A 72,089-nucleotide genomic window follows, 5' to 3' on the forward strand; every position below is an offset into this window, starting at 1 on the left:
CTCTGCTATGTTGTTTGTGCATGGAAATGTGAGCCTGTAAGACTTCGAGATGTTGTCACCTTGAGGTGTGATGAACAAGATACCTGCCCCCGAGCCATGCCTAGTATAGGAACCATCAAAGTATAGTTTCCATGGTTGTGCTGCTATGATCATGAAGATCTCTTCATTTGGAAAATTGGAAATGAGAGGATGATCTCCTATGAGTGGTGCATCGACCAACTGATCTGCAATAACTTGACCCTTGATAGCCTTATGGTCCACATATTCGATGTCAAATTCATTGAGAATCATCACCCATTTGGCCAAGCGGTCTGTCAATGCTGCTTTGCTGAGTAAGTATTTTAGTGGATCGATCTTTGCAATGAGTTTTACTTTATGTGTTAATAGGTAATGCCTCAGTTTAGTGGCTGCCAAGATTACTGCAAGGCAAGCTTGCTCAATAGGGGTGTAATTGAGTTCATAGCCAACCAGTGTGCGAGAAATGTAGTACACAACACACTCTTTCCCTTCTACATTGTGTTGAGCCAGTAGCACTCCTAATGCTATATTTGTTGTTGAGATATAGAGTAATAGAGGTCTACTCGGATCTGGTGGAATCAATAATGGTGTATTCATGAGATAGTCTTTAAGCATCTGGAATGCTTGCTGGCATTTGGTATCCCATTGAAAGCGGATGTTTTTGTGTAGCAGATGTGTAAAGGGGTGACACTTATCTGCCAATTGTGCAATGAATCTTCGGATGGATTGTAGCCGCCCTTGTAATGTCCTTAACTGACTGATGTTCCTTGGAGGTGGCATGTCCATGATTTCTTTGACCTTTGTTGGGTCAACCTCAATACCTTTTCTTGAGATAATGTATCCTAGAAGCTTCCCAGAGGTTACTCCAAAGACACATTTCTTTGGGTTGAGTCGAACATGATATTGTTCCAGTCTGTCAAAGATTTTCTCTAATATTTCTAGATGAGCTTCTCTTGTTAGTGATTTTTCTAGTAGGTCATCAACATAATCTTCCATTATAGTATGCATCATATTATGGAAGATGGTGGTCATTGCTCGTTGATAGGTCGCTCCTGCATTTTTGAGACTGAAAGACATTACATTCCAACAGTATGTTCCCCATGGACATGTGAAGGCCGTCTTATGTTGATCTTCTAGTGTGATCTTTATCTGGTTGTACCTTGAAAAGCCATCCATGAGTGAAAGCATGGCATGTCCTGCTATTAGGTCTACTATTATGCCGATGTTTGGTAGGGGGAAGTCATCTTTAGGACATGCTTTGTTCAGATCTCTGAAGTCAGTATAAAAATACAGATGCCCCCATTAGGTTTTTTGACAGGTACAATATTGGATATACAATCTGCATAATCAATTGGTCTAATAAAACCAACATCCAGGAGTTTCTTAAGTTCTGCTTTGACTAGCATTGCGATCTGGGGATGCATCTTGCAAAGTTTCTGCTTGACAGGCTTGGCTCCTTCTGCTATGGTGAGGTGATGCATGACTAAATCCAGATCAAGACTAGGCATGTCTGCATATGACCATACAAATTTGATCTGACACTTCTAGAAGAATTTGACAAACTTAGGTTGTTCCTCTGGAGTTAAAAGAGATGCCAGATGTATGTGGTGAGGAGTTTCAGGAGTCCCCACATTGTATTCTTTTGTCTCTTCAATAAGGATTGTTGATCGTTCCTGTTGTGTATGAGAAGGGAGGATGTCAAACCTTTCATCCTCCCACGCCTTAGAGAGGTTTTCACTATTGGATACGCTCTTTCTTTTTACTTTTGTCGGATCAAACACTGCCACAGTGTGGTTTTCACTGGAAGATCCATGTTTTATTGTTATATTTTTGCAGCTGAAAGGTTTGGCATCTCCCCCGAAGTATGCTGCGCTATTAAGTTCAATGGGGAATATAGCTTTGTGATCCCCGCTTTGTATGTTATCTCGTAGTTCCAAAAAGTCAATGATTGCCTCATTGTTTTGGAAGTGGTCAAGGCATGGGGGATTAGATTGGTTCCATTTGATGAGTTCAGGATGGATGTGTCAGTGAGGGTTAAGACATTGTGGTGAAGGTCATTGATGGTACTCTCCCTGTCAGAATCAGGCGTAGGATGTGACATAGGGTCTATGGAAGAAGTTTCTAGTTCAAGAATCCAAGAGTTCTTTATCTGTGCTTCTTCGTAAACAGGGATGTCTTTGCGAGGTGGAGGTGGTGATGTATCTTCTTCATTAGAAGTATTAAGCTGGACAAAATCAAATTCCCACTCATGTGAGTCATTCTCTAAGTCTCTCTCCAGTATTCGGTTGCTATACCATACTGGGATATCTTTTGAGTTAAACACTACAGGTGTGATCGGTTGATGTACCTTTGTAGATGAAATGATCGGTGCTATAGGAAGAATTATGGGAATCAATGAATCCGATACAGGGAGTATTGGTAGTGTTGAATCTGCTGCTTCTTTTGGAATTGCCAGTGTTGTAGATACTGCTATGGGTTCTGATATAGTTGTTGCTGCTAATGGTGCTATTGATGTTATTGCCGCTGCTGATGGGGTTGGTGGTTTGATTGGTGGGATGATTGGTATTGTGGATGTTATTGTTGGGATTTTAGCCTCAATGGGGCAGTTGCTATGGTGTGTGGTGCTGCTGATATAATAATCAAAGGTGACCTCTTTGTAGCCAGCTAATATAGAGGTTTGCTGGGGTTTCCTTTGAATCTTAGCTTAGGAAGTATCTCCTTTTGAAAACCTAGTCCTGTGTTATCTTTGGGCTTTAATTCCGGCTGTAGCGGTTCATGTCGTCCTTGCTTGCAAGGTCCCAAAGCACTCTGACCATCATAACCCATTCGTTGCATAATCAGAACACCTTTTCCATACTGATCTGTGGGAAGCTTATCTTGTGGAATGTCTGTGGTGATGGGATCTTTATAGATCCATTCTACTAAGTCCTCATCTCTGGTCTCTTCTTCTTGACTCTTTCCAAGGATGAAAGGCGTCAAAGTGCATGCTGGCTTGACCAGGGACATTTGAAGTAACCATTGAGGTTTACCATGAGATCTAGGAGAAGTAGGCATTTGTCCAACACAAAAGAGTTGACTCAAATTGTACTCCCCAGGACCTTCCTCTGCTATTTTCATCTTGAGCTTCTCTTGCTTGGGTATAGTGGTGTTTGAACTGGAAAGAGAGGCTGGACTTACGTATGATGTGGATGAGATGGATTCTCTATTGTTGGAAATTGTAATCTCTGGTTGATGATTGATATTGTGACAATATGCAAAGGGATTTGCATCGCCCAAGATTGTAATTTCCATACCATTATGAGGGAACTTGATACACTGATGGTAGGTGGATGGAACGACTTGCATGGCGTGTATCCAAGGTCTTCCTAACAATAAATTATATGGCAGAGGAAGGTCCAGAACTTGACAGATGATGTGCTTCACCACTGGGCCCACTTGGATCGGTAGCACAACTGCCCCTTTGGATGAACGCTCTACATCATCATAGGCTTTGATTGTTATCTTCTTACGGGGATCCACTGATTCAATTGCATATCCCAATACTGTGACCAATTGTAGTGTACAGATATTCAAGCCTGCTCCATTGTCGATCAAGACTCGCTTGATCCTATGTTGGTTGATAAAACCTTCAATGTGGAGTGAGGCGTTATGAGGTTGTTGGAAGGATGCATTGTCACTTTCAGAGAAAGTGAGACAAGGTGATGATCTTAGGTTTTCAACCATAGCTTGGAACTGATCTGTATTTAGGTTTGCAGGGAGTGACACCTCTTGGAGAGCTTGATCCAAGATTGTTTTATGAGATGGGGATAGGCACAATAGCTCTAAGATAGATATTAGTGCGGGTATTTTGTCTAACTGTTCCACAAGGCTATACTGCTTTGGGATAGATGGGGTGCCTTGTGGAGCTGCTTTTATGGTGATCTTGCCGTGACGTGTAACAACATTGCAAGTGGAGCTAGGATTTTTGATGGTAATAGTTGCAATTTGTTCACTAGCATCATATAGGTGATTCACAGTGTAATTATACTCGACTTGCGTATAATCAGTGGTATCTGTGTTTCTCCCTAAAGTGGAAGGACCCCTTTGATCTTGTGATGGAAGTGGATTTTTGAACATGAGATGATCATTGTTTGTTGTTTTTGGGTCATGTCCTTCGACTTCGATTTCACCTTGGTCAATAAGATCCTGAATAAGATCTTTCAATCTGTGACAATTGCTTGTCTTATGCCCTTTCCCTTGATGGAAATCGCAATGTTCAGTATCCCTCCACCATGAAGGTTTAACTTGAGGTTCATAATTTGATGTTTTGGGTAAGGTCACCAGATTTTGAGAAACCAACTGACGTAACACCTTTTCAATAGGTTCCCCTAAGGGAGTGTATGTTTGTTTTGGTTTAAAATTTTGCTAACGCTGTTTGGGTTCCTCTTGAGGTACATTGCATCCTTGATTTGGAGGAGCAACTGTGTTAATCTTGGGTGGGGGGGTTTGTCCCGCAAATTGGACCACAGGTTGTGCACTTTTGATAGTTCTTGCATCCACAACCCTGTCATTGATGATGTTCTTGTTTTTATCCTAGAAGTTAGGTTTATCACTATTGAAGCATGGGCGAGGGCCATCCTTTGGCTCATTGTATATCTTGATAAGCCCTTTTTTGATGAGAGCCCATTCACATTTTAAACCTTTGGTGATTATGTCATTGAAAGAGTCTGTGTCTTTTACGTCTAGGTGAAATTTCATTTCGTCGTTTAAGTTGGAAATAAATATTTCCACCAATTCTTGTTCAAGTAACTGAAGAGAACGTCTGCTAGACATTTGACGCCATCGTTGTAGAAAGACTGAAAATAGCTCGCCTGGCTTTTGCTTAGTGTTACATAGATCAGCCATGGTGATATCACGTTCAATGTTGTGTGAGTAATGTGCCAGGAACTTCTGGACTAGTTCTTTGAAGGTCCTAATGCCACCTGGTAGTCGAGAAAACTATGATGTGGTTGTTCCTCCCAAACTTTGGGGAAAAAGTCGCATTAGGTATGTGTCCTCGTATGCCACTTCGAGGCAAGCTGAATGGAATTCTCTAACATGATCACGAGGGTATCCTTTTCCTCGGCACTTTTTGAACTTGGGTGTTTCAAACCCTCATGGAAAAGGTGGCATATGAAGATTCCTATCAAAGGGATAGGGACAAATGTCATTGAGTGAAAATTGATTAGTTTTTACACCACTATGAAGTTGTTGGGCGAGATATTTGAATTGTTGCCGCAACATGTCTATTTCATTTGGAGGAGGAGGAGGTGAGGGATTACCTTGATGGAGATTATATCTGATGTGATCTCAATCTCTTTCATCCTCATTATGACTTTGGCGTTTTGATGCTTGTCTTAGTTGTGCAACATCAAAGTTAGAGGGTAGTTTAGCCCCCTCTTGAGCAAGTCTTAAAAAGTGAGCATCAACATTGCTCTTGAGTATTTCATCAAAAAGTCTATTAAAGAGAGGGTTGTGTTGTGCCCTTTCTATTGCCGCAGGAGTAGGAGTACTTGGATTTTCATCATTTGTGTTTCCTCCAAGGGATTCTTGGAATTCATTGATATTTTCCTCCTCTTCCTCTTCAATTTCTTGTTGTCTAGACCTTGATCTAGTTTGAGTCATTTGGTTTACAAGTTTTTGTTGAAGTTTGATGAAAATGATGATGAGTTGGTGATGGAATGAAAGATTGATGTTTGGTGAAGTGTTTTGCATATGGATCCCTAACACTAAAGGTAGATGTTACCAAAGTTCTTCCTTGAATTGCTTGATGTGTTTGATTGACAAAGTTTGATGTGATGAGGTTTAGAGAGATCTGAGATGTGTTACAGACTCAACTACCTAGTAATGAGAGGATTCACTCATAGACTAGTTTTAACCTACGTAGAAATGCCTCTTAGGATGAGTTTATCCTAGATGTAGAGACACTCTAAAAAGTGATGTGTTGTGTTTGATTCCAGCAATATCTAAAGAGAACTTAGGACAAAAACCTCTTGATGTTTTGAGAGTTGAAATGGTTTGATGATGTGTGAATGGTGAGAATGGATGAAATGTTAACTTTACTAGAAACTTTGTGTTACAAAAGGAACAAACTCTTCCTCTTCTTGTTTAGGGGTTGGTGGTTCTACCCTAGCTGAGTTATATGTGATACAAATATCTAGAAAGAAGGCAGGATTGATCTTGCCTCCCTTATTTTGATGATAACTCAAAGCTCTATATTGAGTAAAAGATCTGTGGTTTAATGACTCTTGATCAAACTCGTTTGATTTTCCTTGAAGGTATAGACGCATGTGATGTAAGAAGGTTCTATGAGAGACAAATATTTGTCTATTAAGATAGAAGAATTTCCTCCTTTTGATGAAATCCTTTGATCTCAATGGTCTTCTCTTCAAGTTGACATGTTGATGAAGATTCTTCTTTCTTAAGATGTGAAGAATGGTCATATAGTGTGATACTTTTTTGTTTGCTCTTTGTTTTTGATTTTTTGTTGGTATTTTGAAAATGTTTATGTTGGATGAATACTTGTTTTTGGAACTGAGTTTTTGATTTTTCTCTTTTGAACTTTTTATGACCCTTTCCTTCAAATGTATTTTAGGTGTTTCCATAGCCTGAAGTCAGCTCAATTTGCACTAGTCTTGAATCAAAATGAAAAACACTTCAAACACTCTTTATCCCTAAGGTCAAATGGCTAGTTGCGATAATTTCAGCCCACATCTTGATATTTCTTCAACTTTGGTACTACATACCTTATGAATCCCACCGTGGTAGGTAAGGATGTGATATACTAAGTCTTGCACGAGCATAACAAATAGATGATCCCTATGATGGGGGAGTCACCACTTTTATCGGGCTACAAGTAACCTTTCAAAAAGCTATGTTTCTACTCAAGGAAATATGTATGGTGAGTATCTTGGGAGCAAAACCTTCTATGCTCTTGCACTGAATTTATCACAAATATCCTCAATCAATAGAATGAGTGGGGTACTACTTAAAGGTGTTTAGTAATTTTTGATGTTTTTGGACATAAGTTCATTCTGCAGTGACTCACTTAAGAGCCTTGTAACTTGTGGTGGGGCCCATTTGTCCTTTCGGCAAGTTACACTGTAGGAACAACTATACCCAAGGCTACAACTTTCGCTCTCACCTGAATTCTATAACGGCTCGAAGGATTTACCATGCGAGGTCGTTCCTAAGAGTGATGTGTCTCTTGGTAGGCCTCTCTTAAAATGATAAAATTTGAGTGTTACTAACACTTTTCTCTTGCACCTAGGACCACAAAAGTCAAGGGAGAGGATAGTGTGTGTTAGAAGTAGGACCACTCGACAAACTCTTTTGCACAAGTGTGCCAAACAGAAAATACACTTGTTCTTTTTAACTTGTCATTGCAATGGTAATCTAACTATTTGGAGATGTTGCTCCAATAGTCATGACATTCTTTTTATCCTTCAAAGGCAATATGTTGAGTAAACTAGGAAAAAAATGAAATCCTGGTCGACTTAATGAAAAGCATGTTTACCTGAAATAAATCGTTTTGCAAAATGAGACAAGTTGATTGTTCTTTTTATTTGCCCAAAAACCAAGTGTGGATTGTGATTTTTAACTTGAATTTGATGCAAGGAAATCAAAAATTTGTTTGGTTGAGTTTTATGCACCAAAATGAAGTGTTTGAAGTTGATTTTTAAGCACCAAAATGGAAGTTTTCAAGTTGCCCATCTTGCATGAAAAACAAAAATTTGTTTGTGAGTTTTAAAGCACCAAATGGAAATTTTGATTTTTAAGCACCAAATGAAAATTTTATTTTTAAGCAACAAAAGGGTTAGTTTAAACCTGCACACGAAACAAAAAGTTAGCAAAATCCGAACATATGGTGGGCTCCCACAAGCCTAAGAAAAATTAATTTATCGGTTACAAGACCCTTTTTTACAATGCTCTGTTACAATAGCGCTACTTTGTGTGAAAACAGAAGCGCTACTTAACACAAAAGCGCGAAAGAAAGACCAAAGTGCTAAAATAGGATATTTATACAACAGTACAAACATGCTAATACAGAAACAAAAGTGCTACTTAATGAACAATAGTGCTATACTATGAACAACAATGCTAAGTTTTGGACAATAGCGCTACTGTAGAAACAAAAGCGCTAAAAGACCAAATAACGATAGCGCTAAAGCACAAACAAAAGCGTCGAAGCGTGACCTGTGTGTCAAGTAAAACAGTCAAAAAAGTTAGTTGTCTAAAAAAAAGGTTGTTCTTCGATTCACATTGGGTTCACCAAATGATGCACTGCAAAATGGACAATGTTAGACTAAAACTTGTGGTCGTATACCACATAAGAACACAAGAAACAAAGATAAATGTTAGTGTTAATCACCCAAAAACTAGTCTAAGCAGACATATCAAGAGAGACACTAAAAACATAATGAAGTATTTAACTATAAAAACAAACACAACAAGGCATCTCCAAATGCCTTCCACCATGCTTGTAGCTCCTTCTCCCTTGTTCCTCTCCTCTCCAAGTTCCAAATTAGTGTAGCTCTCAACAATTTTTTGCACTATGGATGCCTTATGGAGGTTCAAGATTGACAAATGATTGTTCTCAAAATGATATGCAAATGTGACCAAAACTAATTAGATATGCTATGAAATGAATTAAGATTTATTTTAGTCCAAAATGACAATATATGTTATTTATGCTAAATGCTCTTTCTCTAAAATTCACTATAATGTAAATGCACACAAATTTTCAGGATCTAGATTATGAAGAAATGAGCTCTATTTATAGGAAAAATGGAGCAATGGATGGTTGAGATTGAATAATCTCAACAAGGGTCAGGATTGAATGATATTCAATCTATGTGAGGACTTTCAACCCAATCCCAAGATGACAAGTGTCAACATGAGATGGGTTGAGAGGAGAGGGAAGAAGCAGTAAATGCTTGACATGACCTGAGAGTTAACTTGGGAGTTAAGGTTGGGTTGAGTGAATAAATTCATTATCCAAAGAATAATGCTTTATCTAATGGATAAACTCTTGTGCAAGAGTTAGAGGGATAACCATGGTCAAAGCAATAAATGCTTGAGGAGACACATGAGTTACATGAGGGTTGAGTTAGGGGTCAAAGTCCCTAACCATGGGTGCAAGTGGATTTAACCATTAATGGTCATGTAAGAGCCATAAGTGGTTTGGAAGACTTTAGAGGTTAAATTGTTGAACACACAAAGCATTTAATGCTTTTCAAAGACCTTGAAGTCTTTGAGAAGTGACTCCAAGTTGCTTAGGAATGTGACGATATTTAGGGGATGGATTAGGCTAATTAGGAAGGGGTTAGAAGAATCTAGAAGGGGATTAGAATTGCAAGTGGGTTTGATGGGTGAGAGAAAATAAGATTTTTATTAAAATAAAATTCATTTATTTCAACAAATAGGTGCAAGTTGCATTTTTAGGAGAATGGAAGTGGGGGGGGATTTAATGATTTAAATAAATGTTTTATTTAATTTATTTAAAAGAAGAAAGGGGATTAAATTAAATAAATAAAATTTATTTATTAAATTGATTGTGAATTTGGTTTAATGGATTAATTAAATAAATTGAATAATTTATTTAATTAATAGGAGAATATTTTGAAGATGAATTAATTAAATATTAATTTAATTAACTGGTGGCTAGTGGGTTTTTAATCAAATAAATAGCAAATATTCATTTAATTAAAATGAACAGATTTATATGACTACATAAACATTATGGTCTATTTGAATTCTATGAATTATAAATAAGATTTAGGATATATTTGAGAATGATGTAGTTTTGAATCTAGTTGAAAGAGAGCATTTAATCTAGATATTTTAGCCCCAAAACAATGAATTTGATTCTCTTAACGAATTTTTAATTTATGGAGATACAAAATAATGAAATAGAGTTAAAACAAGTAAGAACATAAGAATTCACCAAATATACAACTGACAAATTATATGTCAACAAGTACTGGAATAGTGAGTAGCTCCCAAGAGCCTTGTAAGGGAGTTTTATCAAGAGTATACATCAAGAATCATAAATGAGGACACTTTAGTAAGTTTCAACAAACTTTATGTGAGTATAAAAATGAAAGGGAACTTGTTGATGTAGAAGTATCTGGGACGAGACATAATCTTGCATCAACCTTTAGATTTTGATAAAGTTTGCAATTAATTACATGCAAATGAATCGACTTAGAGAGGTCATTTACAATAAAGTCAAATGAGTCAAGCAAGTTAGGGAGTCAATTTGGAGAATTATGCCAAAAAAATCCCTTAACTTATCCAGAGAATTTGAGCTTCAGTTGAAATTGAAAAGACAAAGACAATGTTGGATAAATGTGGTAGGGGGAAGAATAATTTAAAGGGGTGTATGAAGAAGATCAAAGGTTTTAAATTGCATATTAAAGGAGAAAAATGTGTCAATAATCGGGAGGAGTGCATGGTACAAGAAGGTTAGGCATGCTAGATTGAAGAGGAAGTTTTGGATGAGATTTGCTCAATTCATTGGAGTAGGGAATACAAAGATTTTGATTGGTTTTGATAAATTATGAGGCTTCTAAGTCCTTGGATACACAAATCATCAACATCGAATGAAATGCAAGAAACCAATAGTCAATATGAGAGAAAGCAAATTCCTTGTGCATATCTAGTGCATGACTATTAGATACAATACATTACTCAAAGTATTTAGTCAACGTGACTATCAGGTACGCTTAGCCACTCTCATCTCAATAAAATAACTTATATTTTATCATCACAAATTCTAACCCCACTGTTTTAAAACTTTCATCTATCCCAGCTACAATGGTTTGTTTAGAGGCTGAGCTCCCTATAATATGTTTATGCTCTTCTAAGGAAGCATACTAGTGGTCGTTATAGCTAACTTTGTGCACCCACAGATTCTAAATGGTACATCAGATTTTGACAAAAAAACATTTTGGTTGTCTCTGCATGTGACTTAACTATCTATAGCTATTATTGCCCGATACCTCCTTAAAGATGTCCAAATAACCATGCACTTTTAATTTTCAATACTTATACACAAATTCCCCAATAATCATGCGCTATGGGTATCAATAAAGGTGCATAAATGGATCAATTATGATTCAAAAATACTAAAAAATTAGACGGTAAAATTTATTAATGAACTAGTAGTTTCTTCTTTTTGTTTTATTCTTTAAAACTAATAAATGGAAGATTGACTATGTAAAGAATGAAGAAACATAGATGATAATTGGTTCTCTTCTCCTATCAGAGTTGAAAGAAGGTGATTCTGATCAAATTTATGCATACAGCTCATTTTCAATAAAAAAATATTGTATGATTGATCCACAGTTTGCATTTGACCCAGCTACCATTTTGTTCTCGTCTTTAATGGAGGAGCTACACGTGACTGTTAGCTACACTTAGCCAAAGAAAATAATTTATATTTCTTCATCATAGATCCCAACACAACCGTTACAATTTTCATCTGCCCCAGCAAGTATGGTTTTTCCAGAGGCAGAGCTCCCAATAATTGATGTTTCTGCTCTTCGATCAGGGTTGGAAGAAGATGATCCAGATATTCAAAGGCTGTGCAATCAAGTAAAAGAAGCGTGCCAAAAATGGGGAGCTTTTCGTGTGGTGAACCATGGAGTCGAACAGGAGCTTCTGCACACTGTGGATTCAGTTTCTCGAGATCTCTTCAATCTCCCACCCCAAGTAAAAGAAAGAGCCGTCAATCTTCCCTTTGATGGGTATACAAAGACCGGTGCTCTTTCATCTGGCGAGGCTATGGGTTTCCCAGCAGTAGTAACTTCTGATACTCTTCAGCAATATGCACAAAAGCTATGGCCGCAAGGAAATCCTAAGTTCTGGTATGTCTGTGATTTACTTTTGTTAATTTAGTTATTGAACAAACGAGATTTAGTCAAATAGTTTATATAATTGAAAATGTATATATAATATTGAAGAAACATTGATTTTGGTTTTGTTGTGTTGTAATAGATAATAAAAAATATATGGATCTATAGAATTTCAATTAGAGTGATGTGACATAACTACTTAGAGAATGTTGTTATAAACAAAGTTACATGATATGGCGGTTGTTAATCTTGTTTCGGAATTTCAGACGAAGTTGTTTGTGACTATCGATGGGTGGGCATGAGTCAAACTAACTATCCCCCTCCTTGGTTTTGATGGGTTAATTAATTAGCTTGCTAGCCCTCGTCTAATTATAGTTGATGGGCGAATATTATTATAGTTTAAACATTAGGTTGTGTCATGTGGATTACTTCATGTGATGCTACCTAGTCTTATGTTGATGTAGACCTTTTGAATCTTTTTATATTCATTACATGGCTTGTTTTTGAATGGGATTGTGCAAGTTGAAGTACATGGAGAATGAACAATCTAAAGTTTGTTGTGGTACTAGTCAAGTCCCTAAGGATGAACAAGTTTTCGTAGATATGATATGCATCAATATGGATGCAAATCTATTAGACTATAAAGAAATCCAATGCTTAAATCCAGAATTCAACTTTCGATGTTCTAGAATCATATGTCTCAAAGCGAATCTTGTTGCCACTTAATGGATGCTAATGACCTATAGGATGTCTACAAATATATGCTTACAATTGTTGAATTAGGAGTTTTTGGTGCATAGTGCAACATCGTTTTCAAAAGGGTTGGCTTTGGGGTGTAAGATTTAAAATTTGAATATGGTGGACTAGGCTAAGCCACATGGCATAGTCTATGGTATCATATAACCTATAGATGTGGATTAATCCATATGAAGGTGCTTTATAATTGTATTTGGCCAATGGGTCATTAGTATGGGTTAAATTGAGTGCCAAAAAAGTTGAATTGAGCACTACAAATTATGTTTATTTATAATATTTGTACACTAGACATAAGTTGACATGTATTAAGTGTTAGTGCTAAAAGTCCATAATCATCATTCGAAACGTGCAACAAGTGTGAAGTGCAACTATAATAAGATTTAAAAGCTAGAGAAATGTGTCATTACACATAAGACAATATAGATTTAAAACAAGCATGTCATCCATGAAGTATATGCACAACAAGAGATAAAACTAATGTCAAAGGGACCACAAGACATAATAAAGTTAGAACTAATGTGCCGCCTACAAATTATATGCATGGCTAGAGACATAACTAATGTCAAAGGACCCTAAGACATAAGATAATTTAAAGTTGGAATCAGTGTGTCCCTGCACATAAAAAAAGTAAAATCTAGGGATCATGGTGTGTAAGTTGATGTGGAGTTGGAACAATAAATCATTTGAACATTAAATATTTGAATATTTAAAAAGGCCTTCATTTGAAGGTCATTATGATATGACCTTCCAATGAAGGTCCTTCATTTGAAGGTATATCGTAATTTCTAGTACCTTGGGCTCATTTTTTTTGATCACATAATTAGGACACACTATTGCAAGGTCAACTATAAAAATGACATAAATAAGATAGAGAAACATAAGAAGCTATGAAGTTGGAACCAATATGATCCTAGCATATACATGACACCATTTAAAAAACTAGTGTAAATAAGATCGTGACACAAAAGACAATATGGAATTGAAATTGGTGTGGTCCTCATAATGCATGTTGTTCTCAATATTATATATTTGGTAATGGTTGTATTGTCCTTCAAATTGAGTATATGATGGCATCATGCATCCAAATTAAGGAGTGAAGACATGTAATATAGTATATAGTGATTGGATATATGACTTACAATTTTTCAATATATATCATACAATACATGATTGTCCCTAAAATGAAATCTATCATACATTTAAAGAGTGCGCCCATGTGTTAAATATCAACATGTAAGAGAAATGCCATAACATCATATAAGATGTGATCATGTATAGAAATGGTAACAAAAGGTCATATTTGATAACATGATTTAATCTTGTTTTTCAAAGGGAGAGGAAGTACTTGGCTTATAGTATAATCAAGTATAATGTCTTTAAAAATTATAGTCAAGAAACATTAAAAAATAAATTGATAAGGAGGAAAAGATCGTGACATGTAAGAAAAATGATATACATAATGATACCAAATCATACCAATACAAAAAGGCCATGTAATGTAAATGAAGCTATAATTTTGTAAAAAGTAAAAAGGAATACATCTAGGAAACGAAGGCTAGCTGTAAAAATATTGTGGTGAAAATAGTAAACAAGTTATGAACTAAAAAGTAAGAGATTCCTTTTTGGTCAACATGAATGATTTGTCATAAAATAACCAAATGCATGGTGGGGAGCACAAAGGTAAATGGAAAGCAATAAAAGGAGAGAAAATTCACATGAATAAAAAAAGGAACATTCATGGATTCTTGTGCCAACATCCATTTAAAAGGTGTGTTTGCAACATCCATATAAGATAAGTAAATTTAGTTACTATAAGGTAGCACTTAGTAAGGCATGTAAGTGATGAAGGATAAACTACTATAATGAGTAAAAAATAAATCATCAACTAGGTTCAATCCTTCTACCAATCTCATGAAGGATTAAGAATATATATTTTTTCACTTTTCTCTTTCTTCACAACATCATTTGTTGGATTGATTTTCATACCAAATTTTGTGTTAATCTCTTAGAATCCAATTGTTCAATTGACACTTTTTGTATAGTCACATTGTTCATTTTAACTTTAGGAGCATCTACTTGACTCTTTCTCATATCTAATAGAGTGAGAGATAAACCCAAGGTCTTTCCATTTTTTTTTTGACAAGTTAACAAATCAATTCTTGCAGTTAGCATATCTAATAGAGTGAGAGATAAACACATATTTATACAAGATTGAGGTCTTTCTAACTTTTTTGATAAATCAATTCTTGCACTCTTAGATTTTTTGTGGTATGATGATTTGTATAAGATGTATCACAAATCCATCCTTTCCTTAGGTGCCTCTTTTAGTATTTTGATGAATAGATTAGTTTTAAATTTTTAGTTATCCTAAAGAGGATTCTAATTATCCTTGGAGATAGTGACCTATTTTCCCTTATGAGTGAATTTAATGTATTGATGTCAGTACTATTCCATTAAAAGGATGTAAACTTTTACCTTGTTGAATATATCGCATGCTATGAATTTATGTAGGTTTCTCTCTTGTATTAATTTGAAAGTTAAGACTAAAAATCCTAACGTATCTTTTATTTGATCATTAGAACTTTAAAGACATGCTAGATGATCAAAATTATCTAAATGCAAATAAAAATTTAATAGCCCAATTCTTGAATGAAAACACCAATAGAAAATCAAAGATCTTGCATGATTCCATCAATGGGATTGTACTAAATAAATACCTTGATACATTATGGATCCATTATTAGGAATTTCGTCATGTGTGAAGGTAATGATGTGGGAGTGGTTTAGGGTGATCTTAAATAAAGCCTACATACCAAAAACATTCCAAAATAAGAAAAAAATATTTCATCATGAAATTATTCATCCTTGATGAATTTTGCATAATTTTCTTGGTTGTGTTTTGGGAAATGGTTAGCATATATTCAAGTAAATTTTAATTTTGTAAATTCATATAACTTGAATCAGGGTTTCGTAATTCAAATATTGAACCTTATTATTAAGAGTGTTTTTTAAATCTATGACTATTTATCTAATGATATTCACAACACAAATTAGCATCAAAATATTAAGATGGTGAGAAGTAACTAATGAGTGAAAAGTGGTATATCAGCTCCTAAGAGTTTTGTTAATACAATATGGAGGGTATCATACAACTTTTTTCAAGGTTCTTTAAAGTCATGGAGTAATGCTAGTTATATTGGATGCCTTTGTAAGTTTGACCCACTTAATTGACATTAGACTTGGGCTCTTGTTTTACTTGGTATGTATTGTCATTACCTTTGAAATTATTCATTCATTGCAATTTTCTTGGGTAAGAGGATAAGGTATCAAGTATGTTAGATCAATCATATACCAATAGATTATCATCAAGGAGCTTAAGCTCATAAACTATTACACCAACACATAGCTTCAAACTGATTCGTAGAAGACAATTTCGTCTTTCATGGATGAAAGTAAGTTAACAATGGATAAACATTGTGATTCATTATATGGTGGTTAGTAATTTATTTATTTTTTGTAAAATTTGAAATATCAATACATATTTCTAATTATTTAATCAGTCCCTTGTCTTCAATTTTTCTAGTTTGGTAAATATAACCTTTAAATAATTTATACTTAGAAGTGGATATTGAAGATGTTAGGTAACTCAAAAAAAGAGTGGACCAACATAGAAATGAAAAAATAACTCTATTACATATTATTTTAGATTTTAAGAAAATATTGGATAAGAACTTATTAGCATATAATACATATAGACATGTGTTAAGTGCACAAATGAGTCAATAGACCTCTTTTGATATTGTACTATTCAAATCTAGGAGCCAAAACTTACATTAGAAATAGATAAGCAAAACTATCATAATCCAAAGGATTATGTAGTAATTCATGTAATAGGTTCTTTTCAGAACTATAGGATACCTTGTCAAGGTGCTTTTTAACCTCAATTAATTCTTTCATGATGCTTCAACGAGAACATTGGGAAGCAAGGTGGATATGTGTAGTCATGGGCTATGAATAAATAGATCTTGATAGAATTATTGTGGAGGGTGTAATGGTTTGGGAGTGGGGGGTGGAATGATATTTGTAGGTGTGGGGAAGATATGTACATGGGAAGTAATAGTTATAATAGAAGAAAAATTAAATGAGACTAGGCATGAAGGTGAATGAGATGAATGAGGATGGATAAGTGGTGCTAAAGTGATCATGAAAGATAATCAATAAATGGATAAGGAATATGGGGATTTGGACATGGGAGGAGATGGTGGTGGAGGATTCAAGTGAGTGAATGAAAGGTCATGAGAAACATCAAGCGTATTAGTGTACCCAACAATCTAGTAAATGTTGATTAACATATCCATGTTATATGATTTAGTTGCCATGAATTATTGAAATTTGTTATCTAGAAAATATGAATGCGTACATCATCATTTAATTTTACAATATATTTCTCTTGGATTTTAAATTTCATGACCATTTCATTTTTCTTTTGATTTTGAATCAATTCAAAGTGAGCATCACGATTATATGGCTCATAATTATTAAGGTGTATAGAGTTAGTCAGGGTTTCAATAAATGACATCTCAAAATAAGCCACTAGAAGGGAAGGATTTAACCTACAAATTCACTATTTAAAATAACTAGGATTCTTGGAAATCTATTTGGCATATAAGGTTGAAATGACTTTAAAAAGAAGATTTAGTAGTGAAATTATAAATGACAAATATAAAGTCTTAAATAAAATGAAGGATGACCTAGGTTTATGTTTTAGATGGTGCAAACATATGTGTTTTTAACAAAAATATAGAGAAAAATAATATTTCCCTAGAGTAAGTGATATCTAATTAAATGATGAAAGATAATGAATATAAATAAATAACATCAAGACATGTGACTATAAATTTGTACATTTGAAAAGGTATAAGATGGTTATCTATTCAGTTTTTAGCATAGAGTCATTTTTAAATTTTTTTATCAGTTGATATAATTTTATAGAGAATCAAAATTAAGACTCTAGATAAAGAACTATGATTGAAGAGATATGATAAAACTGCATTGAAATTTTTAGTACTATAGATAAGGTCATGTCAGGTTCCCCAATCCTAGATTGGGGCATGTGTTAATTAGTCTATGCGATACAACTTGGTCTTTTGTTGATGTGGGGCCTTCAATATTATTTCTTTAAATTTTTATTTTTTTTGAAAGGGGTTATCTTTAGAAGCATGATAAGACTTACTTAAAGATGAGAAACAAACAAATTAGGTTGGTCTTGATAGTAGTCAAACCTTTAGAGTAAAACAAGTTTTTGTAGGCACCACACACACAATGTTGTTGTAGGTGTAATGGATTAATAGAGAGATTTAGTGCTTAAATGTAGAATTTAATTTTGCATGCTTTGGAGTTGAAATTTTCTAAGTGATTTGAATTTCCATATGATAGATGCTAAGAACTTAAATACACACATGTAGTCACTCAATTGTAATATTTTTGCATATGGACTAATTGGATGATAATTATTTTATGAAATGATTAGCTTTAAAGTAAAATATTTGAAATTTGATTTATGGTATATATTCCATAGTGTTAAATGACCTAGGAATGTGGATTGATCTATACCAATGTGATATGTAATGAGATTACGCTGATGGGATTTGGGTTAGGGGTCACTTTATACAATGTATAGGTCAAATTGAGCATTAGAATTGTGTATTCATGATATTTATAAAAAATAATGTAAAGTACAAAGTCTACAATTTATGCCTTAAGGAAAGGAGATGTATAGGATGAAGTGGGATGGATGAGCATGCTAAAGTGATGGTGGAAGATATTGAATCAAAATATGGAGACTAAATGAGCGGAATTAATTTTAGGAAGTGATGGTGTTGGATGATGCATGTGAATGACATGGAAGGTCATTGGAAGTATCACGAGGAGTAGTGTGACCAATGATCCAATTGATTTTGACTTGCATTTTTATGCTATATCATATTGTTGTAAGGAGGTCTGAAGCTTGTTATCTATAATATATGATGATGTTGTTGGTATTTTGGTATGGTTTTTGTCATTGATGTCAACACCTACTAAAAACAAGCACTTTGGATATCCAACAACATTCACCGACAAACAAGTAAACTGTGCAACAGTTACTGGTACATGGTTCACTGACAGGATATAATGTTCACCGGAACTTGGAATGATATGGAAGACACTTGGTAATGTCGAAGACATCACGTGGACACTTTGTTTTGAAGAATTAATCATTGGTATATTCATATTTGCATATTTGCTTTTACCGGCAAATAGGTCCAGGTTATCTAGGGTTACACCGACAGGTTTATCTTTTCCAGATCAGCATGACACGCTATGGAAATGATTTATTAGTGTTGTAAATACATCAAGCCGACATGTTTAATCGGTTATTACATTGGATATTATATTGTTTGTAAAATGTTTTTATTGTAATATCTTGTAGAGCCGACCTACTAAAATTGGTCTTAGGGTATGGTATAAATGTAAGATCTTATTTGTAAGATCAAGTGTGGAATGCGGAAAAGAATTGAGTGAAGGTATATGCGAGATCAAGCAGGGATATACATGAAGACATCATTTGAAGGTGAAGCTAGGTTTTTGTAAAAGCATATCAACATTACACCGGTATTGAATCCAGCATATGAAGATGCTATTTTGTGCAGTACATTCTTATTGGATTTAACCATCCAACTGTAGTCAATGTGACTCCCATTTTGTGATTGAGCAGTGAGCTCTAGGCTGTTGGCCTTTCTACATGTGCAGACCCCATTTATGTACACTTACTATCTGCAGTAGTATCATCTGATTGTGGGTAAGGTTTCCCACCGTGGTTTTTCCCCTTACAGGGTTTCCACGTACAAATATTGGTGTTATGTGTTGTGGATGACTTTATGTTTATGTTTCATGCATTAATCCTTACCGGTATAGCAATTTACTGTTAACACTGTCTACCAACATACTTAACTGGTTTACCGGTATTAAGCATTAAGTTGGTTAATTAGTTTTTGGTTTGAATTTATTAGACAACTGATTCACCCCCCCCTCTCAGTTGTCTCCGGGACCTAACAATTGGTATCAGAGCCTAGTCCTCTTTTGCAGAAGTTTAACAACTTGGGGAGATCCAATGTCTACTAATTATTTCAGGAAGGACAGTCCTAAACTTGATGGAACCAACTATGGTATATGGAAGATCAGAATGGAGACACATCTGAATTGCATTGGTAAAGACATCTGGGAAGTTACTAAGAATGGTTATATTGCTGCTGTAGCTGGTCAGACTGCTCCAACTACCTTAGCTAAAGATGAAGAAAATGACTGCAAAGCAAGAGAAGCACTTTTGAGCGTATTATCAGATCAACAAATCATGGGATTATTAGATAGGTCTACTGCTAAAGCTATTTGGGATCATTTGGAAACATTGAATGAAGAAGATTCCACAGTCAAAATTGCAAAACTTGAAAGCTTCCGAGTCAGGTATGAACATCTAAAAATGGAAGAAGATGAAAGGATTTATGCTTTTATGGAAAGAGTAAATGAAATTGTTTTGGGTATTAAATGTTGTGGAGGAACCTTAAGTGAGGATGAAATTGTTTCAAAAATATTAAGAGGTTTGCCACCGGCATATAAAATGAAGGTTACTGCTATAAATGAGTTGAGAACAATGCCTAATACATCAGTAACTAGGGATACATTGATTGGAAAACTTTCAGCCTTTGAAATTGAGAAATTTGGTCCTGTTGCTACCGTAAAAACTGATTTGGCCTTTAAAGCATCAACATCATCTACTCCATCATTTGACAAATCAGGCTGGAGAGCCTTTTATGCAAGAGAACTTGAAGAATTCAGAAAGGAGAACGAAGAGCTTGAAAATCTTGAAGCACTATTTGCAAGGAAAATGCCAAAAGGTCCAATTGGAAGTAAGTATGAAGGTAAAGCACCCTTTAAATGTTTTAACTACAATAAGATTGGTCATATGGCTTCAAGATGCCCTGATAGACATGATTGACTAAGAGAAGAAGCTAGAAGAACATACAAGCCTAATCCTGAATATCAGAGATACAGATTTAAAAAGAACAAAGATAAATCTTGTTACATTGCTGATGAAGGTGTGACTGATGATTCTAATGAGGATCCAATAGACAATGGATGGGTTTTTGTTGCTATAACAGAAGATCAACCGGCACCTACTGCTCCACCGGTAGAACAAGCCCTAGCAGCCAAAGTTGAAACAAAGGATGAATGGATCATTGACTCTGGATGCTCACATCATATGACTGGAGACAAAGGTAAATTCTTGAACTTTCAAGAATACAATGGAGGTTTAGTAAGATTTGGAGATGACAAAGCCTGTTCAATCAAAGTTAAGGGTTCAATATCTCTTGATGGTAAGCATAACACTGACAATGTCTACTATGTTGAAGGATTAAAGCATAATCTTTTAAGTGTTGGTCAATTAGTTGAGAAGGGATTTTAGTTACAATTTAAAAATGGAAAATGCAAAATCATGAATAGAACTGGTTTGGAAATTGCAACCGGTAATCAGACTAGAGGCAATATCTTTCATTTGAATAACAGTGAAAAGGCATGCTTAATTGCACATATAGATGAAAGTTGGTTATGGCATAAGAGACTATGTCATGTAAATTTTGATTGCATGGTAAAAATCAGTACTTCTAAGGCAATTAGAGGTCTACCTAAAATTGTGAAACCTCAGAATACAATTTGTAAGGAATGTCAATTTAGAAAACAAGTTAGAGCTAGTTTCAAAAGTATTCTAGAAAAATCCAATAATGCTCTTGATTTAATTCACGCTGATTTATGTGGTCCAACTAGAACTAGAAGCTTACAAGGTGATAGATATTTCATGCTAATTATTGATGATTACTCTAGAATGTGTTGGGTTACTTTTCTCAGAGAAAAATCAGAAGCACTTGGAAAGTTCAAACTATTCAAAACAATGGTTGAAAATGAAACTGGTAAGAAAATCAAATGTTTAAGATCAGATCAAGGAGGAGAATTCACATCTAAGGACTTTAATACATTTTGTGAAGTGAATGGAATCAGAAGACAGTTATCAGCACCTCAGACATCACAATAGAATGGAGTTGTTGAAAGGAAAAACATAACTATCTTGGATGCAGCTAGAAGTATGTTATCAGAAGCAAATCTACTACATGTGTATTGGAGAGAGGCAGTTAGCACTGCTGTCTACACATTCAACAAAGTTCACATCAAAGGTGAAATTGGTAAGACCCCTCATGAACTATGGTTTGGTAACACTCCTACTCTGAAGTATTTCAGAATTTTTGGAAGTAAATGTTATCTTAGAAGAGATGAGTATATTGGCAAATTTGATCCTAGAAGTGATGAAGGAATATTTCTTGGTTATTCATCTAAGAGCAAGGCATATAGATGTTTTAATAAGAGATTGCAGAAAATTGTTGAAAGTACAAATGTAAAGATTGATGAACAATTCAAAGGAGCTTCAAGGTATATAGACTCTGAACCGGCAACAGAAATTGTGACAAATGAACCTGTATTGAATCCACCGATACAAAATGAAGATCTAGTTACCCTGGTATCATCAGAAGATTTCACAGTAATTGAAGAAAAACAGCAAACTAAGACACCCCGGTATGTAAGATTGAATCATTCTGAAGATCAGATAATTGGAAACAAATTTAAGGGAGTTATGACAAGAGGAAGATTGGCAAATGAAGAGGTATGTCTTATTTCTCAAATTGAACCATCATCTATCAATGAGGCATGTGAAGATAAATTTTGGATTTAAGCTATGGAAGAAGAATTAGGACAAATTGAGAAAAATAATACTTGGACATTAGTTCCCCGGCCTAAAGATAAAAATGTAATTGGAACCAAATGGGTATTTAGAAACAAACTTAATGAAGATGGTAAGGTTGTCAGAAATAAAGCAAGACTAGTGTGTAAGGGATATTCCCAGAAAGAAGGAGTTGATTACAATGAAACCTTTGCACTGGTAGCCAGAATTGAGGTAGTTAGATTTTGTTTGGCTTTTGCAGCTCACAAGGACTACAAAGTTTATCAAATGGATATTAAATGTGCATTTTTGAATGGAGATCTTGAAGAAGAAGTAAATATTGAACAACCTGATGGATTTTCTTTGACAAATGACAATGATATGGTTTGCAGGTTAAGAAAAGCTCTGTATGGATTGAAACAAGCCCCAAGAGCTTGGTATGCAAGGTTGGATAAGTATCTTTTGAAGATTAGTTTTACTAAAGGAAATGCAGATAGCAATTTATATTACAAAATAACTAATGATGACATCTTGATTATTGAAGTATTTGTTGATGATATAATCTTTGGAGGAGAAGATGGATTATGTAAGGAATTTTCTATTGAAATGCAGCAAGAATTTGAAATATCTATGATTGAAGAAATAAAATTCTTTTTAGGTTTGCAGATTTCTGAGACTGATAAAGGTATATTTTTGAGTCAATCCAAGTACTTGAAATAATTACTAAAGAAATTTGGGATGGAGAACTCTAAATCGGTAAGCACACCTATGACTACAAATGACAAATTATCTCAAAGGGATGAATCTACACCTGTTAATCCAACTAGATACAAATCTATGATAGGAGGTTTACTGTATTTGACACAAACTAGGCCTGATATTATGAATGCAGTATGTATTGTTTCTAGATTTCAGAGTAATCCTAGGGAAAATCATGAATCAACAGTAAAAAGGATTTTCCGGTACTTACAAGGCACAACAAATCTTGGATTATGGTATTCTAAAGATGAAAATTTTGATCTATGTGCATACACAGATGCAAATTGGGCAGGAGATGTGGATGATAGAAAGAGCACCATTGGAGGAGCATTCTTTCTTGGAAAGAGATTAGTTTCTTGGTTGAGTAAGAAACATAGTTGTACATCTTTATCAACAATAGAATCAGAATATGTTGCAGTAGCAACTAACTGTACATAGGTATTATGGCTTAAGCAAATGTTGAAATACATAAAGGTAAAATGCAAGGAACCCATTACTATATACTGTGATAACACTGCAACAATTGATATATCTAAGAATCTGGTATTACATTCTAAAACTAAACATGTTTCTATCAAACTGAATTTTCTAAGGGAAAAAGTTGAAGAAAAGGAGATAAAACTGGTTTATGTGAATACTAAAGAACAACTTGCAGATATTTTCACAAAACCTTTTCCTAAGGAGACTTTGAGTATCTCAGAGATCAGCTTGGAGTCATACCACCACCGGTAGAGACTTAGACAGTTGATGATTGTCATCAATCGACAGAATTAAAAAGACAAATCTTTTATTCCGGTATTTGATGAGGAAGCTACTTCTTAGGGGGAGTAGTTGGTATTTTGTATGAACTTGACTTTGGCATTTGATGTCAAAGGGGGAGAGATATCTATGGAAAAACACATTATCTTTTTGGAGAGAGATTTTGAAAAACACATTTGAGATTTTGAAAAACACATTTAAGGAGGGATTGGTATTGAAAATAATCTTTGGATAATCACATATTACTCCCAGGGGGAGAAATGGAGATTGTTGGTTTTTGTATTTGGCATTTCTGTTTTGGCACTTTGATGGTTTTTCCATCTTGTGTTGCCATCAATGCCAAAGGGGGAGATTGTTGGTATTTTGGTATGGTTTTTGTCATTGATGTCAACACCTACTAAAAACAAGCACTTTGGAGATCCAACAACATTCACCGGCAAACAAGTAAACTGTGCAACAGTTACTGGTACATGGTTCACCGGCAGGATATAATGTTCATTGGTACCTGGAATGATATGGAAGACACTTGGTAATGTCGAAGACATCGTGTGGACACTTTGTTTTGAAGAATTAATCATTGGTATATTCATATTTGCATATTTGCTTTTACCAACAAATAGGTCCAAGTTATCTAGGGTTACACCGACAGGTTTATCTTTTCCAGATCAGCATGGCACACTATGGAAATGATTTATTAGTGTTGTAAATGCATCAAGCCGACATGTTTAATTGGTTATTGCATCAGATATTATATTGTTTGTAAAATGTTTTTATTGTAATATCTTGTAGAGCCGACCTACTAAAATTGGTCTTAGGGTATGGTATAAATGTAAGATCTTATTTGTAAGATCAAGTGTGGAATGCGAAAAAGAATTGAGTGAAGGTATATGTGAGATCAAGCAGGGATATACACGAAGACATCCTTTGAAGGTGAAGCTAGGTTTTTGTAAAAGCATATCAGCATTACACCGGTACTGAATCCAACATATGAAGATGCTATTTTGTGTAGTACATTCTTATTGGATTTAACCATCCAACTGTAGTCAGTGTGACTCCCATTTTGTGATTGAGCAATGAGCTCTAGGCTGTTGGCCTTTCTGCATGTGCAAACCCCATTTATGTACACTTACTATCTGTAGTAGTATCATCTGATTGTGGGTAAGGTTTCCCACCGTGGTTTTTCCCCTTACAGGGTTTCCATGTACAAATATTGGTGTTATGTGTTGTGGATGACTTTATGTTTATGTTTCATACATTAATCCTTACCGATATAGCAATTTACTATTAACACTATCTACCGACATACTTAACTAGTTTACCGGTATTAAGCATTAAGTTGGTTAATTAGTTTTTGGTTTGAATTTATTAGACAACTGATTCACCCCCCCCTCTCAGTTGTCTCTGGGACCTAACATATGTAGCATCATCTTAGTTTAATATCTTATTCTAGGAGATGCAATTTTATAACCATTTCACTTTTCTTTTGATTTTTAATCAATTCAACGTGAGAGTCACGATCATATATTTCATAATCATTAAGGAAAATGAAGGTAGTTAGGTTTTAAATAAATAGAATGTTAGAGTGTCACTAGAAGTGAAGGTTCTGACTTACAAATTCATCTAAAATGATCTACGAGTCTTGGAAATTTATTTGGTATATAAAGCTAAAACAATAGGAAAAGCGAAAGGTTTAGTAGTGAAAACACAAAAATGATAGATCTAAAATCTTAAAACAAATGAAGGATGACTTGGGGCTAGGCTCTAGATTATGTAAATATGTCAAGGTTAACCAAAATATAGAGAAAATAAAGTCTTCCCTAGAGTAAGTGATATCTAATTGAATGATAAAATACAATGAATAAACAAATTAAATCAAGATATGTGATTAAGAATTTGATACATTTGAAAATGTATACAATGGTTATCTATTTATTTATTTTTATCATGAAACCAATTATTTTTGTTAATAATAAAATTGATATAATATAGATGCAGATCTAGTGAACTAATACAAAGATGTAGTACCTAAATATAGGCTATGTTTTTTGATGCTTTGGAGTCAATTTTTTAAAGTGATTCTAATTACCACTTGATGGACACTAATTGCCTAGAATTCATATTCATAGTCACCCAATTCTAAGTTTTTGGCATGTGGACCAATTAGATGATGTTAGGCCCAATATGGAAAGCTAATGTACTGAGAGGGGAGGGGTGGATCAGTATTCCAAAATTTTTCTTGAATAATAACTTTACTGTTATGCATAAATAGAATAGTGCAGTAACATAAAATAAAGTTAAAACAAATAGATAATAGTCATACATGATTCACTCCATAACACATATATTTTGGTTACGCAAAAACTCTTGGTTAGAGAGAAAAATTGCGGTGGGGATGGCACCCACAACTTCACTACTGCAATAATAAAGAGTGCTCGGTTAGAGCTACATATTAGCTATTTCTGATAGCTTACCCTGTTAGGAGTAACAAGATATGTTAGATCTACCTTGCTAAAGGATTTTACAACATTTATTCTGAATGCTGCACCTGGTTAGAGGCTTTACAATTTATAGACTTGATTAGAGTCTTTTACCCTATTAAAGGTCTCTCTTTCAACTTCACAATATTACAATAAAATCATTACAAATATCTGCAACTTTATATCTGAAATGTTATAGCAGATTCTATGTGCTCAGAATAGATTACCTTTCTTATAGCATACCTCGGTAACCCATATAGTAACTTGGTAAACCCTTTTGTTTACTCTGTTCTTTGACTGTTCTCTGAAAACCTTCTCGGTGACCTCCGTGTCTCTGTAAAAATCTTCTTTTTCTCATACATACACCTTTTAACTCATGCTGTATAAATAGATCTCTTAAGAAGGTGATCCAATTCATTGCTTCGATCTTAAAAACAAGATTCCTCGAATGAATAACTATACAAAATATTTCATTGGTTAGATTGATCTCAGAATCATACACAATCTTCTAGTGCAATTTCCAATGTGATAATGGTTAGATGTGCCTCGATCTTGTAACACATTTTCATATGCATGTCCAGGTTCAATGTATCTGGTAACACGTTATACTCGGTGTATATCAACTTGGTGTGTCATCTTTGCTGCTCGGTAGACATAAAAAGATACTCTGTAGACAGCTCGGTGTATACTGTGTTCTGTGACTGCTTTCTTCTGTAACCGACTAGACTGTGCATACCGACTTCTCTGTGTATACCGACTGCATGATTCAGTAGTGTTAACCGACTAGAGTATATAGTATGACTTTGATTATAAAACTAATGGCAATTTGATAAGTAGTAACAATCTCCCCTTTTGACATTAGTTGAGATGTTTGACAAAAACTACTTTCAAAGTCATAACTCAAAAATCTATATACTTTGCAAAATGACTATACTTGACAGTATATACAATAGTCAATGAAATAGCATATTCAGATATACTCCCCTTATCATTATACTATACATAACTCTGATTTTGCATGCTCGGTTCTGTGCTTGTGTGCTTTGCTTACTGTCCTTGAATACTCTGCATACTCTGCTCAGTATACTCCCCCTGTATACAATACTCCGAATACTATATCAAAACTGTATCACCAAAACTGTATTACTCCCCAAATATATAGTATCACTCCCCCTTTTTGACAAACATCAAAAAATTTAATTTCCATCCGGGGGTGGTAACTGGTCAAAAATAGATTTATACTTCTTCCGGGCGTCGGTGAGAGCAACAGAGAGTGCATCCTTTACACTTTCCATTAAAGAATTTTGTGCTTGAATATCAGCCAATAGTGATATTAAGCCATCAAGAGTGCTTCCCTCTTGTTTAGTAGATAGGCATGTAGCTCGGTTAATCTGTTCTTGAACTGATGAAAGATGAGGAAGGAATAATGTCTGGAGTGTCATTATATCCATCCTGATCTTATGTTCTTCATTTCTTAGTTCCAATTGTTGAGCCATGAGCTGTTGAAGCTTGGTATAAAAATTCTAAACTGAATTAGGCTCTGGGGTCAACTTATTTGAGAGATCGATGATCTCTTTCTCAATTGCATCAATTTTATTCTTGATATCTTTAATGAATATAGAAAATGTACAGAGTTTCTGAAATAAATAAAGAATATGCTTGAGTTGAGGGGACAACTCAGCAATGAATTTGACAAGTTTGACTTTCCCAATAGCTAGAGCTTTTTGTACCTCTTCAATCATTTTTGCAGTAAGCTCCTTGTCTTTGAGCTTGCTCAAATACTCAGATGCATCAACTCTAGATGTTTCTATTTGATTAAGGAGTTCATCCAGTTGAATGTGGATGGCTGCATCGGTTGACATTGTAGCTATAGGTAGCATATCAGATAGCGATGTCTTCACCTTCTGAAGTACTTTGTTCTTCTTCTGTATGGCCATCTGTTTTTCTTGTTCGGCCTTTGCTTTGCATAGTTCACCAAAATCAATGAGGGCTTGCCCCTTTAATTTTGATATATCCACATTAGGCAACACTATTGGTTTAGATAAATCAACTTTGAAACTATGCTTTTTCACCTTCTTCTCTTTACCTTTGGTCAGTTGGACCAAGACAATAGCTTGAGAGGTTTACTGACCCTCGGTAGGTTGCTCGGTAGAGACAACACTTTGGTCGGTACCTGTAGCCGTTGTGGTGTCTTTTGGTGTCTCGGTACTGGTTGTCTCAGCTGCTACATTTTCAGTGCTCGAAGGTGCTTGAGAGGTCTGTTCTTGAGTAGTATCTTCTCCTATTGTAGACTTGTGACCTTCAATGCCCTGTGCTGTATCTTGAGGAGCTTTGGTAGAGACAGGTTCAGTGATCGGTGGATAAGGATGAACTTGTTCTAAAACGGATTCACTAGATACAAGTTTTGCATATGTAGTGCCTTCTATCATTTCCTGCTCCCGTTCCTTTGTATCCATGACATCTTCATCAATTTGAATAGTGTCAGCAGGGTCTTGTTCGGTAGCATCAGGACCTTGCTCAGTGACATCAGGATCGTGCTCAGTGACATCAATGATTTCAACTGTAGATTGTTCACCGACATCTTTGATTTTGAAGATTTCCTGCCATTTTGCTTTTGTCTCATTTTCTACGTCAATATATAGCCCATTCATCAGTTTTAAGGCTCTTTGTTTGACAAGAAATTTTGAATTATAGGTTGTCAAATGTTCCTTTATTTCTGCTACAAACATATTAGGAAATAGATGGACTAGACTTCTTTCTCTGATTTGTTTCTCTGAGTCCATTGCATACTTCCACCTGTTATCAATATGCAAGTAAAGTTCATTTGGAAGTGACTTTACTAGTTCCAATGGAGCTAGCCGAAACTTTAGAAGTGTGCAGATGATAGCTTCTTCAATTTGTTTCTTCTCATCATTATTTCTAGTTTCATACTTGACATATCTAAATGAACCAAATCCACCATATTCTTTCAGATTGGCACAAAAGTTTTCAACACTATGTATATTTACCTTCTTGCTCTTGACAATTTGGAATTTATTTGCATCTTCAGATTCTGTATCACTAGACTCTTTTGTCAAAATGAGTCTCCGAGTAGATTTCTTGTAGGTCTTGGTTACCTTGGGAGCAGTAACACTCTTTTGTTTCTTACTCGGTGATGCAGCTGATGCTCTAGTGTTAGGTCTCTTTGTTGGAGGAGTCGGTAGGGCCTTTGAAATGTCCTATTTCTTTCTTGTTAACACTTTACCCTTAGGCAGTTCGGTGCTCAATGTTATTGCTGCCTCTTGAGCTTCTGATTCCTCTTCGGTGATGGCAAGAGTGCCTTTGACAGGTGTGGAGGAAGAATCTTCTCCAAATTTCTCTGTTAAAACCTTTATCATCTTTGTTGCTTTCCTTGTAGCTTTGGGTACTACAATGCTCATTTTTACTTTTCCCTTCACCTCTTCATAGGTTCCATACCTCAGCTCGGTAGCATGCCTTGGTAATGAAAGATATGCATCAATTTGTTGTTGTGTGATATCAAAGTCAATCTCGTAACCCATAGGTGGCAAAGATCGAGTCCTCAGTTCCACAACATTCACATAACAGTAGTTAGTGTCTACCTCAAAGCATATGTCATCTTTATATTTCTCCACTAGCTGGGGTGGAATTCGGTACCTGTTGTGCATCTTCTCTTGAAATTTGCTGAAATAATCATCCATTATGTCATTGAGATTATTACCTAGCTTCTTGATAAAGTCATTAATCTAATGGGCGATTGGTTGGTGTAGCTCCCAAACTACTTTATTGACTGATGGAAAGAATTTTTCAAAGTAGAAAAACATGCATACAAGAAGTGAACCAAACTTTAGTGTATTTGCTGAGTTGTTCTTCTTCGGCTTCCTTATTGTGTTTAGATTCTCAAACAGGTTCTTCAGTAACACTTCACATAAATCAACTTTCATTCCCTTTTTCACAATTTTATAAGCTAAGTCAACTGCTGCATAGGGTACACTGTTTTCCCTTGCTGATTGGAAGAAATAGTAACCAATTACTCTAATGGCAAACTTAAGTTTTGCATCAGTGAAATTGTTCAGTTTTAGTCCTCTGTAATCAGATTCAACTCCAGTTAAACTGATCAATTCCTTCTGTGATATCATCTTTTGAGCTCGTGCATGATCATAGATAGGATAACCGGTGATCACATGAATGATTTCCTTGGTGATTTTAAATGGTTTCTCTTCTAGCCACATGAAATCATCATGAACTCTGCTCAAAACAAACTTGACCCATTGGGGCTTGAACACACAAGGATAGGTTAGGGCTTCAGTCAATCCTTTGATTTTGATGTGTTCATACTTGCTGTTTAATACACCATCGGTACATAGTTCATCATAGGTGTCTCTTATCTCAACATGACCGAGTTCTTCAACACGGCATTTGGTGAAGAATCTCACATCTTCAACTAACAAGACTCGATCCGGGATGAGTGAAAAGGCAGTTTTGTCATCCAGTTCAGAGGCGACTTTAGGAGTCAAAGAGTATTTCAGTAAGGGCTTCTCTACATTCTTAACAACAATGGGATCTTGGATCTTGGGCGCCATTTAGGATTTCAGGTAAAAACTTAGCAAACTATCCTTAGGGTTTGACGGTTTACAAACGACAGACACTTCACACTTAGCAGATAATAACAATTTGATAAGATCGGTAAACTAGCTTAACAATGCGATGAGATTTGATGTAAATACCTTGGATTCACTTTGAATGAGGTTTGATCGCCTTGATTCACTCTTCTCTACTCTTTTGAAAACTTGGTAAGTGTAAATGATCGCGAAAATACCTTTAAGTACACAAAATACCTTATCGGGCTCCGTGCAGGTTAGGTCAAAAACATTAAATACACTCGGTTCATCTTTAACCGATTTACTCTTTTTTTTTTCATTTTAACCGAGTAACCAAATTTCCTTCATTTACCGACTTGACAAGCTTCCTATATTCACCGACTTGACATGTTTCCTGTAAAGTACTTTTGATAGAATTTCAAACTTACTGATGCATCTTAACTATGCAGATTTTGAATTTAGTACATAATAGAATAGGAACTATTATGATTTTAACCTTCAGAGAATGTAGTCCCTTCATACCTTTGCTGATTACTTTGGAATAGGTGCACCTAACTCGGTAGGTAAGGTGCTTTCTTCATTTGACACAATTTCCTTCTTTTTCCAAATCATCTTTAATTTTTCTTTTATTTCTTCAGTGTCTCCTCTAGGTTGATCTCTGCAATCTCGAGCCAAGTGTCCAACTTTGTGACAATGAAAACATGCCATACTAGGATTTCTCCATGATCTTTTGTTGTTCATTCCAAACCTTATAAAATAGTTGGCACTAATATGTCCATATTTTCCACAACATTCGCACCATATCCTTGTATTGTAATCCCATGGTACTGCTGCATATTGTCGGTAAGGATTTGTGTGAGTTTGGTAACCTCTAGTGTTTGCTCGGTGTGTAGACCACATGTAGTTCTTTTGCTTAAGCCAACACTTCTCAGTATTATGTCCATATCTATTGCAGTTTCTACAAAACCCTTTGAATTTTGCCTTTTGATAATTGCCAACAGACTTTGTCCTACATTGATTAGATGTGTGACCATATTTATTGCAATTGTAACAATAACCATTGGACTTAGTGATATTCGGTTGCTTACCTTTTCTGATTTGGCACATGTTGGCAGTGTGACCTTGATTTCCACAGTAGTAGCAAATAGGCTTCTTTCTTTTGATGTAATTCCTTTTTCCAGCTTGCTTTGATGATTCTTCTCTCTCGGTAGTATGAATTCCTTTCTCGGTAGAGTCTTTTCCTTTGTAACCGAGTCCTGCATCTCTGTTGGGCTTCTTGTATTCAGTTGCTCATCCAACATCTTTGATGCTTCATAACTCTTCTTCAGTGTTTCTTTGGATTTCTTCTCTATTTCAAGTTCATTGGTCAACCTCGATACTTCAAGTTTCAATGCTTGATTTTCATCATTCTTCAAAATTGCTTCATGATGTGCATAACCTAGTTGATCTATCATATTTTGTTGAATCCCAGTCAATCTTATGATTTCATCATTTTTATCAGATACTAAGACTTCAAGTTGTTGTTTCTCTCTTTCTAGATCTCTTGCTTTATCCTCAGCTATCCTTAATGCATCTAGATTTTCAGTCATTTGTGTGCTAAAATGTTCATGTTCTCTTTTCATTGCTTTTAGTTGATCAGCCAGTGCGTTGTTCTTTTCTTTCAATACTCCAATCATTTCTTCAGTCTCTTCAAATATACTATTCTCAGATGATGTCTCAATTTGTTCCACTAACTCTTGAGAGTCCTGTAAATCATTAGATAATCTTCTTCTTACTTTCAGAGATTTTTGCATTTGCCTTTGCATGTCTACAATCACTTGATTGGCATGATCCAACTCTTCTTGCAGATACACAATCCTCTGAGATTGTTTGTAGCCTTCCATTGATAAGATCTTTCTCTTTAGGTAGTTAAACCCTTTTCCAAGATTCAAACTCTGATACCAATTGTTAGGCCCAATATGGAAAGCTAATGTACTGAGAGAGGAGGGGTGAATCAGTATTCCAAAACTTTTCTTGAATAATAACTTTACTGTTATGCATAAACAAAATAGTGCAGTAACATAAAATAAAGTTAAAACAAATAGATAACAGTCATACATGATTCACTCCATAACACATATATTTTGGTTACGCAGAAACTCTTGGTTAGAGAGAAAACCTGCGGTGGGGATGACACCCACAACTTCACTACTGCAATAATAAAGAGTGCTCGGTTAGAGCCACATATTAGCTATTTCTAATAGCTTACCCTGTTAGGAGTAACAAGATCTGTTAGATCTACCTTGCTAAAGGATTTTACAACATTTAATCTGAATGCTGCACCTAGTTAGAGGCTTTACAATTTATAGACTTGATTAGAGTCTTTTACCCTGTTAAAGGTTTCTCTTTCAACTTCACAATATTACAATGACATCATTACAAATATTTGCAACTTTACATCTGAAATGTTATAGCAGATTCTATGTGCTTAGAATAGATTACCTTGCTTATAGCATACCTCGGTAACCCATATAGTAACTCGGTAAACCCTTTTGTTTACTCTGTTCTTCGACTGTTCTCTGAAAACCTTCTCGGTGACCTCTGTGTCTCTGTAACAGTCTTCTTTTTCTCATACATACACCTTTTAACTCATGTTGTATAAATAGATCTCTTAAGACGGTGATCCAATTCATTGCTTCAATCTTACAAACAAGATTCCTCGAATGAATAACTATACAAAATATTTCATTGGTTAGATTGATCTTAGAATCATACACAATCTTCTAGTGCAATTTCCAATGTGATAACGGTTAGATGTGCCTCGATCTTGTAACATGTTTTCATATGCATGTCCAGGTTCAATGTATCTGGTAACACGTTACACTCGGTGTATATCAACTTGGTGTGTCATCTTTTCTTCTCGGTAGACATAAAAAGATACTCGGTAGATAGCTCGGTGTATACTGCATTCTGTGACTGCTTTCTTCTGTAACCGACTAGACTATGCATACTGACTTCTCTGTGTATACCTACTGCATGATTCAGTAGTGTTAACCGACTAGAGTATATAGTATGACTTTGATTATAAAACTAATGGAAATTTGATAAGTAGTAATAGATGATGACTAGCTTTAGAGTGAAATCTTTAAAATTTGAATTGTGGTTCAATCCATATTGGCATATGACCTAGGAATATGGCCTAGTCCATACCAATGCAATATGCAATGATATTATATTGATGGATTTTGTGTTGTGGGTTATTTTATACATGATATAGGTTAAATTAATTAATAGAATCATACATTTGTGGAATTTGTTCAAGATAATATAAAGATAAGGTGTAAAAGTGCAATGTGTACACTTTGGTCCCTTAAGGTATGGAGGTGTGAATGAATTAGGATAGATGAGTGGTTCTAAAGTGATGGTGGACGATATATATAGAAAATGAATATGATGAATAAGGTGTGGGAGGGTATGACAATGGACTATGCATGCGAATGAGATGAAAGGTCATGGAGAGTATCATGAATAGTTTTATTGTGTCCAACTATATAATTAATATTAACTAGCATATCTATATTGTATTATTTAGTTGCAAGGAGACATTGGAGTTTTTTATCGAGATAATATAATGATGTAGATCATCATCTATTTTATAATATATTGCTCTAGGAGTTACAATTTCAAAATTGTTTCACTTCTATTTTAATTTTTAATCAATTGAATGTGGGCATCACAATTATATGTTACATAATAATTAAGATGGATGGAGGTAATTAGTTATCAATAAGAGATATGTTGGAAGAAATCATTGGAAAGGAAGGACTTAACCTAAATCTTCCCCTAAAAAGAATTAATATTATTGAAAATTTATTTAGAATATAAGGCTAAATGACTTGAAGTTCACACAACATTTAATAGTAAAAACACAAACTAACATTTCTAAAATATTTTATAAAATAAAGGATGAGCTAAGGCTATACACTAGATTAGATATGCTCATGTTAACCAAAATTTAGCAAGAGTAAAAATTTCCCTAGAGTAAGCAAGATATAATTAAATGGTAAAACATAATAGATAAATAAATCATATCTATATGATTGATACATTCAAAAAGTTAATAATATTCTTATCTATTTCATTTTAGCATGGGGTAATTTTGGTTTTGTTGACAATGAACTAATGCAATTTGACAGATTCAAAATTAAGAGTCTAGATAAAGAATTATGATTAGAGAGATATGAACAAATTGTATAAAAACTATTGGTACTATGGATATGGTCATGTTATCTGTCATAGTCCTAGATTGGGTTATGCTTTGTGATTTATTATTTTTTATACAACTTAGTCTTTTGTTGATGTGACCTATCAAACTATTTTGCTTTGGATTTTTATATCTCAATGAATTGGGTTGTGCTTAGAAGCATGGTGGGACCTACTTCAAGATGATTTAAAAAATACTAGATTAGTCTCTATTAAATTAATTATATAATTATAAAATAATCATTAATAAAAATTTCTATACGATATATGAAGGTTAGATGACCCTTTAACAAATTATAAATACAAAATTTCTACCTAGCAGTCACCACATCTACTAATTATAAATTATAATTAGATAAATGATACACCCTTCCAAAATAAGTTTCTCAACTAAAGGATCATTGTTTTTACTATTGAATTTTAAAAGATTAATTTATAGTGATGTAGTTAAATAGTCAATGGTGATTTTGAAAATGGTAAAATAAAATTTAAAACTTAAACACTTATTTTAAGGATGAAAAATACTTAGTTTCTTTATACATATTAATATTCTTTTGATTTTAAAATATATTTTTTATTTGTTTTAATTTGACATGTATTTATCTAGTAGTTCACATGCACATCAAAGTAGGAGTAAAATGTAATAGTAAAAATTCATATCATGCCCCTTTTTCTCTTATGTTTTGGATTTTTTTTTTTAATGCAATAAATAACCTTATAAGTGGCATACCATTAAAAAAATTTGGTTCAATACCTCACATCCATGCACTTGATTACATGCAACAACTTAAGATGATATAAACTAATGAGTTGTGATTTTATAAGAATTATTTCTAATGTTTTTTAGTTCAATGAAAAAGAAAAAATATAAGAAAAAAATATAATACATATTCTATTTTTTGTAAAATTAATACTAAAGGCTACACACTTACAAAATCACATATTCAAACTTCTCTGTTTTATCTTTTAAAACATGAAGCAATTTTTTTAATAAGTGTGGAGGAAATTCTATTATGAATTTGATTTGAGCCTATGCAAGTTTTATTAAAAGGGGCTTGATCCAACACCTTTTAATTAAATCCTCTTAGATTGAACCCCTCTAAGATCAAATCATTAATTTTTTAAAAATATTTTTGAGGCAAAAGCTCATGTTTATTGGAAGAACTGTGTTATGGTCATGCCAACACCCATTGCGGTGGCACAATCATTTTGGTCTCATACATGGGGAGTGGGAGTGAGGCAAACCACATTGTTCATGTACCATGCATAAGTTGCTCTATCAATGTAATGACCCCATCCATCAATTGCACTTTTGTTGCCTATGTGATAAATGGACACAAAATTGTGCTATTACTAAGTCATGACTATTATATTTAAAGACACTAATTCACTCAATTGAAATTATATTGCAATGTTAGACCATGAGAAAACATCTATATCTAAGAGCTAAAATGAGTTTTTTTTTTGTATTTGTATGCTTCTGACATCATCCTAGGTGTACTCCATACTTGTTTTCAATATTTTGCTTAGAACTATAAAATTGGTCTAACTAGGGGTTTGGCAACATGACCTTTAGAATTCAACAAAATTTTAAAAGGCGTTTATAAACATTGCCGATGTTTACAACATTCAAATGTTAGAAAATAGCGGTGAACATGTTTTAGACTATCTAGAAATCAACGAGATCAAATTTGTGGCTTACAAGCTTAGTTATAGAATTTAGAAATCAATGAGATCAAATTTGTGACTTACATGCTTAGTTATAGAATATGGAAATCAATGAGATCGAATTTGTGTGTTACAAGAGCAATTATACACTCATATAAGTGACCTTAAATGTTGCATAGATAAATTTACTAGTCAACAATATAAGTTATCTTAAAATTAGAAGTATAGATGCATTTATTTTATTTCAATTCCTCAATTAATTGAACATCTAATTTCATAATTTTATTTAATTAAAATCAATTATTTTCCTTACAAATTCAAACTAGATTAAAAAATAGTAACCTAAAGAAGTTAATTGTAGAAAATGATATTGTGATATTCTGCCTTCACTATAAGGATGTTATACTATACCATGTATGATCAATATATAATTTTTTTTTGGGTGTGTTTTACAGTGAGAGCCTAAGAACTTACAGCTCCAAGCTATCCGATCTCACAAATTCCTTAATAAAATCGTGTCTTCAAGGTCTAGGCCTCATCAAACATTTCCAGACTGATTTTGTAGATTGTGAGGGTATTCTTCGTCTCAATTATTTCTCAGAATATGAGAAAAGGAGTGATGAAAATGTCATTCGTTTCAAAGAGCACACAGATTTGGGTGTGATGACAATTCTATACAATGACCAAGTGGGTGGTCTTGAAATGCGTTCCAAACAAGGTGAATGGTTCAGTGTAAAATCTCTAGCTACATCATTCACTGTCATCATGGGTGATGCTCTAAAGGTAGAGAAATTATAGACTTTTCTAAAGATAGTTTTATTTAATCATTTTCTTCAGATGAATGATGATATTCATTTGGTTGTAGATATGGAGCAATGATAGATTTTGGAGTGTGGAACATCGTGTAGTGTATGGAGGGAGGGAGCCTCGACTTTCTATTGTTCTCTTCTGGAATTTTCCACAGGAAAAGGAAGTACGTGTTCCAGAGGAGCTCATAGATGATCACCATCCACGTCGTTATAAACCTTTTATTTTCAAAGACTATAGAAATGCAAGATCTCGACAAGCTCCTCTCGATATTTTTATCTAGAACTATTGATTTTATGCAATTGACTTATTAGCAAACAACTCAATTTTATTGTTAATTTTAAGTTTTTTTTAAAATTCTACTTTATTAATGCTAAATAAACCAGCTCACATAAATATAATAAATATGGGCTTTGAGCAACTCAGTTATATAATTGGGTATTAAAATCTATAATGAGTTTTATTAATATTTTGTAATTTATATTTTTGTTTTTGTTGTAGAGTATATATCTCATGTTTATTATTGGGGTTGATAGGATTTAATTCATTAAATGATTTTTATGATAGTTTTTCATTGAAATGTTTGGCATATTTTATTTGAAATTTAAATATTATGAGTTGAATATATTTGATATAATTATAAGAATTTTGATCTCTCATTTCGTTTGACATAAACTAGAAAATGCATATTTATTATCATATAACCATTAAATTTAAATCTTAATTGAGAGAGTTTATTTTGAATCTCTTATAATAATTTATATGTAAGAATTGGACTAATTTTAATTTTTTATTATTTACCATGCTTGAAAATGTTACCCTGTGTGAATAAATATAATATCATTTTTTAAAGTTAAAGGCATGTTTAAAACAAGAGAAACAAAGGGTCAAGTTCCTACTAATAGTGTGGTTTAATTTAGAGTAGATAGAAGTAGAGATAAAGATAAGGGGAGAAGACGAGGGAGATAAATAAATAAAGAGATGAAGAGAAATAAAGGGAGAGATAAAAATAGAGAGAGATAAAGAGATAGATAGATAGAGAGGAAGAGATAAAGATAGAGAAATAGAGAGAAATAGATAAGTATAATGGGAGAGGATAGGGTAGGTGAAAGCAAGATCACAATGTGAATTTCAAGCCATCAAAAAACATAACATTGTCATCACATAATAGGAAAGGGAATCATCTAAAATAAGCTAGAATTAAAAAGTACTTCAAATTTTAATTATTTTTGTAGGGATTAAACCTAAGGTCGAACCTTAGGGGTTTAAGATGGGCCAAGTTCACCAATTTATGTAGTGCAATTTTTTTTGGATAGTTTATATAATGCAAATTATTACAGTACATAAATAATCTAGAATAATTCAATAAATGGAATCAATTGATACCTTTAATTTGTGGAATGTGTCAAAGTCAACATACTTTTCAAATTTTCTTTGATTGAATCTCAAATACCATGTGGTCAATATTGACTAGCACAAACTCAATTTGAGATGTAGAATTAATTTGTAGTTGAATGTGTCAACATGGAGCCTTTAGGAGTTTGGCAACTCAATAGAGGAAAGTGTTCTCCTAGGTCAAACCCCTTTGGAAAGTTAAATTAATGGTTATAAAAGCATAGAGATGGCCTATCCAAATATTGTAAAACTATTTTTTGTCTATTTAGAAATCAAAGTGTCTAATTGTTTTCTCCTTAATGTTGCATGTGAATCAATTGCACATCAAATGACTTTAAATAATATGACAAAGATGTAGAATTTTGAACCTGACCTATCCTCTCTGAACCAGTTGATTAGCAAACAATAATAAAAAAAAGAATAAATTGCAAAAAGAAATCACAATTCAGAATAAAAAACAAAGTGCCCTATATTTTGGAATTGCACACACCAATTTCTTTATTGAAGCTTAATTAAAAAATTACATAGAGGTTGTATATATATAAAGAATTTGCAGCCTAGAAGAATTAATAGTAATTGTAGTTCTAAATATATTCCTAGCATTGCATGGAAAGCTACTAAGGCTCTCAAACTAATAAAAACAAACTACTCCCTAAATAAAGAATACAATAAGTGCATGCACAACATACTTTATTTACTAAAAACAAACTCATGCCAAAAAAAAACAAACTAAAAATAGTCCTAAGGATTAATGCATGCTGGAGTACATGCTTTATTTGCATGAATAAAAAAAATTTGATTTAAACTAAAAATAGCTTATGCATGGTGATGAATGGAAAGATTCATGTCCAAACTGGAGCTGCATGCTAGAGCAGCATCAGTTATCAACATAATCCCCCTTGATGCTGAGAAGACTCGCAATCTTATCCTGTAGTGCTATAAACTGAGCTTTTGCAACTGCTTTGGTGAATATATTTGCTAGCTAATCTTGGGTGTTGATGTGCTTCAATTCAGCATCCTTCTTCTGCACCAAATTTCGTATGAAGTGATATTTCAAATCAAAATTCTTTGTTCTGCTGTGATGAACTGGATTCTTAGCTAACTTGATGGCACTCACATTGTCACAATAAATTACTGTAGGCTAAATTTGTTTTTCTCCAATTTCTTCCAAAACTTTTCTGAGCCAAAGAGCTTGTGTACTTGTTGAGGTAATTGCAACATACTCCGCTTCTGTAGATGAGAGGGCAACAATACTTTGCTTTTTCGAGCTTCAGGTAATCAAACCAGAACCAAAAGAAAAAATAATTCCAGATGTATATTTACGGTCATCCATACTACCTCCCCAATCTGAATCACTAAAGCCTACAAGATTGAACTTTTCAGAAGAGTAGTAATGAATACCAAAACTTAAATTCCCTTTCACATACCTCAAAATCCTCTTGGCTTCCTTCATATGTATTTCAGATGTAAATTTGTCATATACCTTGAAACAAGTGAAACTGAATAGGCAATATCAAGCCTCATGTGGATTAGAAACATCAAGCTCCCCACAATACTTCTGTAAGCTGTCTCATCAACTAAACAAGCACCATCATCTTGACATAATAAAACTCCATGAGCACTTGGAGTGGAGGTAGGGTTACAATCAGTCATATTAAATTTCTTAAGCATATCTTGTGCATACTTTGTTTGACAAATAAAAATCTCATCCTTACATTGATAAACCTCCATTCCTAGAAAATATTTCATCAGACCAAGATCTTTCATCTCAAATTCTTTCATCATAGCAACTTTGAATTCATCTTTCATCTTAGAACTACTACCCATATACAAAAGATCATCAACATACAAACTTATGATGAGGATATCAGTACCTTCTTGTTTGTAGTATAGGGTAGGATCACTCTTACTTCTTTGGAAGCCATTCTCCTAAAAGTATCCATCAATCCTGGCATACCACGCTCTTGGTGCTTGCTTGAGGCCATACACAGCCTTCTTCAACCTGTACACTTGATGCTTTTTTCCTTCCACTTCAAAACCTTTTGGCTGCTCCACATATACTTCCTCTTCTAAGTACCCATTCAAGAAGGCACTTTTCATGTCCATATGATGTATGATCCACTTCTTCTGAGCTGCTAATGAAATCAACATTCTTATGGTCTCTTGTCTTGCTACTGGTGCAAATGTCTCTTCATAATCAATTCCATACTTCTGTGTGAAGCCTTTAGCAACTAGTTTCATTTGGTGCCAATCCTTTTTTTTTCATGTGGAAGTTCTGTTAACTCCCAAGTGTCATTCCTGTGAATGGAATCCATCTCTTCTTCCATGGCTTTCACCCAAACCTTATTAATACATGCATCTTCAAAACATGATGGTTCAAAATCAGCCTTAGCTAATAAATCAAAATTCACTGTCTCACCTATTGGGTTTTCTTCATGTACTTGATTTCCAGTCCTCTTGTAGATATCACTCAATCTCCTTACCTTCCTTGTAGAACTTGGAGAAGAAGCTAGACTTGAACTTGGTACTGAAGAACTTGATGAAGGGCTGCTTGGTGGAGTTAAACCACTGGACATAGAAACATTAGTTGGCTGCTTATGATCAATATCAGCAATTATATCATCATTCAAAATAGATTTTGGCTTCTCAACATGGCCTTTTAAATGACCATAAACTTCCCCTTCATAAAAAATTACATCTCTTGAGACAATAAGCTTATTAGTGATGGGATTATACAATCTATAAGCCTTTATTTTCTCACTATACCCAATAAAAATACATGACTCACTCTTTGCATCTAATTTCTGTCTATTCTGATCAGGTACATGCACATAAGCTAAACAACCAAAAACTTTGAAATGATTAACATTAGGCCTTTTTCCATACCAAGCTTCATAAGGAGTCATCTTTTCTAGTGCACTAGTGGGGCTATGATTGAGGATGTACACTGTTGTAGCAACTGCATCTCCCCAATAAGAATTGCTCAATCCCTTGGTTTGTAACATGCAACTCGCCATTTCAACCACAGTACGATTCTTCCTTTCAGCTACTCCATTCTCTTGAGGTGTGTATGCAGTTGTGAGTTGCCTCTTGATGCCATTAAGATCACAATAACTCTGGAAAGCCTTTGAGCAAAATTCTCCTCCACGATCAGTCCTTAAACACTTGATCTTGCACCCTTTCTCATTTTTCACAAGGGCTTTAAATTTCTTGAATTTATCTAGGGCTTCATCCTTGGCCTTCAAAAAATGTACCCAACAATTTCATGAGTAATCATCAATAAAAGTGATGAAATATGATGACTTACCAAAACTCTTAGTCTGCATAGGACCACATATATCAAAATGAACAAGATGAAGTGGGTGATGAGCCCTCCATGCATTGCCCTTTGGAAAATTTTCCCTTGCATGCTTTCCTTTAGCACAACCTTCACAAACCTCCTTGTGTTCCTCAACCTTGGGCAAACCAGAAACTAATGCATGCGGGGTTAGAAACTTCAAACTATGAAAATTTAAATGCCCATACCTGAGATGCCATAACCAACTTGAATCCTCATAAGCCATATTTGCCAAACTATTTGTATGTTCACCAAACCTCAAGGGGAACATCCTATTTCTTGTCATAGGAACAACAGTGATCACCCTATTATCCTTATTCTTATCATAGATAGTACAAGTCTTATTCTCAAAGACTACTTTATAATTTTTCTCACATAGCTGCCCAACACTTAACAGATTGTGCTTCAATTGTGGAGTATAATAAATATCATGAATACTCTTTATACCTTCTTTTGTTTGGACCTTCATAGCTCCTTTGGCAGCAACCTCTAATGATTTATCATCACCAAGCTGGATCTTGGATTTGAAGCTTCCGTCCTTTGTTGAGAACAACTTCTCATTCCCTGTCATATGGTTAGAGCATCCAGAATCTAGGTACCAAACATCTTTACTAGTATTTTCACCCTCAAGGCATAAGATAAAAATAAGCGATCGAGAGGATTCTCACTACTTTCTTGAGCATAGTTAGCACTTTTACCTTCTTTTAATTTGCATTCTCTTTCAAAGTGGTCATACCTGTTACAATGGTAACATTGAACATTTCTCTTATCAAATCTGCCTCTACCTCTTCCTCTGAAACCACCACTTCCTCTTGAGCCACCTCTTCCTCTACCTCTTGAAGAATTTTGGCTTTGCCCTTTACCTTGGCCTTGATTGATTTTGGCACTACTGCTGCTTGCATCTTCATTTTTTGTGATTAGCAATTTAGAGGAAAACGCTTTCTCTACACCTTCAAAAGAATCTTTCAATCTTTCTTCATGAGACATCAGGGATCCAACTAGTTGATCAAACTGTAGTTTTGTCAAATCCTTGCTTTCTTCTATGAATATTGCTACATGATTCCATCTGGGTGTCAAAGATCTCAACACCTTTTTAATCAAAACTTCATTGCTTACAATTTCCCCAAGTGTAGCCATTTTATTGACCACATCTTTGACTCTAACACAATAATCACTTATACTTTCAACTTCTTGCATCTTCGAATTTTCAAATTCTCGCTTCAATGTCTGAAGCTTGATCACTTTAACTTGATCACTACCCTGGTAAGCTTCTTGTAGAGTCTTCCAGGCATCTTTGGCAGTTGTTGCTCCTGATATTATTGGAAATAAGCTCTTATCAAGAGCTATCTAAATGTGAAACAAAGCTTGAGCATTCTTTTTCCTTGCTTCCTTTCTTGCTATTCTTTCATTGGCTGTAAGGGCATTCCAATCAACTGGCTCTTCATAACCCGATTCAATAATCTCCCACAAATCTTTTCCAATAAAGAAGGTCAACATCTTAATGCACCAATAATCATAATCATTCCCATGAAATTCTGGAATGGGCATATGATTAGAATTCGACATGATTAACTTTTTAGAAATTCCAACAATAAAACTTTAACCCAAAACAATTTTACCTACTCTCATACCACTTGTAGAATTTTAAACTTGACCTATCCTCTCTGAACCAGTTGATTAGCAAACAATAAAAGAAAAAAAGAATAAATTGCAAAAAGAAATCACAATTCAAAATAAAAAATAAAGTGCCCTGTTTTTTGGAATTGCACACACCAATTTCTTTATTGAAGCTTAATTAAAAAATTATATAGAGGTTGTATATATATAAAGAATTTGCAACCTAGAAGAATTAATAATAACTGTAGTTCTAAATATATTCCTAGCATTGCATGGAAAGCTACTAAGGCTCTCAAACTAGAAAAAACAAACTACTCCCTAAATTAAGAATACAATAAGTGCATGCACAACATGCTTTATTTACTAAAAACAAACTCATGCAAAAAACAAAACTAAAAATAGTCCTAAGGATCAATGCATGCTGGAGTACATGCTTTATTTGCATGAATAAACAAAAACCGATTTAAACTAAAAATAGCTTATGCATGGTGATGAATGGAAAGATTCATGTCCAAACTGGAGCTGCAAGGAGCTGCATGATAGAGCAACATCAGTTATCAACATACGATACATGTCACACTAACATGTATTAAGTTGGTTCATTTAAAAAAGTAATAGAAAGGGGTAAGAAAGTTTGAACTTGAGTTTAATGGTTTAAATTGTATGGTCGTGGTCAACTAGAGTTGCACAAAAAATAAACCTTGGAATTAAAACAATAATTTCAAGGCAAAGACCAAATTTTTAAAAAGTAACTGTGATAATGATGAAATGATGGTGGAATGCATGAGAATAGGGGTAAAAATAGAGGTGCATTGGATAAGGGCATAAGCCAAACGAAACAAAGAATATACAAGTTGGTGATATGCTATTAAGATATTTTACCAGGGTAAGTACAAAATTATGTAAACAATGATACAAGTATTACCAATTTCATTATTATTGTTCTCATCTCTTGAATTACCTTCATTTATAAACTAAATGACAAGATAGAAAATGAAATTGGATTCCAAAACTCGTCTAAAGTAGAGGTTTTATGGATTATTCACCACTTAATCTCATGTCATATAATATCCAATAAAAGAAAATCTTTTTAATTAAAAATATACTTAAAAAATACTCTTTTTGTTATAATTAATACATTGATTTTTTACAAAGCCATATTATTTTTTCTAAGACCTTAATTCCTCACAAATTTGGTTATTACTTATTATAATTCAATATTATTAGAAAAAAATAGAAAAAGACCATGACTAACTAATTTATATGGTTATTACTCAAAATCTAATTAGTTTTCCATTGAATCAATAAAAACATAATGATTAATTATTTTTAGAGATTAAATTAATTCTAATAACATTTAATTATTATTTTTTAATTTCATAAAAAAAAAAAGTCATTGAAATAAATTTCAAACATAAATATAAATTCATAATCAAAATATTTCAAAATTTAAATGTTTAAAAATAAAAATTTATTTGTAAAATTATTATTAAAAAATTATTTTGTTAAATTAATAAATAATTAATTAAAATGTATTTAAAATCCAAATCTAAATTAAAAACTAAAATATATTAAATTAAATAAGAAATTAAAATATATCAAATTTAAATTTTACAAAATTAAACAATAATTATAAATAATAAATTTATTAAATTGATAAATAATTAAATTAAAGATAAAACTCATTTTAAAAATTAATAATAAATAATAAATAATAAATGAAACTAATAAAAACAAGATCCATTTTCTCAATAATAAAATAAAACTCTCATCTTTAAATAAATAAATGAATTATTTGTGACAATTATTAAAGCATATAATTTAAATGAATGTGTACAAAATTGATATGTCATTTATTTAATATATGGCAACACCATGTTATATTGCAGCAGGCCATTGAGAGAATAAAGGTGTAGGGAGCCTCCGTAAGGAGTAAAACAATGGAAACCGCAGAAAAGTTAAAAAGTAATTGTGGCATTCGTTTTTACGCTACGTGGCCATTTGGCAATAATGGCAACAAATTTATTATAAGCTGACATATATATTATTGAACGTGCTTATATGTCGAGTTTCTCGAGCTTTATTAATTTTTTTTCAATAAAATAATTAGAGTAACCGACTATGTAGTCATTTGAATTTATTATTATGATTATTTTATTGTTTTGTTTGTACAAGCAACCACAGGTTTTTTTAATGTACAAATTTTTATTTTTATTTTGAAAAATTCAATTTTCTATCCACTATTTTTATGCTGAAGGCATCTCCTTATTTGAGATGAACCGACTGACTTTGAACATCGACGGTGCAAATCATGAGAAAGAGAATGCAAGACGATCACATGCATCCTGACCATTGATTTTTTCTGTACAAATGCGTTTCCCAAAAACATTGGTGGATGCATTTAAAGTTGTGTGAACTTTTGATATTCATGCGGGTTGTATCTACTCATCTGCATTCCACATCAATCACCAAAAAAGGACAAATCATAAATAGCATTAGTTATAGTTTTAATAATATTGTTACTGAAAAGCTATGGTAAAAGAAGACTAGTACATAATAAACAAACCGTACCCGGCTCGCTCTGCAAACAAGTTGACCTTTCCTCCTTGAAATACACATCCCTCTTTTCATTTATGGTTTCCATCTTCAAATAAAGAATTTGGAGTTGTCTCCATTCCAATTTATCTACTGGTCTTATCTTACCACATAAATGCACTCATACTTAGAAATAAATCTGGTTGTTCAACACTTACAATTTGTTGTATATTATATTAGGATTCACGTTTAATTATGCAACAATGCATTTGGATACATAACTAAAGAAGCATTGATACAATATTAAATTGTATTCACAATAGTCAATGTAGATACTCCATTTTCATTAGTCTATATTTTCATTCTATGATTCTAAGTCTAAATAGATTCGAACTTTGATAACACTTTTCAACATAGAATCTGTTGGAATCAAGGAACACTGAGAAGGGAGGGTGAACCAGTGTTCTGCAATTTTTAACAATATTGACTTGTTATTTCAACCACTTAATGCAAATGAACAAAGATAAAATGCAAAAAAATAAAGCAATCAACAACACCATAACACCAAGACTTTATACATGGAAAACCCAGTTAAGGGAAAACCATAGCGGGGATACAAGATAATTATACTTTGTTAAAAGTATTACAAGGGAATGCATATGCATTCAAGCACACTGCCTATAGTTCACTGCTCAAAAGAAAGAAGGGCAACAACCCTGGAAGGCTCACTGCCTTACAAAATCTTTTACAAAAGATAATTGGAATGTCTGAACTGAAAAACAACATCTACAAATGCCAAAGTACAGTTATGGTTAAGCACAAAACACTTAATCACACACTGCTCTGCAATATTATGGAGCATAAGTCCCTTCACTTGCGCACATGAAACTGCGCACAATCGATCACAAACACTTTCCACACATCCATCAATATCTAAAATAATCATATCCATCGGTCTTATATATTCGCAACATGAAATTAGGTCTTCTACATGTCGGATTCAAGAATACTATCCAAATAATAAAATGTGTATACATAGTCGACTCAATCCGAACCCCAGTGCATATGCAAACCAAAAAGAATTGTCCACATGCTTCCCAGATGTCAGCTAAACATTCTCGATTACAAAAAATCACCAAAATTACTCCAACAATTCCACACAATGATCAACTATCCACGTTGCCCATACTACACTGTTCAATCCAAAAATTGTACACCGGATCTTCTAACTCACACAACAATCATCACCAGATGCTAAGATTCTAGAATAATATGCTTTAGACATCTAACTATCTTCCTCTAGCTTCGCAACACAAAATATTCAACGATACTGATATGCTGACCAAAATACTACATTTTGCTGGGTGCTTTGTTCTGACTCACCAGACTTAACCAAATCTTCATTCCAACTTCTGGTAGGATCATATCAGACACCGTGGATATGAAATATTTGACTTCAATTGCCATCAATGATAACACTGGATGATCTGTACAATGTCTCTTGCCAACAATCTCCCCCTTTGGCATTGATGCCAACACTTAGTAAAAAATGGCTAATCGTTGGAACCAGTACCAACATATGTACACTGCAAAACTCAAAAATCTGAAAATTCTAAAATTCCAGAACTCCCCCTAAGACGAATACAATATTTTTCACTCCCCTACACTCTCTCTTTGACATCAATGGCAAAGGTAGGGATCCACATATATACACAGACTTTACTGCCTTACAAAAAATTGAAGATATCTACAAAAGTGTTTTTCAATGAGCCCAAATGGCTATCCCAACCCTTCTTGAGACACTCTAGAACAAATATGAGTCCATTAAATAGGTATGCTTGCATCTCTGTCGATTTAAGATTTGAGCGGCCTAAGCATCCTGAGCATCCTTCAAGGCACTGAGCAATGTGTCCAACTTGGGAGATGTGACTCCGAAGTTCACCAACTCTACCAATAATCCTCTCCTTGTCATGGCTCAAACTCTTGATTTTGTCAAGTAAGGATATTACCTGATCTTCTTGAGTGCTCATAGAAACTGACAAAGGATCAAATGACTGAGATATGCTGGCTAATTGCAATTCATACTCCTTGAACTTCTTCTCAATATCCTTTGTGAATTTTGACAATGATAGACATGATTTGTAGATGTTACCACCCTCGGATAATGCATCTTGAATGCTCTTAATACAAGTATCTAATGTAGCTCTATCATCAACAATCATTCTTTTCAATATCTTGAGCCTCTAGCATTAAATTCACTGTGGACCTTCACCTCAACTGACTTCTCCAATGAATCAAAATGAGTATTCATTGAATTGATCAAACTTTTCAATTGGTCAGAAGGGGAATCAAATGTATCCTTTTGAAATGTAGGCATTTTTTTCTCTAGGATACCGGATGCAAGCTTCATAAGCTCACTGTCTTCTATGTGAGACTTTAAGATTTACTCTCTTGCCTTAGCATGTGAAAGTGATGCTAGCTTTAGCTTCTGGATGGGAGAGAGAGAATCCAAGTTAATTGGCCCTTGAGACAATGCCATATCGTCAAAAACCTGTTTGTCCTTTTCAAGAAACTCCTTGACATCCTCAACAATGTATCTTGCTTCAGAAAAAGGTTCTTCTTTAACCTCAACCTTATTCTCTTCTTCTATCTTTCTTGCATCATCTTTAATTGGGACTACACCCTTCTTTGTTATCTTAATGGTGTCAGCCGGAGGATTATGAGATTCCTCCACTGCATCCACATGCACTGACTCATCATCTATCTCCTGCTCTCCTTCTTCACCCTTATCCACCACATCTTCCTTTTTAGCCTCTTCTGGAATAGGGGAAGCATCTACCACAACTTGTTCACTTTGAGAATTCACTGCTCGCACTTCCAAAATAGAAGGAGTATCTACCTTGACCTTTTCACCTTGAGATGGCTGCGCCGAGTTTCCGAAGTAGATGACTTAGCAGTATCATCATGAGTTTTCTCAGGAAAAACCTCATATTGGTTTTTGAGCAAGATTGATCCCAAAATCCTCTCTATATCTTTCGTGACTTCTTTAGTTTGCCCAATCATGAGCTTATTAACCCTCATTTTTCTCCAGAATTCCTTTTTGGCTTCTTCAAGAATTCTATTAATTTCTTCCTTAGATATTTCCGAACATATATTAACCAAGATAAGCTCTCTTAGCCTTTCATCCTCAGCTTGAGGACTTACTCTCCTCATTTCCAAGACAACATATAAATTTTTAGGAATTTCTAACATTATTTCTACAAGAGCCCTATTGAATTTATTCAAATACTTTCTAATGGCTTCTGCTAGAGTCCATTGACTATCATTATCACATTTATCATAGAATTTAGAGAGTGGTTTGAGATTACCATGTACCGCGACTTCTTTCTCCACATATCTGACTGACATACTGGATTCCTCAGATTTAGTTTTTGTCTTCTTCCTGGGCTTCTCACCACTAGAGGGCTTGTCCTTAGTGACCTTGGATGCCTTGGTGTCCTTTTGCTTTATTTCCTTTACTTCTTCATTCGAATCGGTCTCCTCCTCATCCTTTACCATCATAAATCTTACTTTCTTCCTCTTTTCACCCTTGCTAGATGGCTTGGTTGGAGATTTTACTGTGCTGACAACCTTTTGAGAACCGGCGGATGGTGCAAAGCTACTTGTTTTCTTTGGCTTGGGAGCAAAGACTTCCAGTTTATCCTTCTTCTCCTTGACAGGCTCCTCTATAGGTAGGATATTTCACTTCCTTGCTTCCTGGACAACCTCCTTTGTGATTCCAATGCTCCCTGCATATGCCTCTACTTCCTTCCTCACTTTCCTCTGGATTTCTAGCTTCTTGAATTGCTTGTGCAGCTTCAAGTTCTACTCAGCATAGGTACCAAATCTCTCCTCATTAAGATCTATCAACTTGCTTAACAAATGTTGAGAATATAGCTCCAATATTTCCTCATCTACCTTATAACCCATGGGCATGATGCATATAGTCCTAGGTTGAACAAATTCCATCAAACATTGGTTAGTATCCATTATGAAGCAAATGGTGTCCTGATACTTCTCAACTACCGACTTAGGGATCCTTTCCATGCATTTCACTTTGAAAATTCTTGAAATAACCCCATAAAACAACTTTCTAGGCCTTAGTATCACCAACATTGTCTAACAGTTCTTTAATTTGTGGTCCCACAAGTCTGTCATAGGCCCATTGGACTTGACCAACTCCTGGAACTTCATTCATGAAATAAAAGAAAAAACACAAGATCAGAGTTCCATACTTGAACAAACCGTTCTAGTCTTGCTTGATTTTGGCCAAGTTCTTCATTAGCTCACTTCAGAGCAACTCACATAGGTCATACTTCTTATTCTCTTGGACCATCTCATAAGCTGCATATATTGTTGTTTGGATAAAGAATTCTCTTTTCTAGAGTGGTATATCTTATATCCAATCACCATTGAAGCAAATCCGACATCATACTCCAAAATGTCATTGATTGTCATGGCTCTTTTGTCAAACCTTGAACCGGTTGGATCTGTGACAATTTGGTTCTTTACCGACTTCAATGAGGCCAACTCACTGGATGAGTACAAACCAATTATGATCCTAATATCATTTTTGGTTGTCTCGAAAGGCTTGTTTAACCACATGAACTCATCATGCATTCTGCTAAGCACATACTAGAGCCACTTAATTTTATCGAACATAAAAATTTGGCGAACTGCACAAAACCCTTATCCTCCAACACTTGAAATTCTAGTTTTAGCCTAAAATTCCCATCAATCAACTGTTTATTGTAGAGATTCAATAGATGATAACTTCTCAACTCCTCAATGTTCTAGTGAGTGTAAACACTAATATTCTTGATATGCAAAACACCATGTGGAACTGATGAAAATGCACTCTTCGGACCACCTTCCTATTGGCAATATGCTGGATTTGGTTAAGTGTTGTCATTGATGTCAACACTGTATCCCAGTTGGAGACTATCCTAGTTAGATCTATCCCGGTTAGTCTTGGTGATCATCTTGGTTTTGGCTATGATTCTGATCCGGTATGACCAGATCTCTGGAATCGGTTTTGGATACTTATTCTGGATGATTATATGCTTGCTATATTCTGTTGGATCATGATTTGGTGCTCTAGCTGTTATCACTTTTGGTATTTACAAGTACCGAATAGCTTCTAGCTTTCCCAGATAGCTTTAGTGGTAAGCATTATTTGGCGATTTGGTTAGTGTATTTTGGTCAGGCTTATCGAATCGGTTTCTATCATGCTAAAGGTGTTTCTTGATTGTGTCCCGAGCATTTGGTGACTTTGCATTGGATGACATGTTGTTATGATGGTCCTATTTGGATCTAGTTTAAATTCATGTTATTTCACTGAGGGTTTCTACCGGTTGGTGAAGCATGTTGGATTTTAGTCTTAGCAAAATTTTTCGACGGATATAATTGATTGGATACTTGAATTAGGTCCATGCTATGTAATGTAAATCATAATATTGGTTCAGTGGTATCTTGTGATGTAATTTATGTAATTATGGGTTTACGGGTTTAGGGTTTAACCGACCTTGTCAATAAGGTTGACGATCCGTGTTTATAAGTGACTTATTCATGTGATTGTAACAATGATATGGATGGATGGTTATGGGATGATTACGTATGCATTATCTGAGAGTGGTTAATGAGCGAACAAGGTTATATCATTCAAGAAGGTTTTGTATTACAGAGTGGACATCTGTGCTTAACCAAAACTGTATCAAGCATTAGTAGATTGTACTTTCACAATTCATTCTTTTTGGATTGTAATCCAATGTTTATGTAAGTCAGTGAGAATTTCCTTTGTGATGAGCAGTGCGCTCTAGGCGGGTTGCCTTTCTGCAAGTGCAGACCCCATTGTAATTATTTCACATACTACTGCAGAAGTATTATCTGATTGTGGGTAGGGTTTCCCACCATGGGTTTTCCCCTTTCCGGGTTTTCCACATCAAAATTATTGGTGTTGTGTGTATTGAGCTTTCATGTTCTATATTTCATTATGTTGGTTTCTTTGTGCTCTGGTTATAAGGTTTTTACATGCATTAGTTCTGATTTCTGTTAGTAAACTGATTCACCCCCCCCTCTCAGTTTACTCTCGGTATCAGAGCTATTTAACAATTGGTATCTGAGAATTCCAACAATGGGTATCAGAGCAAGGTCCTCTCTACAAAAGTTTAACCGCTTGAGGAGATCTGATGGCATCATCATCAAGTTCTACATTCAATCCCCACTGGAAGGAGAGTCCTAGATTTGATGGTACAAATTATAAAATATGGAAGGAGTGAATGAAGATTCATCTTAGATGTCTTGGAGCTGAAGTTTGGGAGATAGTGGAGAAAGGGTGTATACCTCATGATCCTAATTCTGGAACACAGACACCTACTGATGAACAAAAGAGAGCTGAAAATGATATGAGAGCAAAAGAAGCTTTGTTGAGTGGTCTATGTGATAAAAATTTATTGAATGTCATAGAATTGGAGAATGCCAAGTAGATCTGGTTGAAGCTTGAAACTCTTTATGAAGATGACCAGGTGTTAAAGATTGCAAAACTTGAAGGTTTCCAAGTAAAGTATGAAAATTTGAAGATGTGAAGATAAGTTCTTTCATGGATAGAGTCAATGAGATTGTCATGGGTATCAAATGTTGTGGCGGATTAGTCAGTGAGGAGGAGATAGTGTCAAAAGTTCTGAGAGTTCTACCTCCGACTTACAAGATGAAGGATACTACTATCAATGAACTCCGAACAATGTCAAGTACCCCTGTGACCAGAGATACATTACTTGGGAAATTGACTGCTTTTGAACTTGAAGAAACTGGAGATCAGAGTGCTGCTAAAATTGAGATTGCATTTAAAGCATCTACCTCTAGTAAACAGGAGATAGATTGGAAAGAGATGTATGCTAAGGATATGGAGGAAATTGAGAGAGAAGAAAGAGAACTTGAAGAGCTGGAAGCCCTAATTGCTAGAAGAATCCCTAAAGGACCAGCTAGAAGTAAGTATGAAGGAAAAGTTCTTTTTAAATATTTTTCATGCAATAAGATTGGTCATTTTGCTTCTAGATGCCCTGAATGAGCTGCTAGGAATCATGAAATATTTGTGAGGAATTACAAGCCTAATCCTAAATATTAGAACATACCTAGATTTAGAAGGAATAAGGATAAATCATGTTATTATGCTGGTGATGATGATTTTGGTAATTCAGATGATGATGATGATGAACCTGTGAGTGGAACCGGTAATGGAGCTTCCTCCGACAAAGATTGGGTCTTTATTGCCATCAAGGATGATTCTCCAAAATCTGTCATTGAAACAACTCATACTAAAGAAAAAGATTTACTTGCAAAAATTGAAGAGAAGGATGAATGGGTCATAGACAGTGGATGCTCACATCACATGACTGGTGACGAGAGTTTTTAACACTGCAAGAATTTGATGGTGGACTAGTCCGATTTGGAGACAAAAAAGCAGGTAGGATCAAAGGAAAAGGAACAATATCATTGGATGGTAAGACTAATACTGATAATGTTTACTATGTTGAAGGCTTAAAGCATAATCTTTTAAGTGTAGGTTAGATGGTAGATAGAGGATTTCATTTGCAATTCAAGGATGGAAAATGCAAGATCATCAATAGATCTGGATTGAAAATTGCTTCTGGAACTTAGACTAAAGGTAATATCTTTCATTTGAACTCCGGTGAGAAAGCTTGCTTGATTGCTCAGATTGATGAAAGTTGGTTATGGCATAAGGGGATGTGTCAGGTAAATTTTGATTGCATAGTGAAGATCAGTTCAACACCGGCTGTCAGAGATTTGCCCAAGTTTGTTAAACCTCATAATCCAGTATGTACAGAATGTCAAATGGGTAAGCAAGTTAGAACTTCTTTCAAAAGTATACATGATAAATATAATGAAATTATTGATCTTATTCATATTGATTTGTGTGGACCGACAATGACTAAAAGTTTTCATGGTGATAGATATTTTATGCTACTTATTGATGATTATTCTAAAATGACGTGGGTAGCATTTTTGAAGGAAAAATATGAAGCTCTTGATAAATTCAAAATATTTAAAGCTATGGTTGAGTCTGAGACATGATTGAAGATAAAATGCTTAAGATCAGATCATGGTGGTGAGTTTACATCTAGTGAGTTCAACAACTTTTGTGAGAGGAATGGTATTAGGAGACAACTTTCTGCACCTAGAACCCCACGACAGAACGAATTAGTGGAAAGGAAGAACATAACACTATTGGATGCAACAAGGACAATGATGACATATGCTAGATTTCCTGATATCTATTGGAGAGAAGTTGTCAATACGATTGTATACACTTTCAATAGAGTACACATTAAAGGTGATACTGGTAAGACTCCTTATGAATTATGGTTTGGTCATACTCATACTGTCAGATATTTCAAAAAATTTGAAAGTAAATGTTACATTAGAAGAGATGATGCATTAGGAAAGTTTGATCCTAGAAGTGATGAAGGAATATTTTTGGGTTATTCTACTAAGAGCAAAGAATATAGATGTTTTAACAAAAGATTTTATAGGATAATGGAAAGCATAAATGTCAAGGTGGATGAACATGACAGTAATCAGATCAGAGCATATGATTATGGACTAGAAGATGAATTTATCAGACCAGAACCAATAATGCAAGAATCGGTTCAGAAAAGTGAACTAGTGACACCGATAGCATCAAAGAATTAAACAGTGATAGATGAACAACATGACGAGTCAGCAAATCAAGAAAATTCAAAGACTCCCAAGTATGTAAAATTAAATCATTCTGAAGATTAAATCATTGGAGATAAAAGGAAAGGTGTGATGACAGAGGAGAAGGTTAGCTACTGAAGAGGTATGTTTATTTTCTCAAATTGAACTGTAATCATTTATTGAAACAAGTAATGATGAAAATTGGATAAAACCAATGGAAGAGGAATTAAATCAGATATAAAAGAATAAGACATGGGAACTAGTACCTAGACCTAAAGACAAGAACATTATTGGAACTAAATGGGTTTTTAGGAATAAATTGAATGAGGAAGGTCAAGTTGTAAGGAACAAGGCTAGATTAGTTTGCAAAGGTTATTCATAGAAAGAAGGAATTGATTATGGAGAGACTTATGCCTTGGTTGCTAGAATTGAAGCGGTAAGACTTTTTTTTTGCTTATGCTGCACACAAGAACTACAAAGTATATCAGATGGACGTCAAATGTGCATATCGGAATGGAGATCTTGAAGAGGAAGTTTACATTGAGCAACTTTATGGATTTTGTTTATTGGAAGACAAGGATATGGTTTGCAGATCGAAGAAATCTTTATATGGACTAAAATAGGGCCCTAGAGCATGACATGCTAGATTGGATAAGTATCTTTTAAAGCTCAGTTTTAGCATAGGTAATGCTGATAGTAACTTATATTAGAAAATTGAACATGATGACATACTGATTATTGAAGTCTTTGTGGATGATATCATTTTTGGAGGAGAAGGTCTATGCATGAAATTTTCTGATGATATGAAGAATGAATTTGAAATGTTTATGATTGGTGAGATGAAATTTTTCTTAGGTTTGTAGATTACTCATAGTGATAAAGGTATTTTCATTTGTCAAACTAAGTATGTGAAGGATTTACTTAAGAAATTTGGACTTGAGAATTCTAAACCTGTCGGTACTCCTATGATACCCGGTTGTAAATTGTCAAAGGATGGTGAATCCCCTAAAGTGAATCCAAGTAGACACAAATCAATGATTGGTGATTTGCTGTACTTAACTCAGACTAGACTTGATATAATGAATGATGTTTGTACTGCTTCTAGATTTGAGTCAGATCCTAGAGAAACTCATGATATTGTTGTCAAGAGGATACTCAGATATTTGGCAGGTACAATATACTTTGGGCTATGGTATCTGTTGTGCTCTGTGAAGTGTACTTGTACCTGCAACCACAATGCACTCAATAAATCATTACAAGCAATGGTTAGTAAATTGAAACAATGAAAAGTAAAACCATAGCTAATCGACTTATTGCCTCCTAGTAAATGCGAGTATGAAAAATGCTCTCAGATCGGATTATGCAAAATTCCGTGACTTGACTACACTTAGATGGAGGATTTGAATGCTGAAAATGCATGATCTAGCAAGAATATCATGATTAAGCTATATGAATGATTGTTCTAGCATGATTAAGCTAAGATTTAAGATAAAATCGAGCATGATAACGTTGCTAAAACTGATAAACTATAAGCTAGATGCCTATAGTAACAATGCTTAAGCTACGAATGAGATGGGATCATCAAAATGATATGAATTTTGGGACCCTTTGTGCTCCAAAATGAGGTCTATTTATAGGATTTCCCAAGGCTAGGGGTGAGTTGGCATGAATCAAAGGTTGAGATTGATCTGAACATATCAATGGTTAAATTGGAGGAGGTTGGCAAAGGGAGTTGGATTAAAGGGAACATTTGTCATCTCTATGGTGACAAGTGTCAAGAAGCTTCTAGAAGAGGTAGGATAAAAGGGAACACTTAGTGACAAGTGTCACAAAGGTTCTATAAAATGTTGGATGAAAGGGGACAAGGTGGTAGGTAGAATGGGTTAGGTTTAGGAATGGTTAGGTTTAGGAGTGGTAGAAGTTAGGAGAATTTGAATTTAGAAATTCAAATAATAGGAAAAGGATAATTAATCTCAACAACTCATTGATTTGATTTGTTTTAATTAATTAGGATTAGAAGAAATGATTTTGGATGGAGGGAATTAATTAATTAAAGAGGATGAAATGAACCTATTTAATAAATCCTTAGATTTATTAATAAGTAGATGAATGAGAGATTTAATCAAATTGCTTAGTGAATTTAATTAAATTGGGGAGGGAGATTAATTGAGATAATTGCTTATTCAATTAATTATCTTCAGACCATTTTTAGGTGTATACAGTATCCAAAGAATGATGACTTCACACTATGTGCATGTATAGATTCTGATTGGACAAGCGATGTGGATGACCAGAAGAGAACTACTAGCAGTGTATTCTTTCTTGGGAAGAAGTTGGTTTCATGTCTTGGTAAGAAACAATCATGCACTTCATTGTCTACTACTGAAGCAAAATATGTAGTGGCTGCTATCGATTGGACTAAGATTTTATGGATGAAACAAATGTTAAAGGATATAAGGGTAATTTATGATGAGCCTATTTTTATTCACTGTGATAATACTGTTGCTATTGATATGTCAAAGAATCTGGTATTTCATTCCAAATCAAAACATATTTCTATAAGGTATAATTTCTTGAAAGAAAAGGTTGAAGAAAAGGAAGTCAGATTGTTCCATGTGCCTACTAAGGAATAGATTGCAGATATTCTAACAAAATCATTTCCTAAAGATACTTTTGAATATCTTAGAGATCAGTTGGGGGTTACCTACCCTCTGGAAGATACTTAGAGATGTAGGGATGCATCAATTTGGTAAGCTTATCAGACATACTTTCCTGATCTGGGTTGATGAAGATGGTGCTACTACTCAAGGGGAGTAGTTAGCTGTTTGGTTTAATATTATTGTTTTGATATTCATCTTTTGTCATTGTTGTCAAAGGGGGAGAAGGTGTTCATGTGAAAAAAAAGTCCATCTTTTGGGAGAAGGTGTTAATCTCAGGGGGAGTTATTTCAGATCAATCTTTTTCTCTTTTGGGGAGATTGTTTGCATTCCTTGGCACTTGGATGTTTTTCATATTTAGTGTTGCCATCAATGCCAAAGAGGGAGCTTGTTGGGAACATGTTGGATTTGGTTAAGTGTTGTCATTGATATCAATATTGTATCCTAGTTGGAGACTATCTTGATTGGATCTATCTCGGTTAGTCTTGATGATCATCTTGGTTTTGGCTACGATTCTGATCCGATATGATCAGATCTTTGGAACTGGTTTTGGATGCTTATTTTGGATGATTATATGCTTTCTATATTCTGTTGGTTCATGATTCGGTGCTCTGGCTATTATCGCTTTTGGTATTTACCTGTATCGGCTAGCTTCTAGCTTTCTTAGTTAGCTTTACCGATAAGCATTATTTGGTGATTTGGTCTGTGGATTTCTTTTCGGCTTATGGAATCGGTTTCTATCATGCTGAAGGTTTTTCTTGATTGTGTCCCGAGCATTTGGTGACTTTACATTAGATGGCATGTTGTTATGATGGTCCTATTTGGGTCTAGTTAAACTTTTTGTTATTTCACTGAGGGTTTCTACCGATTGGTGAAGCATGTTGGATTTTGGTCTTAGCGGAATTTCCAATGGATATAATTGATTGGATACTTGTATTAGGTCCATGATATGTAATTTAAATCATAATATTGGTCTGGTGGTATCGTGCGATATAATTTCTATAATTATGGGTTTATGGGTTTAGGGTTTAGCCAACCTTGTCAATAAGGTTGATGATGTGTATTTATAGGTGACTTATTCATGTGATTGTAACAATGGTATGGATGGTTATGGGATGGTTATGTCTGCATTATATGAGAGTGGTTAATGAGTGAATACGGTTATATCATTTAGGAAGGTTTTGTATTACAAAGAAGATATCTGTGCTTAACCAAAACTGTATCAAGCATTAGTAGATGCTACGTTCATAGTTCATTCTTTTTGTTTGTAGTTTAGTATTTATGTAATTAAGTGAGAATTCCCTTTGTGATGAGAAATGCGCTCTAGGCGGTTGGCATTTCTGCAAGTGTATACCCCATTGTAATTATTTCACATACTACTACAAAAGTATTATCTAGATTGTGGGTAGGGTTTCCCACCGTGGTTTTTCCCCTTTTCGGGTTTTCCACATCAAAATTATTGGTGATGTGTGTATTGAGCTTTCATGTTCTATATTTTACTGTGTTGGTTTCTTTATGCTCCGGATAAAAGGTTTTGACATGCATTAGTTCTGATTTCTGTTAGTAAATTGATTCACCCCCCTTCTCAGTTTACTCCCAGTATTAGAGCTGTCTAATAATTGGTATCAGAGCATTCCAAAACTTCCATGGAGATTATTGGGCATTGCTTAAAATGTATCCAAGCTCTCTTAGTGATATCTAAGACTAGTGGGGTTCAGTTCTAGAGGCAACCATTTCAAAAATTTCAAACTTCAAACTTGAAAGGTTTGATGGAAATATACCTTGACCACTGGGTTAGGTTTTCGCTTGAAAAATATCTTTCAGGCTTTGATCTTCTTGGATAATCTTCTCGCAGAGCACTCTCTTCTTCTTCTCTGGAATGCAAAGTGAAAAAAGAATGGCAAAATGGCTTTTTATCATTCACTTATTTGACTTTTAGTATGCATTAAATGCGTTTAGCCCTAAACCTTCCAGATACTCAGCTTTTACAAATAGCTCACTAGGAATCACCTATGGATCTTAATTATTGCTCAGATTCTTTTGGAGATCATCTCACATCATTTGCAATACCCTATCACAACATCTGCCAACCTATCAGATTCAAGTATTATCTACTACAAGGGGGTGCATAAGATTTTCATGAAAACTCCCCCTATGACAGAGGCCTTAATTCAATTCCCAGAGGAATTTCGAGCACCGAATTAGGGTGTGGATCCATTCATTGCATCTGAATCACTCTTCTTAACTCATGTCTTCTTCATTTGATCTTTGATCTCCTCCACTTTTGCTTTCCCTTTTACATCTGCTTGGACATTCTTATTCTTGTCTAATGGATCGTTCCTACTCATATTTATGCTTTTGCAGAATCTTGCAATGTGACCGGATTTATTACAATTGTAGCACACCACATTTTCTTGTCTAGATTTGAAGTTTCCTTGGTTTCCTCTTGATCTGCATTGGCTAGCAACATGTCCATACCTACCACATGCATAACATTTGATATTTCTCTTATTTGGAAAGTTATTCATCATACTTCTACATTCATTTGACTTATGTCTATACTTGTTGCATTTAAAACATTGACTATAGAAAGATAGACCATTTTGATTCACTCTATTTTTGCGTTGACTAGCCATGTGACCAAATTTATTACAAACAAAATAGTTACCATTGAACTTATGAGCATTAGGTTTCCTCCTCAAAGACCTTTTAGATTTGTTCTTTTGATGTTTAGATTTTTGACTAGATTAAGAGCTTTCACCTTTCTCAAATCCAAGTCCTTGCTTGTCATCTTCACTCTTTTGACTTTGAAGCATCTCATTAAGTTTGGATGAACTGATCTTGAACTTCTCCTTGTATTCATTTGCAGCTTCAAGATCATATCTAAGAAGAAGGATCTACTTTCCAAGCTCTTCCTCACGTTGTTTGGATTCTTGTTGGTCAAGCTTCAGTTGGCCATTCTCACCATCAAGTATGCAACATTCATCAGATTTGTCTTTCAATAACTGATCAAGATTCTCCACATTCTTCTTCCTTTCCTCAATCTCCTTTGTCAATTTCATCATAATAGATTCTATCTCATTCTTTTGAACTACATTATCTCTGACAAGTTTCTCACATTCTTTTGTCTTCTCTTTCAAGGCTTGGTCATCTATGCTTAGGCTTTCTTTCTCGTTTAGCTTATCAACAAGCTCCTTAATATTCTCTCTTGACTTGTTCAACTGATCTTTCAATGACTCGATGAAGTTCTTAGCATCCTTAAGATTTTCTTTCACCTGTCGAGCCTCATCTTGGGATTGATCAAGATCCTCAAGTGTCGTAATAAGTTGATGTTGAAGACTACCAAAATCCAATGATTCACCTTCCCAAATCCTCCTCAAGCTGTTAGGCTTCTTTTGAGGAACTAGGCCCTGATACCAATTGTTGGAATCAAGGAACATTGAGAGGGGGTTGAATCAGTATTATGCAACTTTTAACATTATTGACTTGTTCTTTCAACCACTTAATGTAAATGAACAAAGGAAAGATGCAGAAACATAAAGCAATCAACAACAACACCATAACACTAAGATTTTATATGTGGAAAATCCGATTAAGGGAAAAACCACGGTTGGGATGAGACCCACAAGATAATTATACTATATTAAAAGTACTACAAGGGAATGCACATGCATTCAAGCACAATGCCTAGAGCTCATTGCTTAAAAGAAAGATGGGCAACAACCCCAAAAGGCTCACTGCCTTACAAAATCTTTTACAAAATATAATTGGAATGTGAACTGAAAAACATCTATAAATGCTAAATTACAGTTCCGGTTAAGCACAAAACACTTAATCACACATTGCTCTGTTCTACTGATCTGCAATATTCCAGATCATAATTCCTTCACTTGCGCACATGAAATTGCGCACAATCGATCACAAACACTTTCCACACATCCACCGATATCTAAAATGATCATATACATTGGTCTTATATATCCGCAACATGAAATTAGGTCTTCTATATGTCAGCTTCCAGAACACTATCCAAATAATGAAACGTGTATACATAGTGACTCAATTCGAAATCCAATGCATATGCAAACCAAAAAGAATTGTCCACATGCTTTCCATATGTCAGCTAAACATCCTCGATCACAAAAACAATCACCAAAATTACTTCATCAATTCCGCACAATGATCAACTATCCACGTTGCCCATACCACACTATTCAACCCAAAAACATGTACACCGAATCTTCTAACTCACATGACAATCATCACCGGGGGCTAATATTTTGGAATAATGTACTCCAGACATATACATATCTTCCTTTAGCTCCACAACACAAAATATTTAATGAAAATGAAATGTTGACTAAAATTCTACATTCTGCCAAGTGCTATGTTCTAACTCATCGAACTTAACCAAATCTTCATTCTGACTTCTAGTAGGATTAGATCACACACCATGGATGGAATATCTGGCTTCAGTTGCCATCAATGACAACACCGAATGATTTGGACAATGTCTCTTTCCAATAGAATCTACATATATCTAAGTAAATTTATCAATTTAGAAATATAAAATAAAGTGTTATATTAGATAAATGTCAATTACTATTGTCCTCACATGCGTCATGATATCTGATCAAATTGAGATGTCTTGAGAGTGCCTTCAATATTTTAGCCTCTTTGTGTAAATCCTCAACCCTTATGCTTGTAATAATCTAGCAATAGAACACCAAAATCATACATAATTAGAAAAAGATTCAATGCTAATGCAGATTAGGGAATCTCTTCCATTCAATGCACCTCAGGTTGCAGGAAAAATAGAACAAGTGCCGTATTATATTAACTCAAAAATTATTTAAAAATACAAACTAATGGTGTGTTATTAATTTTGTTGGGTTTCTCGTTTTTCTCATTTATAGAAATGAGTGAGGAATTATGTGGCCAATCAAAAGAGCAGTAGGAATTTCAAATTGTTTGTAATATTTGGAAAGTTGTAAATTACTTAAGTCAATCATCATAGCATAATGGGTATTTGACAAAGAACGATTGTAGAGTCTTCCTATGGGCTTTAAAAACTATCATTTTTTAAAAGACATTAAACATCACATAGAATGTAAGATGTGGTAGGAAAGCCCTACGTTATATGCATGCTATGACAAAGACATAGTAGACCCAAAACAATTGTGTGCGAATAGAGGTATGGACCTAGCTTTGTCTCTCATTTGATTTGGGCTTTTTCACACCATATTCAAGGGATGCCTTGTTCCATACAAAATAAATAAATGGAATGGAAAAAAACAATGTCGAAGGAAGATCATGATTGATGCTTTTTCCTACCACATACATTCCCAACAAGGAAGGTTCTAGATAAATTCAACCCTTTCGAAGACACGTCCACAACATCTAAGAAACATTATAAAATTAAAAAACATTTTCCTCTGCTCCCTTTTCATTTGCTAGGGAAAAAAATCTCTAATTTCTAAATTGCAAAAACAAAAAACCCCTTACAAAAATAGAATGGGCGAATCAGAAAAAAGGAAATATCTTCCAAAATTCCAAAATAAAAATCATGAAGCTGTAGACTATGGGAAATGCAGGGATTAATAAGCTATCCCAATTTCCAAGAAAGAAAGTAATTGCATTTAGTGAGGCTCTTGCCTAAAAGGAGATACCAGGGTAATAAAATATTGTGAGTAAACATCACCAACCTTTCTAATTGTAAACTTACATAATGACCAAATGAATGCAACAAGTGGTGATGCACATGAAAAAAATTATACTTGTAGCTTCAAATTTATATTTGACACAAGAAACACTCTATTGGAATAATGAAACTTGATATTAGATCACATCAATTTCTACAAAATTAATGATATAAAACTTATACATATAATTTTAATTTTTATAAGAAATATAAGGTTGTTAGCTTATAAACATAAGAATAAATTAATTAGTTAAAATTAGAATTAGAATTAATATTATATAGATTAATTTTATTATATAATTATTTGATTTTAGGGTTCAAATATATTAAAAATATTTTTCTAAGTTGTCAATTGTTATTTTTAAATTTAAAAGAATTATCAAATATCTATAAATATTTTGATCAATTATATTATGCTTGTAATCCTAATAATAATAATTATTTTTAATTAAATAATTTTTCATTTAGGTTAGGCAATTATAATTAATAATCTTAGGGTTAGAAAATACTGTGAATAACCATCACCAGCAATTGTAATTGTAAACTCATATATTGACGAAATGAATGAAACATGTGGTGATGCACATGCAGAAAATTATATTTGTAGCCAAATTTATATTTGATAGAAGCAACACTCTATTGGAAATAACAAAACCTTGCATTAATGTTTCCCTTAGATCACATCAATATCTACAAAATAAATGATATGAAACTTCTAAATATAATTTTATTTTTTAAAATAAAAATAAGGTTGTTAGCTTATAAATAGAAGAATAAATAAATAAATAAATTATCATTCTTTAATATGCCTTTCTATCTCTCTACTTCTCTCTTCTCTCTACCACCCTCTCCCTACCTCTCTATCCATTTATATATATCATTATCTAAATCTCTCCCTCTATATTTGTATCTTATTATCTCTCTCTATATCTCTCCATCTCTCCATCTCTAAAGTTATCTCTCTCTCCCCTCCCTCTCTCCCCTCTTCTCTCTCTATTTCTACCTATCTCTCTCTCCTATTCTCTTCCCCACTCTCCATCTCTCCACATTTCCCCCTCCCTCGCTCCCTCTTTTCCCATATATCTTTATCTCTCTCCTTCTTTACATATATCTTTGCCTCTCCCTATTTCTCTCTCTTGCTATCTCTTCCTCTCTACATTTCTATTTTTCTATCTCTACTTCTCCCTTATCTCTCTATCTTTATCTCTCCCCATACCTCTATTTTTCTATCTATTTCTCTCATCCTTCCTCTCTCCATATTTGTTCTTTCATCTCTCCCTATATCTCTATCATGATATCTCTCCATCTCTCTATCCCTATACCTCACTCTCTTTATTCCTCTCTATATATCACTTCCTAAATTTATCTTTATGTTTCTATATCTCCTTCTTTTATTCTCTTCCTCTATATATTTATCTCTTCCATCTCTATCTATCCATCTCTCCTCTCTCTCTTTATCCCCCCTCTCCTCCACCTATATCTCCATCCCTGTTTCAATATCTATTTTCTTCACTATCACTATCCCCTATCTCAAACTCTTGATCATCTCCCCCCCACTCTCTCTCTCTCTCTCACACACACACACCCTTCCCTATTTTATCTCTTCTTATTTCTATCCCTATCTCTTCCCCTCCCTCTTCCTCTCCCTATCAAATACATAACATGAGTGTATTGGTAATAGAGGCTTATTATATTCCTAATTCAGAGGTTTTATTTCAACCATGCTTCGACTCCTATACATGAACGCATAGTTGACAACATCACTTCTCCATTTAGACCTTTGCTGCATAAACAACATCACTTACTAAATGGTGTATTGATTGATCTCATGTATTGAACAAATGTGTGCAATAATAGACCAAAAAATTTCTTATTAACCTTACATGCCTCATCGGCGTACCTATTGCACACCAAGGTGCAATTGCTAGTCAATATGCTCCAATGACAGTGAAGAAAAATGATATTTTTATAATTATATAAAATTTAAAATAAATATGAACTATAGACTTCTTTAAAATTTTAAATCTGATTAGACAATTAGAAAAAGAAAATGCGCCTAATGGATGCTTAAGTGTCTTGCCATGGGCAGGAACTAACAAGATGAAGTAGTTTAAAATCTAAAATTATTTTATTAACAAAAGATACTCTCTTATCAAATACGAGAAACATATTATAACAAATGTATTGGAAAAATATTTAAGTAAATTAAAAATTAAAAAATAGTTGTTGTAATTAAAGCTGATTTTTTTGGTATTATTAAAAAGAAATGCAAAGATGTAATTTAAGAGTTTTTTTTGAAGGTAGAGGACCAGGGACCATAATATATATTAAATGATAAGAGGATTATATATTACAAAAGTAACAATTTTGCTAAAGAAAATTGACCTCTTCAACAAGTGACTTCTAAGGAGATATCCACAAACTAAGTCATGAATTCTCACTATATCCGACCTGAGCACAACAAAAAACAACCCCTCTGCTAAAACATTTACATTACAATATGTGGAATTTGAAAGGCATGAGGAAACAAGGAGTCCTCCATGCACAATGGTAGACACAAAATAAAGAACCTCCAATCCCTTTGAGATAGATGGACACTATATGCAACCCAAAAATAGTAGATGAGGTGCCAACAGAGTGACCTGCACTGGAAATATCAGAGGCAAAAGATGGATGAAGAGAGTGTTAACCAAAGCCACTTGTAAATAACAACCGCTTCCAAAAAACCTTGCTTCAAATGAACAAAAGGTCAAAAACAACAACCATCTCATACTCTAGTTCTTGACTCTTGAGAAGAAGCTACTTCAACAGGAGTCGGGAATGAAGACCAGTAGCCATGGGGCCGGATCTACTTGTGCATGTACTATAAGCTCCCATAAAGCTTGTAATTTGATCAATGCCAGAGAAAATAGAGGTTCTCCTATTTGGGTACCATAATGATGCAACCATGCATAGAATGGAGTCGAGGAATTAAAATTGATGGGTAAAAGTACAAACTTGTGTCTCACTTTTATAAAAGAAAAGGCTAACAACAACAAAACAGTTCAACTTCAATGGCACAAAAGTGATATTTCTATTTGGTATTTGAAGATGATGTAAATTGATGAATTGTGTAAAACTAGATGAAGTTTATGCCTATTATTTTTAAAAATTGGAACAAGAATTGATATGTTTTTTTAATTATTAAAGTCAATTTTTCAATTATTGAAAAATACTGCAAATCAGGGGTTTCACCTCCCACCACAAAACTATATGTAAATAGTCTTTTTTTCCTCTGATTTTGAAATATGTTTTAGATGACATCCATAGCCAGTGCAGAAAAAAAAAAACTGATTTTGATGTATATTTTCACCATTATAACAATTCAAAGTCGAAGTTTCCCAAAATCGACAGTTTTCGTTTCCCACCAAATTTCCCCTATCAAAACTATAGCAATCCCCCAAAAAATTATATATTCTTGAAGAGGACTCTCTCCTCTAGTGTTATATATAATTTTTAAATTTTTCTGATATGATTTACTTATTTGTGTTTTCCGAATCAGAGTCTTCTCGAATGTTAATATACCTACCTATAGTATTTTGTAATTTTAATATACTAATTATAATTTTAACTATATAAAAATTATATGTAAACGTTCCTCACTCCGAGCTCTCGAAAAGGGTAATTTTAGTTTTAAAAAAAATAAAAATAAAAATTGATGGTCTAATTCTTAGCAAAACTTGAAAGTTCTGGAAATTGGGGGGCTTTTGCTGAGTAGGCTGCCATGTGGGATGCCACATAGGTAGCCTCGACTGAGCGGGACTCGGCCGAGTCCCCCAAGCGGTAGGACCATCCGCAAGCGCCCTTTCCCTAACATTTAATGCAAAATAGCACTATAGGGGGGCTAAGTGCAGTTGTTAGGACTCGACCGAGTACACCCCGCCACCCGTCCTCCACGTAGGCGCCATGTGCGCCTCGCAGACTCGTCTGAATCCTACTCGATCGAGTAGGATTTTTAATGCGATCGCACTTAGCCTAAAGTGCGACACAACACTATACTTTCACCCTATTTCCATTGATGAATGAGAGTAGTATTGACCTAGAGATTGACTTGTCCATAATTTACCATCTACTAAAAAAAACCCCAATCCAGTTGTAGTTGGCCAGCTGATAGTTAAGCTCTTCCCATGTATATAGAGGTGTGTGCACAAAAGACCTGACAATAAGCTTAGTATAGTCTGGAGACCGTGTTAGGTCCATAATCACAGAGGCTAATATGGAGACAACAAGGGAAGGAGGTGCAAATGGATTTAGCCACAACCAATCTTCCCCCAAAAGCTTCCAAAGTGCCCAATCTACATTCCATCATGAAATTGCGAATACATCTTGCAATGACAAGAGGGGAGCATGTCCCCGGAGCTAAATTATATGGAAATGTCCTTGAAGCATAATTATGATTGCCATTGTCATTGAAAGAGCTAGAAGCTAGTCTTGAAGACAAAAGATGCTAGCATTTGCCTTTAATAAACCCATGGCACGAGGAAACAAGGTATAATGTAAGCAATTCTGCCATGGTTCATGCGAGGATACTACAAGTTGAAGCGAGGAGAGCTAGGAATTCACCATGTGTCTTGAGAGGTAGCAAGAACCATCAAAGGTAATCCTTCACGCATTGGAAATCAAACTTCAGGGGAGGAGAATTCACTCGCCACACATGTGAGAAGCAGGAAGAACTACCCTATGGAATAAGTGGGAGCCTAGATTATGCAGTTCAATTGCCACCTATCCAAGAACAAGAAACCGCATGAAGGAGAGTACAACATAGTGTTGAAGCAGTATTAAATGAAGTGCATGTAAAAAATTGGGAAAAGATAAGAAAGATAAGAAATGATGACATCACTACAATGATCGCCACACATTTGCAATTCCAATGCAAAAAACATGATCTGTTTGAAAAGAGAAATAATTATGATTTTAACCCTACCCAAAAGTAGAAGGAGCCACCAACATGATATCTTGGATGACCTGGAATGGCTAGAAAGGAGGACATGTCCTGAAAGTTACACCCGATAGAAAAATGCATATGCTGATTGCACACATTTGGAATATAAACCATAGAGAGGGCTTAAAGTAAAAATAGAGAGCTCATTGTTCTTGAAGGGTTCTCTACCAGACTGGTTAACAAAGATGAGAGTCCGTTCCGCTTGGATAAGACTCATTAGTTCAACATTGTTAGATACTTCTACAGGAGAGAAGATTGAGTTACCTATTGGAATGTTGCATCCTTCATTTGCTAGGCTGTCAGCTGCTCTATTGGCTTCTCTAAAGCAGTGCAAGATAGAATAAGAATGGAAGCTCTACAGAATGAGTAAGATTTCTTGAATGATATAGTTTAGCTTCCAATTTGGCAAGTGGTAACCTTTCAATGTCGACATGACATTCATGGATCTCCTTCAATAACCAAGTGTTGGATCTTTTCCCTCTTTTCTATTTTATCTCCAAAGAGAAGAGCCTGCGCTTCAAATATGTTATTAGTTCCATCCTGAATTCTTTCTTTTCCTGCTTTGATGAATTTGCCTTCGTGATTTCTTATTACACAACCTATGCCTGAGATGCCTGGGTTGCCTTTGGAAGTGCCAATGAAGTTTAGTTTGCAATAGTGTTAGAGGGGATCTCTCCACCTAATCTTGTTTCTATTCACTTTTTTGACTGAGTTATGCATTAAGCTTCTTGAAGGGTAGTTTTATCAAGTTCCATTCATTTAGGATGTGGTTGTCCCAGGAAGTGAATTGAGAGTTAGTTCTCTTGTTCTTCAAAGTATGGGCATTGACCACTTTTGAGAGATTATATTCTATTTTGTGAATTGTTTTATGAAGATCACCAATCTCCTTCTTGAAAATGCATTTGTTTCTTTGCCACCATACATTCCATATAATAATTGTAGGGGCAACCTCCCAGATAGAGGAGAAGAAAGAATCTCCATGTAACCATGGCCATGATTCAAAGACTTGCTGTAACTTTTATTGTAGTGGACACTCACATTGAAGTTTACAAAGGGTCCATTTCCAACATTCTTGTGCAAACAGACAATTGAGAAGAAGATGGTCCACTAGCTCAGCCTTTTGACTACACAAGACACAATTGAAAGGTTGAGAAATACCCATTGCAGAGAGTATACCACTTGTTAGAATTCTTCCCTTTAGAGCTTACCATGCAAAAGTACCTACTTTTTGGAAGCCTGGCCCTGTCCAACAAAATGAGAAACCCCTTGTTTTGACATTTGAACTTGAATTTACGATGGATTTGTATCCTTGATTAACTGAGTATGACCCAGTGCTAGAAGGGAGCCAAATAACTTCATCCTTAAAATTATTAAAAATGATTCCTCTCTTGCTCAACTCCTAAGAAAGATTCTATTTTTTAGTATTGGGAGCATCCATCTTTGAGAAGTCTTTCCATTCAGTCAGCCAAAAACCATCCTACCAGGAATTCTAGAAATAATCTTTAACCCAGGTTCCCCAAGAGGATTTTAGAATGATCTTCAAATCTTAAATTCCTTGAATATTGTCTAAAGGAGGAAGGCCATTCCAATAATCCTCCCAAAGTATTGCCAATTTTCCATCATGGCTCACCCATGACAAGTTTGGTAAGAAAATCTCCCTACATTTCAACATAAAATTTCACATTTGAGAACCTGACGGTGAGTCTAGAGTGGTGAAAATTCTTTCTGGTTCTTTGGAATCCAAATACTTGGCCCTAATGATTGATTCCCAAAGAGAATTCTTTTCTTTGTACAATTTTCATACTAGTTTACCTCCCAAGACTAGGTTTCTATCCTCTAGACTGTGAATGCCTGCACCTCCAAAGACTTTAGAAGAACATATTTTTTCCCAGGCTAAACAGTGGATTTTGTTTTTAGCCTCCTTATTTCCATTCCACAGGAATTTTTCAAGGAGCAATTCCAATTATGTTTTTATCCTCTTTGGCATGGGTAGGAAAGACATGACATAATTGGGGATAGTGCCTAATACTGTTTTGATCAACAAAATTCTCCCTGGTAAAGAGAGCTAGGTGTTCTTCCATGTTTCTATTCTTCTCTTAACTAAAGTTACAATGTCTGACCAAAAACTACCTTTATTTGCACCTGCAAACAACGGGATGCCAAGATATTTACAAGGTAGAGAGCTCTGTTTAAAGCCTAGTGAATCAAAAAGTTTGTTTTATAAAATTGGAGAGCAGTTCAATATGAAGACTTTTGACTTGGATGCATTAATTTTTTGTCCCGAGACTGCACAATGTTGGTATTTTGGTATGGTTTTGTCTTTGATGTCAACACCTTATCAACTTTGGCACTTTAGAGAATTAGCAACATTCATCGGCAAGCAAGTGACTTATGCACAGTCACCAGTATCTGGTACACCGGCAAGGTATAATGTTCACCGACACTTGGAATAGCATGGAAAACACCTGGCTATGTTGAAGACATCGTTTGGACACTTTGTCTTGGAGTTTTGTTCATTGGCATATTTGTATTTGCATATTTGTTGTTATCGACAAATAGGTCGAGGATATACACCGACAGGTTTATCTTTTCCAGATCAACACAACACGCTATGGAGATGTCTCTTTATTGTTGTAAATGCATCAAGCCAACATGTTGAATTGGTTATTTTAGCGAACATTGTTTTGTTTGTAAATTGATTTTATTGTAATATCCTTTAGAGCCAACCTACTAAAATTGGTCTTAGGTTATGATATAAATGTAAGATCTTACTTGTAAGATCATGTGTGGAATACAAAAAAGGATTGTGTGAAGGTATATGCGAGAATAAGCAGAGCTATACATGCAGACATCATTTGAAGGTTGAAGGAGGTTTTTTGTGAAAACAATTAGAACTACACTGGTACTGAATCCAACATAGAAAGATGCAAATTTGAGCAGTACATCCTTATTGGATTTAACCATCCAATTATAGTCAGTGTGACTCCTATTTGTGTTTGAGCAGTGAGCTCTAGGCGCTTGGCCTTTCTACATGTCCAGACCCCATTTGTATACACATACTATTTGCAGTAGTATCATCTGATTGTGGGTAAGGTTTCCCACCGTGGTTTTTCCCCTTACAGGGTTTCCACATACAAATATTGGTGTTATGTGTGGTGGATGACTTTGTCTTTTTGTTTCATGCATTAATCTTTACCGACATTACAATTAACTAATAGAATTGTCTACCGACATAAAAGACTGGTTTACCGGTATTAAGCATTAAATTGGTAAAGTTATTTTTGGTTTGAATTTATTAGACAACTGATTCACCCCCCCCTCTCAGTTGTCTCTGGGACCTAACAATT

At 34.5% G+C, this 72,089-nt stretch overlaps 1 protein-coding gene across 1 annotated transcript; it reads left to right on the forward strand.

Moving 5' to 3' along the window:
• Nucleotides 1-11,371: 11,371 nt before the first annotated feature.
• Nucleotides 11,372-38,184, forward strand: LOC131064944 (2-oxoglutarate-dependent dioxygenase AOP3). The gene is made up of 3 exons (XM_057999283.2): nucleotides 11,372-11,906; nucleotides 37,414-37,741; nucleotides 37,824-38,184. Exons 1-3 carry the CDS (start codon nucleotides 11,536-11,538, stop codon nucleotides 38,046-38,048), a joined length of 924 nt encoding a protein of 307 aa, XP_057855266.2. The 5' UTR covers nucleotides 11,372-11,535; the 3' UTR covers nucleotides 38,049-38,184.
• Nucleotides 38,185-72,089: the final 33,905 nt, after the last annotated feature.

Source organism: Cryptomeria japonica, chromosome 6 (assembly GCF_030272615.1).
Source record: "Cryptomeria japonica chromosome 6, Sugi_1.0, whole genome shotgun sequence".
In the NCBI taxonomy this organism is placed as follows: Eukaryota; Viridiplantae; Streptophyta; class Pinopsida; order Cupressales; family Cupressaceae; genus Cryptomeria; species Cryptomeria japonica.

Excerpts from the sequence above, each read along its gene's own strand:
- LOC131064944 (XM_057999283.2), top strand. The coding sequence starts at position 11,536 with ATGGTTTTTCCAGAGGCAGAGCTCCCAATAATTGATGTTTCTGCTCTT. Across the intron at positions 11,907-37,413 it reads CAAGGAAATCCTAAGTTCTG|TGAGAGCCTAAGAACTTACA; the intron begins GTATGTCTGTGA and ends TGTGTTTTACAG. Across the intron at positions 37,742-37,823 it reads TCATGGGTGATGCTCTAAAG|ATATGGAGCAATGATAGATT; the intron begins GTAGAGAAATTA and ends ATTTGGTTGTAG.